The sequence below is a fragment of the Arachis hypogaea genome, chromosome 7 (assembly GCF_003086295.3).
Source record: "Arachis hypogaea cultivar Tifrunner chromosome 7, arahy.Tifrunner.gnm2.J5K5, whole genome shotgun sequence".
Lineage (NCBI taxonomy): Eukaryota > Viridiplantae > Streptophyta > Magnoliopsida > Fabales > Fabaceae > Arachis > Arachis hypogaea.
In genome coordinates, this window is record NC_092042.1 from 17414983 (window position 1) to 17487071 (window position 72089).

A 72089-nucleotide genomic window follows, 5' to 3' on the forward strand; every position below is an offset into this window, starting at 1 on the left:
TCCCTAGCAAATCATCTACATAGGATGATGATGGTATTTATGTGGTAACAGAAATCAATTAGTGAGAAGGTGGATCTGGATTGAACTTGACAGATTCTCTCCATATGAGTTCCTTGACATCCTCTTCAGTGCATGTTGGATGCTCAAAGTCAAAACTTAATGGCCTCGGATAAACCAGCTCATCATTGATGACCTCTGTCGCCTTCTTAGATAGCACAATCGGCCTCAGGCTTATGCCGGAGTTACTCGATCTTGACGCGCCTGTTCTTGTCGCTGTTGACGCCGGCTCCGAGGGGAAGTCACGTGCGCTGACGCGCGGAAATTCTGAGACTCGAACCCGAGTCCGAACATAAGGTTCACAAGCTTCCGATCTAGTAAAGACAATTCCGACTAGAAGTGGAAGCGATCGGAAGAGTGGGTTGCGGTGGGGAGGCGGAGAGGGCCTGACGGTGAGAGAGAAATTGATTTTTAGAGGTGAGTAGATTAATGTAAAAGAGAAAAAGAAGGTTTTTATAGGTTTTAATTAGGTTTAGTTAATCAATTTTTAATTTTTTAAATTTTGAATTTAAAAAATTTAAAATTAATTATTAATATAAATTAATGTGGTTTTGTTTAGTTTTTAGCTGGTAACATTTTGGTTCTATATACTTTTTCATAGGTTAATGATTAGTCTGCTGCGGATTTAAGTTCTATTTTAAAATTGCTGTTGGCTAATAAATTATTATATATACAATATGAGATTTTAATTCTAATAACATTTACTATAGCAGAGAAATGAATTAACTACTTAATCAATATATAGTTGTGCAACATTTTTTTTTTTGTATACTTATACAGTGCAACATTTATTTTGTTCCGCTGAATGTGTGCTAGTTGGGCCTGAAACGAAAAATACAGGGAAAAAAATTGGGTGACCCGGTTAAAGAATAGTCCTTCTGAATAAGTCTAATGACCCCAACCACGAAAAAGGAAAAAACAAATTAGAAAACAAAAAGCAAAAAACATAAAAGTGTAATGGCAGAAATCCACTGAGCCTGCAAGCGAATCCTATTCCACTAAAGAACCTGATGCTAGCGAACAGACCAGTTCTGAACACCACCAAAGCATTCAAGAATAAGTTTATTATCATGGGGAGTGAATTTTCTCTAGTTGGATGGTATCCATTGAAAAATTTTATCCTTTATTATATTTTTTCTCTCATTTATTTTTAGTCTTACTTGTAAAATTAAAAATAAAAAATTATACTTTATTCTCTTCAATGACAAAAAAATAGAGAGGATTCATTTCCATTATCATAACCAAAACCCAAAAAAAAATTATGTTTATTATTGGGATAATATATTATTTTTGTCCTAAACTTTGAATTAAACATTTTATTTTATTTGTGTTCTACCTATTTAAAAAGTGATTAAATATAATTGTTATTTTTAACCCCTAAAAAATACTAATAATAGAAGATAAATATTTTCTCAAATGCAAAATTAGTTTTTGTAATTTAGTAGAAAAAAATCTAGTTTTTTTTTATAGATACATGAAAACAATGATGTAACAAGAATCTTTTGTAAATTAATTTTTTATTTTTAATTGTATTTTTGAACTATTTTTAAAATTTACTTACAACAATAACAACTTAAGATTTGTCATATACAATATTCATTAAATATGTCACTGTATTTATTAGTAATTTTTTATTAAGTTAGGTGAATTAATATTTAGTTATTTTTAAATCTTTGAGATATAAATAAAATACAAAAATGACCAGAAACAACATTGATATTTATTCTAAACTGAAGCAATATGGTTTTAGAACTTCATTTTGCATAAATACTAAACTAAACAATTTTAATTAAAATAAGTAACACATATTGTGATTTGGAAACATATTTATTAAATAAAAGTGTTAATATTTTCAGAGACAGCGGCCCTTGATTTTGTATTTTTTATTTTTACTAATAGCTAGAATGCTAGAGTTACAAATGATTTTAAAAAAAAAAAATTCTCTTTCCCAAACATGCATTAATTCATCACTTTCCACAACTTTTTTTTTTTTATTTTCTCTTGGTTTAAATCCTTCCCCCCTAGATCTAGCTAACTTGCATTTATTATTTTCAACTTGAATTTGAATATTGGGTGCAGCTAAATATCATAAGTGATGTTTACTTCCTAAAGTTTAAATCATTTTCAGCTACACACACCTACACGCTTGCATATGATAATATCAAAGAGCAACCTTTTCCAAGGTCAAAACACCAATTTATAAACAGTATAAAGTGACATATCACTGGACCTTTTCAACCGAGTCACATGATTCTGCATGTGCTGCTACATGGCGATTGAAAATGATGTACATAAAAAAACATATATTTTTATTTAATACTTTTAGGTTAGGCAGGAAGAAAGAATTGAATAGTATTGCTATTGCATTCCCAACTCTCAACAAGATATGCTATTATAATTATAAAATAATGATAATAACAATAAAAATATAGATCTTAATTCTGATACATGGAATGCTCACCAATAATTTTGTTTCCATTTATATAATCACTTAAGTAATAAATATTAACGGTAACGATTTTTGTTACATTAATAATATATAAAGATGTTTTTATATAGGTAGATTATAGGTTATAGATTTAATTAATTTTTTGGTCTATATAGTTTCACTACATTTATAATTAGGTTTTCATATTTTTTTAAAATAATTTTGCTAAGTAATTAATACAAAGTTTAGCCAACAACAAATCAATAAGCGTTTTTTATTTGTACTTTATATTAATTAATTATCATTAATTATTGATTATTTAAATTTTATTTTTAAAAAGTACAAAAGTTATTATTATTAAATATAATTATTTAAGTTGTTTATCTATACTTTTTTTATAATTAAGTTCCCACAACTTTTTTTATTTTTTTAAAGAAACTAACTCAACACAACAAGTGAAGCGTACGAAGAACAACAAACAGGATCAGCAAAATAATAAAAAGAAAATAAACTAGGTAACACAAAGAACGATAAACTTCATCCTTTGTCATTTCTAACATTGTTATTAATAACAAAAAGAATCCACACCTAGTCACTCCTTTTAGTTTGTACAGTACAAATGGGTAACCTCTTCAACCCCTTTTCCTTTATACTAAAAAATTCTTGTATTCCTTTCTAACCAGATATTCTAAATAATCGCACAGAAACACATCAGCTAATTCTTACGCACCTCCTTGCTATTGGATATCTCAATCCAACTTAGAAAATGCTCCTTCAACGTCTCTGGGCACGTCCATTACCTACCAACAAATGATAGCCAAGCATACCAAACCTGCCAAGAAAATTCATAACTAAGAAACAAATGGTGACCATTTTCAACACCTTTGTTACATAACACGAAAATAACATCTTCCTGGTTGATAACCCCAAATCGACTCAACCTCTCCTTAGTGTTGACCTTCCCAGTCAATACAAACCAGACAAAAAGTTCAACTCTTGGCGGCACTAGCCCTTTCCAAATTGTCCTCGTAAATCTGTAGCTTGTTATATCCGCCGGAGTTATTTTCGCCTGCAAAAACCTGCACAAAAGAGTTAATAGAAAAGACTCCTTGTTTATCAAATTTTCACACGACTCTATTCTCTCTGTCATTAGCAACTTTGACTAGTCTTAGTGTATCATGAAGCTGGTTCACTAAATCCAACTCCCACTGGAATAACTCTCACCTCCATTGGAAGTTCCAAATCCACTCAACCCCATCCCAAAATCCACAGTCCCCTATAACGGATCTTCTTTGGTTTGAAACTGAGAAGAGTCTTGGAAACTTATCTTTCAGAGAACCACCACGCAACCAGACATCCTTCCAAAAACGAGTTCCTCTCCCATCACCAAACTCCATTGACAGCCCAGTAACCATCTTCTACCTTACTTGTTGATCCTTGAACTGTATCTGACATATATCCTTCTAAGGGCCTCTCTGAACAGGTAAAACTTGGGAGGACAACATCTTATTTGGGTCTAGGTTATTACAAGAGTAGATCACCTTCTTCTACAGCGGGCACTCCTCCTTAGAAAAGCGCCACCACCACTTAAATAAAAGGGTTGTATTACACACCATGGTATCCCCAACACTCAAACCACCAAACTTTTTCGGCGCCTGTACCATCTCTCATTTGACCAAGGCCATACTATTCTTACCATCTTTCTTGCTCCATAAAAATCGTCTCTGTGGAGAAATCAGTTTCTCTACATCAGCCTTTGGCATCTTATATAGACTCGGATAATAAATAGGGAGACTGTTTAACACAGATTTGATGAGCACTAACTTACCGGCTTTATTGAGGACCTTGGCTTTTCATATGCTCAGTTTATCCTCCACTTTGTCTATAATTGGCTTCCAAGTCTTCACCGATCTCGGGTTAGCTCCTAGCGAGATCCTCAAGTATTTAACGGGAGAAAGGCTTCTTGACAGCCCAGTACGCTACACATATGCTGTACCCATCAATCATCATAGTTGATTGGAATCAAGCTAGATTTGTTAAAGTTAATACATAACCTCGATATCAATTCAAAGCAACAGAGAAATCCTCCTATAATTTTTAACAGTCTCTTCCTCTGGAGGGTAGAACAGAATCGTATCATCCGCAAACTATAGATGCGACAGCTCAATATGATCTCTACCAACCATTAGCGAAAATATGCGCTCATTTCTAACCGTCTCCCCAAACATCCTGTGAAGGACATCCACCCCAAATCTTTTCTATACAACTTTTTATATTCTTATCAGTTAAGTTTAAGCTAGTTCTTATTATTATTATTATTATTACAATAAAAATATATGGCCAATCAATTTTACCGACTAATTCAACTAAGCTAGATATGCATATTTTTTTTAACGTATCATCGTCGTGTAAAAAAGATTAATCAAGAGAAACTAAAAGTTAAATCAAACTACCTTGTTTTTATTATATATATAAACTTTAATTATTCTCATCATTTAAGTTTAAGCTAGTTTTTATCATTATTATTATTACAATAAAAATATATGACCAAACAATTTTATCGACCAATTTAATCAAGTTAGATACACGCGTTTTTTTTTTCAACAATTACTGTGGTCGTCGTCATTTTCTTCAACTTCTTTTTCGAATTTCTTGTTATGCGCACTTCTTCTTCAACAATATTATCATCGTTGTGGTCTTCTTCTTCTCTTCTTTAATATGGTCTTCTTCTTTTTCTCTTATTTGATTTCTTCTCCTTTTTTTTTCTCCTCATCTTGTTTCATTATTATCATTATTATATATATTCAAAAGATTAGAGAAAAGAACTTGGAATTCATAGTACAAAAATTTTGATTCATAAAAACAAAAGACAAAATTTTAAAAGATCACATGCTTAGAACATTGACATCTAACTAACAAAATACGTGTATCACAGAAAATTTGATATACAATATAGAAAATTTGGTGCATAACACAAATTATGGTATGTAGCAAATTGTTTTTGAAAGACTACATGTCTAAAATATTGCATCCAACTAATAAAATATAGAAATTTTAGCTCATAATACAAAAAATTTTAAAAGATTATAGTTGACTCACCTAATCAACAAAATATATTTACATGAACAATTTCTATGCCATGGACAAAAATTTTTGTACTATATTAATAAATTTGTACTATGTATAAAACTTTATGTGCTATATATAAAAATTTCTGCGTTAAATCAATAAATTTGTGTGCTTTACAATAAACTTTTTTCTACTAACAAAGTGCAAAAAGAAAAATGGTACCATATGCGAGTAAATACCTATAGTCGTCCCTGAGATTAACGCAAATAACCAATGTAATCCTTAAGATCCCGATTTTTTCATTGTCGTCCTCCAGATAGAGCTCCGAGTACTCAAAGTGGTCCCTGGGCATATTTCTGGTGATGAGTCATCACCGGAGCGCTGACGTGAACTCGGTTTGCCACGCTGGAGGGGTCCAACGACTAGCTGAGCTGGCTAATTTCCAATTTGGACCCACGTTGGTTCCTCCTATTATATGTAACCCTAAATCCCAAATTTTCATACATTCATCTCTTTTTCTTGTTCATCTCTTCTTCTTCTTGTTCATACACTTCCGTCTGGAGCCGATACTCATATCGATGATGGGTGGTGGTAGCACTGCAGGTGGAAGCTCTGTTCGTTCCTCATCTAGCTGGAACCGGACGAGAACGCAAACGAAGAGCAGAAGATCGGTCCCACCAGAATGGTACGACTGTGGCTGCCGGCCGGTTCTCAGATGTTCTGGCACAGATATGAATCTGAACAAACCGTTTTATAGCTGTCCCAATTATAATGTGGGTTAGGATAATTACTTATGTTGTTATGATTGTCCTCCCCTCACTGTTCTTCTGTTGTTCCTCCCTGAACTTTGATTGTTTGTTGGTTACAGACAAGTAAAAAGAGATGGTGCAGGCTTCTTGTGTGGGCAGATTCTGTGAATGAGGAACAGGTTGATAAGTCAGAATCTTGTGGTGATGATTATGAAGTGAAGATGAACTTTGATTGGAGGCTTCGGAGGTTGGAGGAGGATGTCCATATACAACAAGTGATTACCCAGTTGTTAGTGTTAGCTGTGTTTGTACTGATAGTGTTGTTGGTGATCCTGTATTGCAAATGATGAATAAGTTGGTGGTTTAGGGTTCCCTGTTAGCAACAGATGTAAAAAAACTGCTTGTTGATGGAATGAAAATATTGTTAGCTATGAAACTATCATTATTTATGTTAGTGCAAGAAATGAAATGTAATCAGTAAAGGCTGAATAAGGCAAGAAAAGTGATTGGTAAACCACAAAGCATAGTGTATTAAGATAAATTTCATTGTTTTCAAAAAACAACAAAAGACAAAGATAAAAGGCAGTCAAGGAACATAAATGCTGCTGTCTGTAGTTTCATCAAAATCAAGGCATCTCAAAAAGGCCTTTGGATCACAATTTACCATATAGTCATTGTATGATGGAAAAGACTAATTATACAAAACAGAAACTCCTAAGTAGAATTATCTAAAGTCTTCAGTTCTTCTTTCTTGGTGGCTTAAATCCTAGCGTTGGGATGAACTTCATCATGTTGGCAAACTTTGTAGCTGTTATTGAATATGCACCCTGCAAGGAGTTTACTGTTGGTAAGGTTGGCGGCAGAGAGGATCTTCTTCTTGGTGACAACTTCGAAGGTCTTTTCAGTCTAGGATCCTATATGAGAAAAAGTTGGCATTAAGTATAATTGATCAACGGAAATAATAAAAGCCTGAAGATATAAAATTTTAGTTACCTTTTGAGAATCCTCTTGCTCAGAAGTAATAGGCTGAGTTATCTCGATCTCCATGTGATTGCTTTCCACATCTACTTGGCCACAATCGTCTTGGGGCTACTCAATAGGCTGCTCAGAAATAGGATGTCCTGCATCCTTTTTCTTCTTCTTAGCTGCCTCGGTAACATCGGCAACATCAGCATTCCTCTTCTTTTTGCAGCCTCTCTTCGTATGCCTCTTTTCACCACAAAAACTGCATGTAAAGGCCCCTAGCTGTCTTTTCAGGTGTACACCGTCTCTAGTGTTGCCCAACAGTTTTGGGTCAACTTTAGGCTTCTTAGCTCCAAAACCACTATTCTCATCCGCATCCATCCTCCTTTTCATCTTTAATTTTCCAGGTTTTGTCTTGATTTTAGGGGCATGTGGCCTGTTACAGTTCTCTGCTTGCTCCCATAGTGGTTGCCCAAGAATTGGATTAATGTGGTGGTTATAAGTTTTCCTGTATGATTCCATGGTTAGCCATCTGTGACAGAAGTCCTCTGGCTGCTTATTCACACGAGAGAGGGCAGCACAAGCGTGCACACACAAAATACCTACAGGTGCCAAACAGTGACATAAACTATGATATGCACAAGCAACTTAAGTAACTACTCTGCATAAAGACAATTGTTATACACAAGCAGCTTACCTGTTAGCATCCAAAATTGGCAGGTGCACAATCTTTTTCTTATGTCCACAACATGGTTAGTTGGATGTCTGTGCACCTCAAATTTTTCGTATCCGTTATTCCTAGTTCAAATAGGCTTCCAATGCTTGGATTCTTTCCTAACCTTTTCCAGCCTGCTCTTTATAACCGGTGTGAGCTTCCCAGTGTGATTCTTCAGTTTTACCTTGTTCTTCGCTATGGTGGACATAACAAACATCCTTACCTCCTCCAGCAATGTTATGATGGGTTTGGCTCGTGCATCCTTGATCTTAGAATTGAACACCTCGCATGCGTTGTTACAGATGCTATCCAACTTTGGCTTATGGCTGAATAAGCTTCTGGTCTAAGCATCCATCGGCCACTTCTTTAAATATGCCCAAGCACCCTCATTTAACTTTTTGATATTGTCCATTCCATCTCTGAATTCTTGGTAAGTTGTTACCCTTGTACATTCCCATAAAAATCTTTGTAGCTGTAAATCCTTCCAATTCTTGTTGAAAATTTTCCATAAATGCCAGATGCAGAAACGGTGATGCACGTCAGGCATCACCTCTTTCACTACTGATATTAGTCCTTGTCAGATTCATGAAACATTATACATATATAGTTACAACAAAATATACACATATAAGACCCTAACTTTATATTCGTGACCCATAAAAGTCCCTGACATTTAATGTTTATCCCTATAATGGTCCTTAAACTTTACAATTGAGCCCCATAAAAGTCTCTAACCTTTATCCAATATATGCACACTGATTCAAGAGATTAAGTATATAAAAATTTTACAGGACACCCTGATTAATCAGACAACCAATTTCTATTTGTCACATCTAGCAATAATATTTGTACGACAGATATGCATATAAGCATATGAGCATATAGATTCAAATAGATAAGCATATGAGCATATGAGAATATAACAGATAAGCATTTAACCATCAATGTCTAATAGATTCAAAGAAGGGCAATAATTACAAGTGCTCCATACCTTTTGCATATCTGATATAAAGCACCAGTCATGATCTTTATAGTAACCTAAGTCCTGATGAAGTAGCTCAAGAAACCATCTCCATGTCTCTGTATTCTGCACTCTGACAACAACCCAAGCTATTACATAGATATGGTGATTTGCATCTAACCCCATGGTTGACAAAATCTGGTTACCAGACCTTATCTTCAGGAATGCACCATCCAGCCCTATCAAAGGACGGAAGCCAGCCTTGAACTTGTTTTTACAGCCGCTTAAGCATACATACATCCTATCAAAGGTAACTTCACCGTCTGGCTGTGGGGTGGTACATATCTCTACAGTGGAACCGGGATTGGTCTTCAGCAGCGCCATACTATAATCCCAAACCATCTTATATTGCTCTTTCTCATCACCATACACCACACTTCTAGCATCCATTAATGCCCTCGAGATTGAATTCTTATTCAGTGCCAAATCAAACCGTGTCTTGAAGTAAGTTGTAGCCTCGCAGTGTCTAAAATTCGGATACTTTCTCACCTTCTTTACAAGCTTGCTGCATACCCAATTCCTGTTGGCAGCCCTATTCTTGTCCTCTCTTGGACAAGTATGGTCATCGTTGAAGGTCTTAATTTGCCAACACGTGTCCTCATGGTCTCTTGATGCATAAGCCACCCATGGACAATCACTGACCTTACAAATCGCCCTACATCTTATGCTGTCATTTTTCACTAGCTTTATACTTCTTCCCTCTTGGATTGTGTATTCCTTCACAGCTTCTCTAAATTTCTATTTCGTTCGGAACTACATACCAACCTCAAGATGCAACTCTCCGAATCTTACACTTTCCCTAAACAGCAGACATTCCTTCTCAAAATCATTTTCTTCCTCCAGCTCATCTTCTGAGTTTGGAGGCGTTTTCATCTCCTCTGAGTGCCAGGAATTGGTGCCATCTGAGTCAACACCTGGGTCTAGTCCATCCTCTGCACCTTGATCAACACAACCTACAAACCCAAGATCAATCTCAACGTCGCGCACCTCCTACACCAAACCGTCGTCTTCATGCAATATCTTTTCCTTCCCTTTCCATACTAAATTAACATTTCTTGATCCCACATCTGATTGTACCTTGTTTCTCCTAATCCTACTGCCATTTTTATTATCATTCCCTGCAGCCTCAGAATTAAAAGAACTATCCTCATCCGGTCCTGGCTTAAACAGGTTATTTTCTTCACTGTCAGAGGAGTCAGAAGACACATCAAATGGAACTTCATTGTTAAACACCTTGCTCCTGAATCCTCTAGCAGCAGATCGTGTATAAAGTCTCCTGAAAATACTTGATCTCTTGGGCTTCGTGGGCTGGCTGGATCTGGTGGACTTGGTGGGATTGGTGGGCTTGGTGGGTTTGGTGGGCTTGGTGGGCTGGTGTAATCTATTGGGCTTCGTTGCCTTGGGGGGTTGGTTATCTTGGGAGGATTAGTTTTTTTTATTGGCACCTTCGGCTGGGTAGGAGTCCTTGACACTGGTGGTGGCTGTGTGACTTCAGATGTAGTGTGAACTTTGGTTTAGAGTGTGATGGTACAACCTTCGGGGTGGGAGCAACTATGAGTGCATGAGTCTCAATTAGTTGGGAATTGACATCAGCATCTTTAGCATTACACCCCTCTCTACCATCGTCATCCAAGTACACAATTGTGTTACCTCCCTCTAACACCTCTGACACTAACACTCCATGCTCGAAATATACATCAATCATTCCCTCATTTGTCCTAGCACAATTCACCATCTCTCTTATCACTTTGTCATTGTTTACATTTCTCAACCCATTATCCAAGCCTTTTTCAGGAACATGCCACCAGCAGTGCTTTATGTCATTATACCCAAGCTCTTTATGGTAGTTCCGTATGAAGAAGACATATAGAGTGTCAGTGTCTAGATCACCTAAACATGCCTTATTGTCCGGAGAATAAATCATAATCCCTTCTGCATTCTTTTTGAAGTTACCCCCATGATGAAACATGATGTCCAACCTCTCTTCCATCTGCAAGAAATTTAAAGTTTTTACTTAATACAGGCATAATTTAAAAGCCTACTAATGCATTATAAAAAAACATCAACACCTAAAAAACACATTTTGAACCAGTCCTGCATACATCGTTTACCATATTTTTATTTCATTCGGGTTAAATAGAACAACCCCACAAATCCTAGCCAACCTTCAATCCTAGACACTACAACGACACACTTTTCCTGTTCATGACTCTGACCTTCTTTCATCAGCTGGTAGTCTTTCCTTGGCTTGTAGTTTCAGCGAGTTGGTCTAAAGTAGATCCTAATTCTAGATTTTTTAGCACCTTTCTTTTGTTAAGGAAAACTCAATAGCTCAATAACTAGCCAACAGAAAAGGAATCTATAGATCAGGAAAGATTTCACTGATGAGTTAGGAGAAGGAGTCTGGTAGCTAGGTAGCTGGGGAGTTAGGAAGCAAGTGTGAAAGCATCTCTTCTTTTTGCTATTTCCAAAGGTAGTTCAAAGAGAGGGGAGCTAGAGCTCAGAGCACTCTCAAGTGCGTTGGCAGGGACAGAGTCTTCTATCAGGACTCGCAAACAACTTCCAATGCCTTCCAGGCAGAACGAAAAAGATATTTAAGGTCCAAAAGGGAACTAGCAACTTGCATATCATCAACCAACATTGAATCGAAAATGCAAAGTAAAAAAAAAGAGGGGGATTACCTTGAATCCGATCACAAAGTCGGAACCTCTTGCTTCTAGTGACGGAGGGGAAGAACGAAAACCTCTTACTTCTTCTTCTCTCAACTTTTTCAACCCAGTGATTAAAACCCTAAGGTTACTCCATTGATGAGGAGACGAAGATGATGATTGAGGGTGGAAGAAGAAGAGACGAGTGAAGTTTGTAGTGGAGAGAAAACTGTTTTTCATGCTAAATAACGTCAAAACGACGTCGTTTTTGACTATCAAGGGCGCCAAATCAAAACGACGATGTTTGGGGCCCCTCCAACGTGGCAAACCGAGTCCACGTCAGCGCTCTGGTGATGACTCATTACCATAAATGTGTCCAAGGACTATTTTAGGTGCTCAAAGCTCTATCTGGAAGACTATAATAGAAAAATCAGAATCTTAAGGATTACATTGGGTATTTATGCGAATTTCAGAAATTACTATAAATATTTACTCTACCATATACATGCAAATTTTTTGTTAAATTTATGTCATTAAACTTATTACAAAAATATTTATATATGTAGGACAGCCGTTCTTATTATTCAAAATTAATATTGTCATTCTTTTATAACGTTACTTTACATATTTTTTTTTGGTGACTTAATGTTACTTTACATATAATTATATATAATCTTTTTCATTATATATTTATACGAATTTATAGAAAGATAAAGGCTAAAATTTTTGTATATGAATAATTTTAACGTAAAATATAAAAATATTTGATTATTTTAGCATTTTATACGGTTGTGGTGGAAGCACAAAATATCATTGACGTTTCATAATAAAAAAAATTTAATTATGAAAGAACAAAACGTTATTGACGTTTTGTCACAAAAAATATTATTTTAATTATAAAAATAGTGACGTTTTGTAAATATCCATATTAATATTTAACAAATAATTTGATTCATAACGAAGAATTTTACACTTAATAATACAATATAAAAAAATTTAAAAATGAACTTAGTAAAATAGTATTGAGAATATTATTATTATTATTATTATTATTATTATTATTATCGGATTTGTTAATTGCCGGAACTTGGGAGTAAAGGGAAGCGGAGAGAGAGGGATGAAAGACAGAGAGAATTGCACTCATTCATTCATTCACTCACTTGTTTGTGTGACTCTCAAGACTTAAGACAAAGAAGAAGCATAGGAATTGGCAACAAATAACAACACAGATGCAAGATCCACCACCAACACCACCACCTCCAAACTCCGCTTCCCACTTACCTCCACCGGCCCCCTCCACCGCCGCAACTTCCTCAGCCTCCTCACTCTTCGTTCGCTCCGCCGCCAATGGCCACCGCCGAGCTCACTCCGAAGTCAGTTTCCGCTTACCTGACGACATGATGGACCTCTCGCCGTCGGATCCGTTCACCGGCGGCTCCTCCACGGCCAGCCTCGACGAGATCGGATCGGAGGATGACCTGTTCACGACGTACATTGACGTGGACAAGCTCGGGAATGGCTCGGGCGGATCCGGAAACGGATCGGATCCGATTGGGAACGGTACAGAATCGGAGAAGGCGGTTCCGAGGCCGAGGCACAGGCACAGTAACTCTGTGGATGGTTCTACGACGTCGTTTGGGGAGATCATGGACGCTAAGAAAGCTATGCCTCCTGATAAGCTCGCTGAGCTTTGGACCATTGATCCCAAGCGTGCTAAGAGGTCTTCAATCATTTTTGCTTTTTAATTTTTCAAAATGCATACTTCAATTTGCTATGTTTTTCTTCTTTCGTGATTTGGATTTGGATTTGGATTGGTTGCTGAATGGTTTAGATTTAGGTTTTGATGTTTTGAGTAAGCTCGTTAGTAGTGTGGATTTTTGAAGTACAGATTGGATTTTGTTTTGAAGTCTAAATCATTGACTAAGTGAAGTTTGTGCTTGGTTTCTATATTGAGTATAGTTTTCGGATTTTTTCATTCACATCACTCTTAACTGGTCATTATATTTATATATCCAAGAATTTTGCTTAGAGAAGTTAAAGTTGAATTATTTTGACTAACCAGGAGAGGATTCAAGATGAATGTATGTTGTTAGTAGATTTGTGAGAGAGGAAGAGAAAAACGATAAGAATTTGGAGGGTTGTGTTATTTATGCTTGTGTGTGATGCTTTTTTACAAGAATTTAGATCCTCTAAATTTTGAATTTTCACTTTAGAGGGTAAAGTGTGATCTCTCACCCTTGAATGGTTTCCTCTCATATCTTCTCTTAGTTCTACTGATGAAATAAATGGTCAGACACTTTACACTGTAAAGTGAAATTCAAAATTTAAAGGATCCAAATCCATTTGACAATTATGGTGTTCTACATGATACTCAATTTTATCGTGATCTTAGGTTGTCGCAGAAGCAAATTCGACAATACTTCAGTGACGAAGATTTTTTATGGTGTTTGAATCTTATGGGTTAAAAGGGATGTCAACTTGTCATAGTATAGTGCTTATGTGTCCAAGTTTCAATTGATGAATTTGTAATTTATGGTTTATGAACAATTAGAGATCATTAAGAATCTTCCTGTTCAGTGCAAAAATATTAAGTAATTTTGTATGTTGAGCATTTGAAATGGAAGGAGCCTGAGGTGATTGTGTAAAAGAGGCTGCTCTCTTTCCTTTAACTTTGAGTGACTTTAATGTTAGTAATTACTAATTCCTTTAGATCTTGTTTTGTCTATTATTCTCATAGTTTAATTATGTTGTTGTGCATTTAGGATACTTGCAAATAGGCAATCTGCTGCTCGATCAAAAGAGAGAAAGGCTCGCTACATTCAAGAACTTGAGCGCAAAGTTCAGACTCTTCAAACTGAAGCCACAACCCTTTCTGCCCAGCTGACACTATACCAGGTTTGTTTTGGCAGATATCTAATACAAAAAAGCCACTTCTAAGTTTATCTATTTTGCAATAACACTTGCAGGAGTTCCATTCTATAATAGCCCCTGCTTTTTAATATTGGATTTCAATGTAGCTCAGTGCAATAAATTCAACTGCATGATCTATGAACACCTGAGGTCTCATAAAACTTAATGGAACATTTACTTCTGTTTTCTTCTTTTTTATGCTCTTTCTTTATTATAATATATTTGCTTTATTACTTTGAAGTATTTTTCCTCATAATAATTTGTAATTTCATATCAAAATACTGAAGAACAAGCAGTTGACCTCGCCTTCCATTAGTACGAAACTTGTGTATGAGTATGAATATACGACTCAATCAGCTTTTTATCTTTTGTAGAGGGACACAAATGGTCTGAGTACTGAAAACACAGAGCTTAAGCTCCGCCTGCAAGCCATGGAGCAACAAGCACAACTTCGTGATGGTAACTATTATTACCATTTTGAATCTCACACATTTCTTAAAGTATGCTATTAGTGTTAATTAATTATGTTTAAATGGTTTCGGCTTTGCTTTAGCTTTAAATGAGGCACTGAAGAAAGAAGTCGAGAGGCTTAAGGTTGCCACTGGCGAAATGATGAGCCCCACCGAGTCTTTTAACCTTGGAATGCACCAGATGCCATTCACAGGAGCAAATTTCTTTCCGATCCCACCCCAATCAGGTCCTTCTGATCACCAGAACATGCAGTTGCCACCATTTGCTCACGCCCCACCTGGCATGCCAACGCATCAACTACAACAATCGAGTTCTCATCCACTCTCGGAAATAATGCAAAATCATATGCAGGGACTCGACATCAACAGCAAAGGACCAACTACGGTGAAGTCCGAAGGCCCATCAATTTCTGCAAGTGAGAGTAGCACTACATTCTGAATTTAACACAAATTGCTTGACCTGCTGACTTTTATCCATGGCATCATTCATTGTTTATAGTGTTGACATCTAGTCAACTAATGAAGGTACTCTATTTCATTAAATCTTCCATTCAGATTCAAGGGTTAATTCTTGATTATTTATTCTTAGGGATGCTCCCCAAAAAGGGGAAGCACCTTTGGGGTTTTGTTGCCAAGTTCGTGCAATCGTGTTTCAGCTTGGTGTTCAGTGTTTCTGGTTTCTGGAACAGTGGGAGTGCTAGGTTACTCTGTGTATGTTGGGAAGTATAAATGATCCCCCTCTAGTCATTTTGTATCATTATTGTATCATCATCATCATCATCATCATCATTCAAATGATAGCATGGAAGCTCTGATTCATTGTTGTGTTTTTAGTTCATGGTACCAAGTAAGGACTTGGGTTCTTTCTATGATGTTTAGTTACCGAGTTAAGTTTTAGATTTATTATTCATAGTTTTGTTGTACAATTTCAGTGTTTTAGAGACCAATTGTACTATGCTTATCCTAAAATCAGACCTTTCATGAAGCATGTGCTTCTCTTTTCTTTTTTCTCCGGTGGTGTAAAGCAAGTGCTGCTTTTTAATGCTGAATGCTTGAACGTCCCAGTTTATTGCTTCTGATTTTAATATAGGGAATAGGGATAAGTATGCTTTTGTGCATCCTTGGTTTTGATTTTATTCCTTAATGTTTTTAATGTACAAAATAGAATATATAAAAATGCTATTTGTACATTAAAATCAGTCACCATGTATATATAAATACATGTGTTGTTTAATTTATTTTCAATGCAAAAATATTATTTGCACACTAAAATTAGCCAACAAAATTAGTTATTATGTAATTTTGTAAATACATATATAGTTTAATTTATTTTTAACATATATTTTGTATTTCAATATGTATTTTACACTAGTGATTGATTTGGTAGTAATTTTAGTGTACATCTAACATCGTTGATTTCAATATGTATTTTGTATTCCAAATTTTTAATATGTATTTTATATTAGTTGCTGATTTTTGTGACTAATTTTAGTGTATATTTAACACGGTTGCTAGATAAAATGTTAGAAGATAAAATAAAACAAAATTTTAATTTTAGAACATAAAATATATTTATCTCCTGTTTTAAATAATTAGTAATGTCAAGACCAATTTTTTGACAATTAGTGGCCGTGAAAAATGTTCCTTTCTTTTTTCTTCTTATAATGCATTTTGTAGTGGAATATTAATAACAAATAAAATATAAGGATATTAATTTTTAAATCAAATAAAATATATCAGAATGATAATTCGAGTTCAGTTTTAAAGTGATTCTTCATATGAGTTAGACGCATTAAAATAGTTTTTGAAATACCAATTGCATTAATTATATCTTTGGAATTGACAAGAATACATTCCGTTAGTCTTTAATGACATAATAAGTTACTTGATAGAAAAGAGTTGAGATAATATGTTGCAATTTTACTCGTATCAAAGACGTAACCGGCGTAATTGAGATATCGAGAATTATTTTAGTATGCGTAACGAATTTGAGAGGCCACTCTAAAACCTTTATCTTTTGGGGGGTTTTAGAGGCTACTCTGAAACGTAGCTCTCAGCCTCTCATGATAATTCAGTTAATGGATAAAGCCTTCATAGCCCTTTTTTGTGTGTGTTTTTTGGGTTAAGGGAATCAATTGGTAGACCCAAAACTACTCTCTTGGCACTGCAAAGGTCCATTTCTAGATAGTTTTATTGCTTCTTTTTATAAGACAGTAGGTGAAAATTCACTGGTAAGGTAAGAGACCAGTATTTGTTACATACAAGTAACTCTAAGATTGGAATTCGAAACATAATAATGCTTAAACAACTCAAGTAATTATCACTTGCACTATATCTTATAGTTACAGTTATCATCTTTTAAATGTTTGTTGTTTTCTTAAATTGGAATTGGATTTACAGATCACGGTCCCTATTATAAATTTTATGCGAACTGCCTCTATTTTTTTTTCTTTCAAAGATAATGATTAAACAAAAAGAATGAGAATCGAATACAAATTCTAGGTTTAAAAATTAAAACAAGACGTGCATGAAATAAGTGATACCTAGTACTAAACTAACACGTGGGGTGTTGGCTTAACTCAAACTGAACTTTTCTCAATTTGTATAATCTTAATTCGACGAATCTGCTAAATTGTCAATTTTTTTGGGATGGTAATTGATAATTATTTATTAACTGGCAATGCAATAAATAATTTAGTGAAAATTTTGTAAAAATGAATGGAATTATAATATTTCCTAATGCAACAAGGCTGAACCCATTAAATTTCTTCTTTATACTAGTATTTGAAATACCACACCAAATATTAGGGATAACAAAACCCCATTGAAACGGACAATATTCGAGATTACCCACCACGAAAACAAAAATGGATTCGTCAACCAAGTGGGTAAAATTATTGTCTGTTCTTCTGGCTTACAGTATGACCGTTAATTGGTCTTGAGACTATAGATGTATGTCACATTTTTTTAGTATAATTGTGTATTCATTCACTAAAAAATAGAATGTATGTGTTTCGAGATATCATTTGTCTATTAATCCTGTCATTAGAGATGATTTACATTTTATTTTTTCTATTTGAGATACGTAATAAAAATCTGTTTGTCATAACGCATCAATCACCAAATGACTATACTGTTCTGATAAAATCAATTTCTTCGATTTTAAAATTTTCGTCGCCTCAATATAAATAAAGATAAAACAATTAGACTAGCATCCAACAAAAATTATAGAAACTATATTCATAATTAAAATTTAAAATATATTAATAAATATTTTAAATAACATACATATTGTTTATAATATAACATATACATTATATATATTAATATATATTTATTAATAATATATATGTATGTTGCATATTTTATTTAACAATTTAGCATAATATTTTTATATTTTATTAACATGAATGTATAAAATACTTTAATGTTAATACATATAATAACTTTCATATAGTCACCAAAAAAAAAATATAATAACTTTCATATTCGGTAATAATTAACTACAACTTATGGATATTAATATATAATTTTTAGATTATTACCCATGATAATGTCATACTTTTAAAGTTAATAACAATACAGAATTTTCAGATTGTTACACATGGTACAGATAACAGTTAACAATAGAAAAAAAATTAAAAAACACTAGTTATATACTAAAAAAGGAAAAAAATAATTATATATTTTACCTTTTAATATTAATATTTTTCATCGTAATATATAATCCTGATAAGTTTTAACAAATTTTATTTAATAATTACCATCTTGCTAATATATATTTCATTATTAATATTATATTTTACATTAATTATGTCTATATAATATTACTATAATAATATTAACGTAACAATATAGTATGAAACTATTAATATGCAAAACTAATAATAATATATAAACTTACGTAACACACAAATTAATACATATACAGTAAACAAATAAATCAGTAATTAAACTATACTAACTACATAGCAACAATAAAAATTAATTATATTAATATTAATCATGTACAAAAAAATAATAATAACACTAACTACAAAAAAAATTATAAATTCTTCGATAATAATAAAAAAACATACATATTAAAAATGGTTTAAATACACAATAATATATTTTCGGATAAACATATATTTCGTATTATTTCTGCACCTTAAATAAAAAATATATACTTTTGTGCACTTACTTCACAATTAATGATTTTTTTTACTGATTAAGAATCTTTTGTATTTAGTGAAAGGTCTTTGGTTCAACATCCACTTAAAACATATTTTTATATAAGTATATAACATATACATATATAGAGTGCAGGTTGGTCGGATAGGGTTGAGACTCAACCTGCACCCTACCCGACTCTGCATGAGAATCCTACCCGCATCTTATCCTACCCACTGCGGATCGGATTGACAATCCTACCCGACCAACTGGAATGCGGTCGGGTTGAATACCCGCGGATAGAATACATATTGCTACCTTTAGATGCAAATTGAAAATTTTTAGAACAAAATTAAAATAAAATAAAATATAAAGATATTTTTAAAATTTTTATCAAACTTCAAAAACAAAAAATATATTTTATCTTTTTAAATGATTGTTAGTTTTATTAATATTAGATTAGATAATATTATCGTAATAATAAACATGTAATAGACAATACAAAAATAATCATATATATTTGAAATGGTTTGAGTTTGAAATGATATGAATAGAATTTTATATTGTATTTTTTAACGAATACATTATGATTTTTTTTTTATCTTTTAAGTTAGATTATATTGGATTATATTATGTTATGTTTATTATTTTATATGTTTTAAAAAAAACAATTTGATTAATACACACAGATATTTGTGTTGGTCCACCTCTTTAAATAGGGGGACTATTAAATGAGGTTCCGTTATGAGAATGAGGAGGAAATGAGGATCATTTATCTTGACTGGATGGAAAATGGGACATGGGAGAGGAATACTAGTACTGATATTAATTAATTGTGAATTTAGATTATTATTTAATTAACAAAACAAAAAAATACGTATTTGTTGTTAAGAAAATACTGATATTAAAAAAATCATGTATGCCGTAAAGAGTGTACTCAGAGCATAATTGTTAAGCTAATAGTCTAATATTTAGATTGGTCATTGAAATTATATTTGCGTTTAATTTAATTTTTAAAATTTTAATTTATTTAATTTGTTTTTTAAATTTATAATCTATATATAACTTATGTTAGTCTATAATCCTATTTTCATTGTAAAATTGTTAACGACATATTAAAATAGACTAATGAATATCAGACTGGATTCGCTAGCTTCTATTGACATGGATATTAAATTTTTTTACCTTAACTTATTCCTTAACAAACCTTTAAAACTTGTATGTAAAATTAGGATTAGATCAGAGTTTTAAATATTTTGTAAAAAAAATTGTGATAAAAAAGTTTTAATTACCACTTTAGAAATAACTATTAAAAAATTTAATGGAATAGCCGTTAATTTATTTAATTCATTTCACCACGTCATTAACTGCTAAATTAGAAGACCAAATCGAGTAAAGCAAAATTTTAAAAATTAGATCAAATTGAATAAATTAAAATTTATTATTCTATTATATATCTCTAATTTTATATTAAAATGTGCTATATGTCATTTTTTTATTGTAATTGGAATCAAATTTTTTTTTTAAATTTAGAAATTCTCTTTTCAATTCCTTACTAATTTTACAATCAAAATGTGTCACATATCACTCTCTCATTGTAATTGAAATTAAATCTTTCTCTCTAAAATTAAAAAATTCATCCCTCATCCTTATTAATTTTATAACCAAAATATGTCACATATCACTCCCTCATTACAATTGAATTCAAAAAAAAATTTTCAAGATTAAAAAGTTCTTTCGTCCTCCCTCTTCCTTTTTCTATTTCTCTCATTCCTTCAACCACTCTATTTATTTTATATATCATTATCAATATCAATGACTAATTACTAATTTGACAATCAAAATGTGCAATATGACATTCTTTAATTGCATTAAAATTAAAATTGAAATATTAAAATTGAAATTGAAATATACCTATATTATGTATCATATATTATACTATCTAATTTAATAATCAAATGTGTCACATGACACTCTCTTATTAAAATTGAGAAAAAATATTTTTTTAAATTAATAAATTTCCTTCTTAAATTTTCTCATTTACCTCTCTCTATTTTTCTATTTCTCTCTACTATTTTTACTCTATATATATTTTATATTTTATATTAGTAATTTGACAAATCAAAATATATCATCCGATATTTTTTTACAATTAAAATAAAATTTTTTCTTCCAAAATTAATAAACTCTCACTCTCATTCTTCATCTTTATCTTTCACTCTCTTTTCTCTCATGCTCTATTTTTTCTATATTTCTCTTTTACAGAAAATAAAATTAACAAAATAATATAATTTAAATAAAAAATATTATTATTGTTGTTATTATATACATAGTTTTTTAGTTTTTTATTTAGTTTTAAATTTTTATCGCTTATCTTTTTAATCTATATTTTTATTTTTCTTCTTTCAAATATTTATTACATACAATTTGGAGAGAATACTAGTATTATAATTAAAAGCTAGAATCAAGATTCAATTGTTTTAAAAAAATTAATTTTGAGTTTAATTTTATTACTATCAGTATAATTTTTTTATGCTAATATCTAATTATATTTTTATATACACAGAGAGAAAAAATATTATTTTTACATTGTAAGTATAAAAATTAATTATTTTTATTTGTGCAATAGACTTATTAACAGTTAACATCTAATTAAATAGAAAAGTATACACGTTAAATTGTTTTAAATTTTAGATATCAAATGTTAAAATTAATTATTAATAAAAAATTAGATTTTTTCATATAAAAATAATAACTAAAAATCTTATTATTTAATTTTTTATCTACAGATACATTGGTCTTCTTAGCGAGAGATTTTTGTCGATCAACAATTTTGTTTTATAAAAATAGTTTAATTTTATAATTTTTTTATCATACATAATCTATACTGTTAGAATAAAGTAAACTGTAATTTTAAAAAATTTATATTTCCATAATAAAAGTACTAATTTTAAAAATTAAATTGAAACACAAAAATAATTTCAGGACTAATCTAAATATTAACACATAATTATTTGTTTAAAATATAATGTTATACTCTCCAGGAATGGAAACTATTAAATTTGAGATTTCATTCAACAGCCCCCAAATCCTAATATTTCATATTGGGTCAAGGCTTCATGATGTAACCATATTAGTATAGGATGACAATTAATGCAGCAAAAAATGGCTTAGCCTGGAATGAATCTAGGTTTCACAAATGAATCTATAAAAGGATTGGTTGAAGCAGAAATAAAATTACTATAGACACCTAGGTTACTTTTCTCCCTTCATCATTCTTAATTTCCTCTCTACTTTGCTGACTACCACCATGGCTAGATCCAAAGTGAAGCTTGCATACATAACCAACGATGCTGCAAGGAGGGTTACATACAAGAAGAGGAAAAGAGGGATGATGAAGAAAATTAGTGAACTAAGCACCCTTTGTGGGGTTGATGCCTGTGCCATAGTCTACAATTCACGTCAAGATGCTCATCCTCTTGACGAGGTTTGTCCAAAATCTACATCTATAAAATAAGGCTGTTATTTTCATAAAAATATTTTTATATAAATGATATTATTTTAAATAGTTAGATAATTTCACATATTTAACTGAATATATTCGAGCGAGTTATCTAATAATCCGTAATATCATTTTCATATAAAGAAATCTTCACAGAAATAAACACTATAAAATAAAATTGAGCATACATATATGATACGAATTAAAAAATCGTGATGACGTTATCTTAAAACAATCAACATTTTTTTGAGCCATTTTTGTTAGTAATATATTTTTTTTGAATGATTCTTGTTTCTTTAGCCCGAAGTTTGGCCCTCCCGCATGGGAGTTGAAAGGGTGATTGAGAAATTCCGGCAATTGCCGGAAATTGATCAAAACAGGAAGAGGATGGATCATGCGGATTACTTGACTCTGAGGATCGCGAAAGAGAAGGAGAAACTGAAGAAGAAAAGGCATGACAACAACGAGAAGGAGTTCCAGCTTCGCATGCATGATTTCATGCTAAGAAATAGGCTTCCAGAGAATCTGAGCTTCTTTGATTTGAATAACTTGGCTTATCATACTGACATGAAGCTTAGGGAGGTCGACATGCGGTTGCAGATGCTTCTGGAAAAAGAGAACAAGGAGATGATGATGGATTTCGCACCGTCGTCACAGCCGATTCATGGTCCTTATCATCCCCTTGAGAGTGGAGAGTCTAGTGGGAAGAACATGAACCATTTTTCATTTATGGAGGAAAACAACCACAACAACTACAATAGTGGTTTTGACATGATTCTTGGAAATGCAAGAATTAACTAATTTGTGTGGATTGATCAATGGTGATGATAATAATTACTTAATTAGGGCTTTAGGGCTTTGTCTCTTCTAGCTAATTAAGGGTCTTGCATTTTATGGTTTCGTTTCCGTTGTTGTTTAATTTCCAGTTTACCCTGTGTTGTGTGGTTCAGTGTCTTGTCTTAGTATTTGTCTTTTCAGTTTCATGTGTGGCGTATTTAGTACTATTCTTACATTTCAGAAGTGATTTGATTATTGTGTTATTCTCTAATTGTTCGTTTTTTAATAATTTTTTGTGATAACTACTAAGAAGAGCTGTTTTTTGTTTTGGGTAATAATAGTTACACATCTAAATATATAGATGGATAATAAATGAAATAATTATTTTTGTTGAATTAAAAGATCTACAAGATAAATTGGATAAAAATATGTGAATCAAAATGATAATAATTGTAAACTTTTAGATTGCATACATTTTCATGCATAAAGGAAAAGTCTTTCATAATTTTTAAAATGTGATATTTAAAAATAGATTATACAAAACAAATGTGATGTTTTTAAATCGTGCTTATTCAAAATATGCTAATTGGTGTGTCGCATTTTTTATTGACTAAAACGCGCAAATCAACCTGTTACTTTTTTTTGTTGAAGATAACTAACCTGCGAAATACACGCTATATGTGTGTCTTTTTTGTCTTTGTTCACAATTGATGCATGCTTCTCCTTTCATATGTGCACGCCTGACGTCTTTGTTCTACTTGCACACAGTAGGAAGCTGGCCAAAAAAAAAATTCGAACATTAAATTAAAACTTTCTGAAAAGCATTGAAAATTTCAAAAATTAAATAATGAGCTAATCAAAAAAATAGTTAGAAAAGTGAGTATATAAAGACTGAGTAAAAGAGAAGTTGGAGCATAAAAATAACGATTTTGTTTTTAATAGAAGAAGGTTTTGAATTTTTTGATAATTAAACCGTCGGTTTTCAAAAGATTCATAAGACAATGATAATTACTGAGTTTGAAAACAGTTTTCTTATTAAATATCTTCTTATGACAATTCTTAAATTTTGTGGTGAGACTGTATGATTAGGTTCTCACTCCCTACAGCTTATCTTTTTAGAAAATGGATGAAGAAGCTTAAGAAGAGTTTAACCGTGTTTTGCTTATACGATTTTGTTGTTATATTAGTTTAGTTGTTATTTATTTATCCCTCGCTATTAATATTATATTTGTAAAGAGGGTAGGAATTTTGATGGTTATGTTTGTAAGTTATTTCATAAATAACTTGGTTATTTTATATATATATATATATATATATATATATATATATATATAAAATTATTTTCAATTTTTAAAAGAATAGTTTATACAATTTCAAATTTTACAAAGACTTCTATTTTATTATTAAGTATGGAAGTCGTCGTAATACTCCTTATTATCAAAGTGACACAATTGAAAACGTGACATTCTAATAATAAAGGTATTACAGGTGAATTGCACTATTTTATTGGAATACAAGTAGCTAAAACTTGTAATGATGGATTGCTACTGACTCAAGGGAAATATATCCGGGACTTGTTGCTTAAAGCTAGTATGATTTATTGTAAACCTCGTCATACACCTTTACCTTCTATAGCAAAGCTAAAAGCTTTAGGAGGTGCTGAATTTGAAAATCCTCATCTTTACAAGTCTATTGTAGATAGTTTACAGTACTTGATAATAATTAGGTCTGAATTAGCCTATAGTATGTACAAGGTAGCTCAGCTTATGCAAATGCCTTTAGTTGCTCATTAAAAACTGGTTAAGCGAATGTTGAGATTTATGAGTAGAATAGCAACTTTTGGTTTGAAAATAACCAAACATCCTTCTTTGAACATATAACAACATACTATGATTTTGAATGGGCAAATAATTCAGATGATAAAAATTTAACTGGAAGATTTTGTGTGTTTGTTGGACAAAATATGGTGTTTTAGTATTCTAAGAAATAAGGAAAAGTGGCAAAGTCTAGTATAGAGGTTGAGTACAGAGTTTTAGTTGACTTAGTAGTCGAGTTTATGAAGTATAGATATTTTGCTGAGTTGCCGTCGGACACAACACGACACTCGTTCGACACACGTGTCTGCTGTGCCCAACCATGTCTTAATAAAAAATAAGAAATTCTTCTCCGGACACGCCTGAACACACCTAAATACCATCATATGTCAGCGTGTCTAGTCTTATTCTTAACATATATTCTTAAAATAAATTTAGATATAGTAGATATTATTATTTATTAAAACAAAAAATATTTTAAATACTTGATATAATTAAAATAAGATATTAAAAATAATTAAAAAATTTAATTTATATTTTAATATCAATAAAATATCAAAATATCGTTACGATTTATCTAAAAAATACTTTATATTTTATATATATGTGTAACACCCCACCACACAGAGCTTTACGCTTAAGTCGTAAAATAGAGTTGGTGTGGTATTACGATCTCTAAAACAACATATATATAGAAAGAATACAATAACTAGGAGCTTTGAAAAAAAGGTAAAACAAAAAATCGCGAAAATAAAAGCGCAATGCTCAGGAAACGGAATTACTTGCGTGTGAAGAAACCTAATGATCACAGGCATAAATAAACAAAAGTAATAATAGAGAGTCAAGGATACAGAATAACTAACTTCTAACTCAGCTTGGGAAACCAAAGTTGGCCGGAAAGTATTTACATATATATATATACAAATCCCAAACCCAAACTACATTGCCAAAATCCTAACTCTCCATAAACCTCTAAGAGAATCAAAATAAATAAGTTATTCAGAGAGAAAGCTAAGTATATATACATATGAACTATACAGCAAAAAGTAACCCAAAAACCACTCCACTTCAGAAGTCTAGACACCTAGCGAGGTGTCTCTCGGCCTGCATTTGAAAAACAACATAGTATGGGGTGAGAACCAAGGGTTCTCAGCATGGTAAAAGTGCCACACATGTAAGATATAAGGTCTTGGGAATGTCAGAGGTAATCCTAGAACGTCAACACTCAGATTATAAAGCATAAATTACTAAACAGAAACCATAAAAGGGTAAGCATCTAGGGAATTCTAAACCTAGCTTAACTTAATCTCAACCCTAAGCTTTCCACCTTTCCTCCGTTCCTCTATCTCTGGTGACTTTACAAAGACAGACAAACAGACAAGTGCAAGCACAGGTAGGAAACAAGTAGTGCAAGTAGCAAATATAACAATTAACATGATATATTCAATTACGTATTTCCAAATAATGCATAGCAACCAAAACAAACAAAATGCACATGATGTATGCCTGTCCTATGGCTGATGAAACTCATCTGTCGGTTATCAAGCCAATCCGATAAGTCCGGTTTGCTAAACCTTTGGATTGTCCCTCGACGCGCATCCCCAAGAGTCTATGCATAGCTTTTTCTCAATATATAAATTTGTTCAATGGGGGTCAACCTTCCCGGAAATTTAGAGTGCGCGGACACATCTTATGTCGTAGGGTCAACAAAGTATCGAGTTTCAACCTGGAACACGTGGTGACAAGGCACGGTACTTTACCCAAAAAAACTCGTATCTCAGATAAATTGAGTGTATAATGCCAAACATGTTCATAATCATTGTAAATCTTTGCATAATCATATCATATTGGCCATAATATCATATACACTCCCAAATATACTCATTTTCATATTTACTTCACCACATTTTCTACTTTACTTCACCCCAAGTTACCTCAATTCCCTATCTCCATCTTACTACTAGAGCTCACACTATAATTTGAGGCTAAAAAGATGAAAATAGAGGTTTAGAAATTTGAAATTTGACTTAAAAATACAAAATTCATTTTTGTTGGAACAAGGGCCACGCGTACGCATGGGCGTGCGAAAAGGCTTGCTCGCGTACGCATATTCCCTACTCGCATACGTGGGGATCCCATGCCGAAAGAGTTGGTCGCGTTGTGAGCGACTGGACGCGTACGCAAATCCTAAGTCACGCGTATGCGTGAGCCACGTGTACGCGTGGGCAAGGAAAAGTCCTTACTCGTGTATGCAAGCACCTTATCCCAATTCCCAACCCGAAAGGGTTGGTCGCGTTGCGAGCAACTAGACGCGTACGCGTGAGCGTACATTTTTCCAAAAATTTTGCTAAGTTTGAAAAACCGTAGAATTTCAAATTTTAATCCCAAACTTCCGACGCGCATAACTTTTCTGTTTTAAATCATTTTCCTTTCGTTTTTTAAATGGCGTAAACTTCACGAACCCAATTTTCATATAAAACAAGTTTGAAATCATTTGGAGGTCCGGAAGCCAAGTTATGACTCGCTGAAATTGACCAAAACCCAAATTTCTCAAAAAGTTCAAACCTCACTTTCATCAAAATCAAGTTCAATATCCACTTCCTATACATATATTCAGTACAACACATATCATAACATCTCCAGACAACTCTACTATCTACTTACAAAATCATAACCCATCAAACGTCAATTCTTTACCAATCCACACCCTAAGTTTCTTACCTCTATCAACATAATCATCAACATTTTACCATACATACATATACAACTAATATAATCAATTTGCCAACAATATCCACACACCAAAGAATTATGGTTACCAACACATACATAACTTATATCATCAATCAACATCATTAATGCTAAGCTTCCAACCTACATAATCATTCTAACCTATCCTATGGTTCTCTAGCCTAAGTTTTCACATAACATTATATATTAAATACACGAAACCTAAATCATACTTTGGCCGATTTCTGCGTATACCCCGAGACACCACCAAGGCACCCAAAGCAACCCTCAAGGTTTAAAATCTTCAAGGCAAGGCCTCCCAAACTCCACAAGCTTCCAATGTACTCAATCAACTTCAATATACACATATACAAGCCTAATTCACATATTTTACACCCAAATTTAATACCCAAACCCACATAGGTTAGAATTTGCAGAATTTTAAGAGTTCTCACCTTATATATGTCTTGATTGAACAAGGAGTCACAAGCTCCTCAAGCTAGTTTGAGCCTAAACATGACACCGAATTTTTAATAACCAAAACCTCAATTTTTGAAAATCCAAAAGAATAAGAGGCTGAGACAGAAGCTGAGGTTTCTTACCAAAATTGGATACCAGACTTCGTAGAGCTCGACGTATTGGACGCGTGGCCGCAAACAGTGCGACAATCGAAGCTCGGAACGGAGAGTTATGGTGGTTTGAAATCAAGTCAAGGGTTTGAAAGCTCTCTTCCTTCCTTCCTTAATGTTTTGCAGCTAGGGGTGGCAGGAGAACCCGAACCTGCGGGTACCCGACCCGTCCCAACCCGATCGGGGCGGGTTTATGTCGGGACGGGTGGTTGAGCGGGGTGGGGCGGGTTCGTATATATATATAGGGATTAGGGTTTTTCTCTCTGTGCGTCCATCACCTTCAGACACCATAATTTTATTCTTTTTCTTCCTCAGAGAACCAAAGTCACCTAGCCATAGTCTTCTTCTCCATTGCTCAGTCCCTCACCCCCTTGCCGTCGCTGCTCAGCCTCTCATTCCCTCGTCGTCGTTGCCCACTCCTTGCCGTCGTCGCAGCTCCTCGCCGTTGTCGCTCAGCCTGCAGCTCCTCGCCGTCGCCGCTCAGCCCGCAGCTCCTCGCCGCTTAGCCCGTAGCTCCAGCCTACCGTCGCTGCTCAGTTTTTAGCTCCGTAAGACCGTAAGTTCCTCTCACTCTTGTTCTCTCGTGCGCACTTTCTCTCTCTCCCTCTCTCTCCCTCTCCATCATATTGTGAGATCTAAGTTTTTTTTTGTTCCTCCACAGATTCATCTCTTTGTTGCTGTCATTGTGAGCTTAGCCATCGCCATTGCATGTGAGCCTGTCACTGTCGGAGCCCCTTCTCTTTGTCTCTCTGAGTCTGTGACTGTAAGTTTTATAATTTTTTATTCAATTTTGTAAATGTACGTGCTGAAGTGGATTTATATGTGTTTGATTGAGAATTTTGTTGTAAATTTGTTGATTGAGAATTACTTTGTTGATTACAATTTGTTTGTGTCTCTGATGGTAGTTTTTCATTTTTCATTTTAATTGAGCATTTGAGACTGTGGTTGTAATTTTGCTTTTATGTGTCTAATTGCAGTTTTTTAATTTTTTATTTTGAATGAGAATAAGAGACATTGTAATTATAATTTTGTTTATATGTGTTTGATTGCAGTTTTTTATTTTTTCATTTTAAATTGTTATCGGTTATAGTATTTTTTATGATGTTGGCATGTTGCAACTGGTTATATATATTGATTGAGAATGAGGCTATCATATTCATGCTTTAGATCAACAGAACAATAAAAATTAAAATTTTATTTAATTTTTACAGGAGCGGGTAGGGACGGGGCGGGTACCCGCCGAGGAGCGAGTTAGGGTACTACAGTTTACTACCCACGGATAGTGACGGGGCGGGTAGTATATGATTAACAGGACGACGGGGCGGGGTCGGGTAGGGCAAAAACCCGCCCCTACCCGCTCCACTGCCACCCCTATTTGCAGCGTGAATGATGAGAAGGGAGGAAGAGAAAGCTATGTTCATAAGGGTCTGGTTTGTCCGGTTCAGTTTATATTCGGCCTAATTTTGAGCCAAATTTTTTGAAATTAGTGTCAAAATTCTTGTTTTAATGAGCTCTATCTTAATTTAATATAATGCTCATATTTTTAATTTTCTTATAAAAATTTAATTTATTGACTAATTATTTACTAATTTAACAGGATTTACAGTATGCGTATCTCCGTGTCATATAGGATTTTAAATTCGCGTGTCGACGTGTCCCTTGTGGTGTCGTGTCCCGTATTTATATCAATATCCGTACATCATAGAGCCGAGTTGATTTAAACTAAAGGTTTAATGGGTGAGCTGAAAATATAATATTGAAGCAACACCCATGATTTATTGTGACAACTTGAGTGCAATGTTACTAGCTACAAATCCAATCCTACATTCCAAAATCAAGCATTTTGAGATTAACCTTCGTTTTGTGAGAAATTATGTGACAAACAAAGTGATTCAAATAAAATATGTTCCTGGTTCAGCATAAATTGTAGACACTTCACCAAAATTCTCCCTTCAGCAGCATTTCTGCAACTCAGAGAAAAGCTCCAAATTCTAGACTCAATAGGGTCACCATTTTTAATGCTAAAGGAATAGGATAGTGTTGAAGAAGAAAAAAGTGTTAAGGAAGAAACTGCAGACTTAAAAAGTTAGGGTCATGAAAAGAAGTCACTTCTAAGGAAATATAAAGAACTAGGAATGAAGATGGGGTCATGAAGGAGTATAAGCAAAGATAGTATAAGTAAGAATAGTAAAGTTAGTTAGAGTATGCGTATGAGTTGTTACTAAAGTTGAACTATCAAGTGAGTTAGTTAGGTAGTTACATTTTCCTTCCTATTCTGTTATGTATCTATAAATAATAGTAGAGACTAAGTATAAGAATTGATTTTAGATTCACAATGCTATTATACAGATGACTTATATTGAGCATTACTATATCTCTCTTGTCTTCATTCTCTCTAGTTTTTAGATTCTAGATCACTTTTTCTTACTGATCTCTGATCTCTAATCTCTAGTTAAAAGTGGTGTGGTTTGGAGATGATTCTATTCTCATCACGAATGCTATTAGATCTTTGTTACAAACATTTTGTTTTACTCCTTTGGAGGGAGTCGTATAATGTGTTTATAGTCTATGTTTTAGGGTTTTTTTTTTTTTTCAGTCTTAATGTGTCTTGGTTTTCTTTAATTTTTTTTGGTTTAATTACTCTATTGGTCCTACAGTTTTATAAAATTTTTAGTTAGGTTCTTTAATTTGTACTTTTTTTTCTTTTTAATTGAATCCTTATACCAATTTTTTTTAATTAGATCTCTACACTTTTTTTCCTTTTATTTGGGTCCTTGCACACCAATTTTTTTTCTAGTTGGATTTCTATAAAATTAAGCCAATTACTGCTAAGAGATACCTAATTGAAAAAAAAAATTAGTGCAGGGATCCAATTAAAAAGAAAAAAAAATATAAGGACGTAATTGAAAATTTTACAAAACTATAGAAACTAAGAGAATAATTAAATTTTTTTTTATTTGTACTATACATATGTAGACTATATACAAATAAATTATAATAAGCCATTGTTTGGTTTATCCTGCTAGTCTTTGGGGTTGTTATTTTCTATTTTCATGTTTGGTATTGTTATCCTTTGTTCATTTAATAAGTGTTCGAAAATTTAATAAAAAATATTAAGAAGTCCATTTTATTATTAATATTAGTCAATATTTTTAATTAATATTTTATTTTTATATTATTAAAACTTATGATTTAGTGTGTAGAGATTAGAATTTATTAATATTTAAATATAAAGAATTGGCCAAGTATTGAAAAATAATAAATTATAATACTTGACTTAGGACAAAGTAGCAACTTGGGCATATAGTTCACTAATGTGGCCCAAGAATAATATCCCTTATTTGGATTCAATTTTATCATATTAGAGCACCTGAATACAACTTTTATTTTTTAACTAATTTTATTAACTAAAATGAATTACGTATACAATAATATATTGAACAATGCTACTGGCCAACGCAAATTATTGTTTTTGTTTAATAATTAATTAATAATATTTCAAAATATTAACTAAAAAATAATATTAAACTGTTAAACTAAATGTGTTAAGTTATTGGCTAAAAATATTAGCCAAATTGCAAATTCTTCAAAAAAAAATTTTATGAGATACATTTTCCCATTATTATGGAATAAGGCAGGATTCTCTAATAAAACACGTGTATTATATTGAACTAATTAGTTAATCTTTTAGTGATAATCATTTTAAATAAAAGTACTTTGGGAAAAGAAGTAGTATTCCTTAAAAATCAGATATACAAGGGAGGAATATATTAATAATTATTTTATCTTAATTGTTGCATGTAACAAAATGGGTTGATAATAGTTGATTTTTCTTCCACGTTATACGTTTATAGAAAAATTCTTAAGCATAGATATAGCTAGAAAATAAATAAATAAACTATAAACTATAATATATAAAGGAAAGGACTTGAATTTGTTCAATAATAATGAGATAGATGAAACCCTCTGATCTAATCCCTTAGAGCAGTAGTTAACTTCAAGTAGGTTTCATTTTATTTATTAGTGGCCTATGAACTTGTCCATCCTAGCTATAAGATGGTATGTCTTGCACATAAATTAATTAAAGTTCTCAATTTTGCTACAACAATATGGGACCAATCTTGGGACAATCCCTTGTGAAGGGAAGTTTTCAATGATCCCTAAACCAACGGCATATAGTCGTAACAAAACTAGCATATGTCTACTTGTATTTCTACTTTAATAAATATATCAAGGTAGGAAATGTTGCATGATCCCTTTGTTATGGTCCTAGCAGTTCTTTTCATCTTTAATTTTTCTTTTGTTTATTTATTGCTTTTGTTCCTTTATATATATAATTAATTAATTCAGTTTATAAGAGAAGAGACATATCTTTTCAAATGGAAAACCCTTTGTTCCTGGCCTATCGTCATAAAATTGTTCATATCTACTCTAACTAATATTTACAATAATAGTATGCATATATCTAAAAGTGTATATCCATATACTACAAGAATTCTTCCAAATAGCGACGGTTTATTTGCGACAGTTTATAAAATTATTGCTAATTTTATCTGTTTATTTATTTATTCATTTGTTTTTAGCGATATCACTCATCATATGTTAATTATATTTCATTTGGATATGGTTGGTGGCTTATAATAATGCGCAATTGTTGTGTAAAATGTATCAGAACAACGACAAAATACAATCCTTCAAAAATACATTTTTCATTCAAGAAGAGACAAAGTGTTGGATTCTTAGAAGTGGCAAACACTAGACAGAAAATTTATTTATTTATTATTAAATAGATTAATATAAGCATAAATGTGTCTATTATAATTTACTTTTTTATGTTATGGTTTAAGAATAATTAATATATAATAGTAATAATAATTAATATGAATTTAGTTAAAATGATCATTTTTAAATTTTATAATCAATAATTTCGAGTTAGATTTTTATATAAAAATTGTTTCTTTATAAAAAGAGTGAATAGAAGATAGATACTAAAGCATGAGTAAGAGGTTAAAAGAATCATATTAAATACTTCATATTTTATATAAATTAAATATATATAATAATCACAAATATGAAATTGGTTAAAATAATAATTATAAATATTTAATATTCTATATTTGAAAACTTTTGCGTTCGAATCTTTAAAATAATAAAAGAATTTTTTTAATACATTATATATAATGAAAAGAGTTTTAGAAAAAGAATTTTCTACATCAAACTTTTTGGTATTCTTTTTATGTAACGGAAGAAGATAAGATATGTATTATCAAGAAAGCATAGTTAAGAGAGGATTATTCTATGTGGTGAATGAAAGTCTCAAGTGCATGCCCAATTGCACAATCATGGTAACGGAATTGAGAAAAACAAAAAGCGTGGAACATGCATGCATGATTGGTCCTGTGATAGAAAGAAAAGTAATAATTTTATATGATTTGATGGATAAGGAGGCTGCCGCCGAAGCCATGACACATGTGGCTATAACATGGTAGGGTATGGCATCTGATCTGATTTTGCAAATTGCAAGCAGACCATGCATGTATAAGTGTCGTATGTGGGCTCAATTTCTCACACAACCAACAAAATCATATGAATGAATCAGAATTCACAAGTAATAAGTAGTAACATACAATCCCGAGCATCATTGGAGCCCAGCCCTCTCCTCAAGACAGCACAAAGACCACAATCAACATTTACGCACGTCTCTCTCAACTCTTATTAACAGTTAGATTTTAATGCAAGCTCGTAAATACTGTCGCTGCTGCCCCATTCAGTAAACCGCAACAAATTATTCAGCCACCACAAACACCCTAGCTACCACCAAAGGAAAACACAAACATAAGTTAAGTGTGACAGAAATAAAGATATTGAGATGGATGAGTGGTTATATGCGATTGGATAGAATAAGGAATCAAGATATGAGAAAGAGAATTGGCTGGAATAGCACCTATTGTGGAAAAGATGATAAAATTATATCTCAAGTGATTTGGACATGTGAGAAGAAGACCGACAGAGCACCCAATCAGGAAGATGGATGAGATGGAAGATGGATAAAGGATGAAAGGCAGAGGAAGACCTAGAAAGACCATCCATGAGGTGGTCAAACTAGATCTACATGTAAACAGTCTCTTTGTAGACATGATACATGATAGAGTTCAATGGCGTCGTTTGATTCATGTAGCTGACCCCACCTAGTGTGACAAAATTTTATTGTTGTTGTTGTTATTGTTGTTGTTGTTATTGTATACTATCAATATATATAGAGTTTATGACAGAATAAATGATGGAAGAGATTACAAAAAAAATTACAAAAAAGATGAATGAAATTGAGAGAATGCCATTGTGTTTCTCATCTAAAAAAACTCTAACAGAAATATATATGCTAACACTTGTGCCTTCCATTGTGAAGGACACTACTGCTATATATATACATTAATAAGTAACTACTTTCCAACTAATTTTCCATCTCTTGTAATAGAAATAACAAAATTTGACTCTGGGCGCTAAGCGCCGGTTGACATTGGGCACTGGACGCCAGATTTTGTTAGGCACTAGGCGTCGGTTCACAGGCAGGCGCGCCTTGTCTTCTGATCCCCCTCAAACTCAAGGGAGTTCTTAGAGTGATCTTGATCGAGTTTGTGTTTGAATCTATCAAATGTCATAAAAGACAGAAGTTCAGTATAAATATCTATCACCTGATCTTGTCCCAAAATATGCATAATATGAAATTTCTTTTAAATAACTTTGCTCCTCACAAAATGAAGATTAAGTTCAAAGTGTTTTGTGTGATGATGCACGATTGGATTGGCAGAAATTTATACTGCACTAGCATTACTATAGTAAATAACTGGAGTGATAGCAAGAGAAATTTAAGGCTCATGAAGAACATTTTCAAGCCATATAATTTCAAAAGATGCATTTGTTATTCTTCGAAATTCTGCTTTTGCACTTGAACGGTTAACGGAGTGCTATTTTCTACTAGACCAAGCAACCAAATTGTTTCCAAAATATACACAGTAACCTGATATAGAACGCATCTGCAAAAGCAAAAATTCTAAAATTAGTAGTTGAATGAAAAATAATTTCTTGATCTATAGTACCTACAAGGTATCGAAGTATTTGTTTCACATACTTCCAATGGAAGACCAAGAAATTAAGCATAAATTGATTAACTTTATTGATAGCAAAATAATTTTCTGATCAGATAAGTGTACAATATTATAAAACACCAACACTTGATCTATAGTGAGTAGGATCATGAAAAGATTCAATACCATATTGAGAGAGTTTCTCAGTGGAGACATGGGAGTGGGAACTGATTTTTGCCGCTTGCATACCAACTTGAAAAAGAATATCTTTAATGTATTTTGTTTGGCAAAGATGATAAGCTCCATAATTGAATTTAAAAGTCTCTATACCTAAGAAATAATTAAAGTACCAAGATGCTCTAAAGTAAAAATTTTGTGTAATTAAGATATTATAGTCTATATGGCAGAAGAATCACTCTCTGTAACAAGAATGTCATCAACATACACTAATATATATATATATATATATATATATATATATATATATATATATATATATATAGAACAATAATTTGTAGTTTTTAGAAATAAGGAGAAATTAGATTTGATATTTTTCAACCCAAATTGAGAGAGGATAGATGCTAAAGTGACATACATAAATTGAGGAGCCTGTTTGAGGCTATAGATTGTTTTCTGAAATTTGAAAACTTATGAAGATTCATTATAAACAAATTCTGGAGATTGAGTTATGTAAACTATTTCATTTAATTTTCTATTTAAAAATGAATTGCTAAAATTATATTATTAAATTTTTCAATTTGAAAAGACTGTAATGATCAAGATAAATCGAATTATAAAAGATTTGATCACTGGATTAAATACCTGAGTGAAATCTACCCTTTTCACATGATGATTAACTAATACTACCAACCTGATCTTATACTTTTTCACCTCACTAGATGGAGATCTCTTGATAGCATACACCCACTTTGAGTAAAAAATAATGTTGTTTGGTGGTGGATGAATGAAGATTTATGTCTGTGTTCTGTGTAATGCCTCTAATTCAGCAATAATAGCATCTTTTTAATGAGATAATTGAATAGTTTTCTTAACAGAAGAAGAAATGGTTTGAAAAAGAAATATGGATTAAGAGTAGAGGTGATGGAAGAGTGAAAAGCTCTAAATTTAGAGGAACTAGATTTTGATATGGTAATCATAGGATGAATATTATTAGTTACTGATGTAGATTGTGAAAGAGATAACTAAATTTCAATTACTAAAATAGAAATAGAGGTTGACGGAGGGTGTTAGGAGCCAATGGAAGAAGAAGGTGAAATAGCAGAGGGAGAAGATTGTGTAGTGGATGAAGTATTTGGAATTGTAGTAGATACAGGCTCAGTAATATGTAAAGAAATTGAAAGAGAGTAAGTAATAATAGTAAGGGCATGATTAGTAATGGAAGGAGGAGGAATAATAACATGAATACATAAATGTATATGAGGAAATTATGATTTAACATGTGTAGGAGATGTAGTTTTAAATAGTTCAAAATATAAAAGATTTATTTCATCAAATAAAAAAATTTTAGTGATAATAATTTTTTTAGACTTGGTTAAACACTTATATTCCTTGTGATTAAATGCATATCCAATAAAAACAGTAAGATCAAATTTAAAAGAAATGTTATTGTATGGTTTTAAATACAGAAGATCATTACAGTCAAACATCTTTAAAAAAGAATAATCAGAGTCTTTGTTATGCAAAAGTTCATAAAGAGATTTAGGTTGAGTGTTGGAAGAGGAAAGTCTATTTATAAGATACGTAGTTGAAAAAAAAAACACCATTCCAATGTACAAGAGGGATGGATGCTCTAGCTAACATAGATAAACCTATTTCAACAATATATCTATATTTTTTTCCAGCCCTTCTATTTTGTTGATGTGAATATAGACAAGAAAACCTGTGTAATACCATGTTGATGAAAAAATTTGTAAATTGATGAGAGAGATATTTTCTATCATGATCAGATTCTAAAGCTTTGGTTTTAAGACGAGTATAAAGGTCTCAATTTGCTATTTAAACTAAATAAAAGTCTACATTGCCTGTAATTTTGAATGTAGCAAAATAGATGTATATCTAGTAAAGACATCTAGAAAAAAAAAATATAGTAAGTGAATCCATGAAATGATAGAGCTGGTGAAGGACCTCATACATTAGTATAGATCATATCAAAACATTTATAAAATTGAAAATCATCTCTTACATAAGGCAGTTCATGCATTTTTTTTTCATACAGCAGAATTTGCACAAAAAAATCCCATTTATTGTAGATGAGCAAGTAATATTACAATTTTAGATGAAACATGACCTAATCTATCATGCTAAATGGTGAAAGAAGTTAGCATCATAGAGTCTTGGATCAAAGGAAACAAAATTTTACTCATGAAGATTACAATAAGAATTATATAAAACATTAAGAACAATTCTAAGAACATTGCTTTTAGAACTAGAAACATCAAAAAAATTCACAGGAACAAGATGAGATGACGGAGAAATAGCTGCAGTAACACGTTGAAATTGATAGACTCCATTCTTAGGCACTCCTTGAAGCAGAATCTGATGAGTGTCATTAGATTTCACAAAATGGTTAGCATGAAATTAAAAAAAACAATGATTATCTTCATCAAAATCATTGATTAAATATTTAGGTATTTTTGGAGCATGAATCAAGTTTCTTAAAAAAATATTTGATTATTATCAAGATAGATTAAGTATCAATGACCTACATGAGTACTTTTGGTACATGTTCCATTACCTAGCAAGATTTGATCTGATCAAAAAAATTCTGATGAAATGAGCAAATGTGACTGGTCAGGAGTGACATGATGGGATGCTCCTATATCAGGGAACCAAGAATTTTCAGAGATATTAGAAGTAGTGGCCATGAATGATCTTGGGTTGTGAAAGTTGGATGGTAATGGCCATGGAGCTAGCAATTGAGGTTTGGAACCAAAAGAATTTTCAAACCTTCAACCTCAGGCAAATCTTCTTCTAACTCCTCTACCTCTTCTACCTTGAAGACCTCTAGCAAAACCTCTTTCAATATTTGTTTATATAAAATTTGACTAGATTAAAGCATGTCTAGTTCTTTTAAATTTTTCTATCATGTCCTTATAAATAATAAGGAGATATTTAATTTTTAAGAGTGTAAGAGAATCATATTTTGACAATACAAATGACAAAAATAATGCATACTCTTATGTTAAATCTTTTGAAATTGTATTAATGTGTTCTTCCACTATCAACATATGACTTAATACGGCCAAAGAATCTACCACATCTTAAATTTGCTTAAGATATTCAGTAGCTGAGGATCCTACACTTTTTGATAGTCTTTAGTTTGAATTTGAGCTATTTGATTTGAATTTAGAGGTTTGTGAGAAAATTTTTTGAATCTTTTGCCAAACTTGAAACGTAAACTTGCATCCCAATATCTAATTTTTGGCTGAAATATCTATAGATGAGAGTATACGCACATAGACTTCTTTCTCTCTAACACCGGTACCCCAGTACACCCACACTCTCTCAAAGCAAATATCTAACTACACCTCACAACACTCTCTAATAAAAGAGTACAGAGGAAAAGAAAAATCAGATACAACCTTAAAGTGTTTCTGACTGGTAAAAAATAAATGGAGAACTTAGCCTCATATTTATAGCCTAGGCCACCCACTCCATTTGCTATCTTAAGCAATGTGGGACTAATTCAACCAAATCCTAACAATCTCCACCTTGATTGAAATAGTCACACATCTTCAGCTTCCATTGTCAACACCGACAATTCTTTGCTGCCATTGTCTATACCGACAATCATAGTTCAGAGAACTATCATACTCCACCATGAAAGTATACTCACTTGGAATTAGACCACTCCAAGCATTTCGCCTTGATACATATCGAAACCTTGCTGAAAATTCATGGTGCAACTTCCAAATTGGCTTTTCCTGGAAGTTCTTCAGCCATCGACATAACTCCGCCACACACCTTGCATCTCAACGCCAACCAATGCCCGTGTGCAATTGTGGACCCGATTGCCACAACTTATCCTTATCCATGGCAGTGCGGTAATACCATGAGGATACTTCTTGTCTTCTAGAGAACATCATCTTCTCTCATAGAGAGAGCAACCAGAGATCTTCTCCTTCAACGCCTTGTGCAAACCTGATTGTATCAACACATCCTTGACTTGTATTTGCCACAAGCCAAAATTGATTCTTCCATCAAATTTCTCTATTTCAAGCTTCACAGCACTTGAATATCCTGACATTGTTGCAACCGTATACTGGAATAGTATAACTCAACTGTAGACCGTGCACTAGGAAGGGTCCCCAGGAAAGAGAGGTGGGTCACAATGGACACACTTAAATACCAAGTCTTTCCTTAGCCAGAACCTTTTCAAACTGCACTCTCACAGTGTCACACTGCCTTTCAGCAACAACAACAGCAACCAAAGATCAACCTCAAGCTACAGGACAAAATTCTTTTCTGATGTGGAAGGTCAGACTAGACTGCAACCACAGAGCATACTAAGAATAAATCCCACCGAACCGAAGCTCTGATACCACTTGATGGGAATAAGACACCATTCCCCCTTGAGAAAACACCTTTGATAGAGAAATAAAATAGACACACTTGCAACACAAGAATTTAACGTGGAAACTCCAATTACCGGAAAAAAAACCACGGCCGTTGTCAAATGACAACCAGAGAATATCACTATGTGAAAATTGTTACAACACATAGACTTCTTTCTCTCTAACACCAGCACCCCAGTACACCCACACTCTCTCAAAGCAAATATCTAACTACACCTCACAACACTCTCTAATAAAAGAGTACAGAGGAAAAGAAAAATCAGATACAAGCTTAAAGTGTTTCTGACTGGTGCAAAAACAAATGGAGAACTTAGCCTCATATTTATAGCCTAGGCCACCCACTCCATTTGCTATCCTAAGCAATGTGGGACTAATTCAACCAAATCCTAACAGATGGTAGGTGTGGGTTCAGCATGGGGTTATGTTGGGATTAGGGGTACCGTTGCGAGGAGAGTTCTGTGTGCGACACGTGGCTGGGGAACCACAAAACGGACCATCCGTTTTCACGCCAACAACTCGGATCGTCCGATAAGCATGGTGGAATTCGCATGGTCCGATTTGTGTTCATCTGACACCAGACAGATGTCAAACACCTATGTTCTCCATAACCATATTCAACTCCATTGTTGCTTCCATATTGAAATTAAAAAGCGAAATATTACTTAAGGTGTAAGGGGTAATAAGTTGTTCTCTTTTTAAAAAAAAAATTTAAAATTAGAGAAAAAATTAAAGAGAAATAGGAAAATAGAATAATAAAAATATTATTTATATATTAAAATTTATTATTATATATTTATATAATTTATTTTATTTTATTTTTAATATATATTTTATATTTTAATATATATTTAATATTAATAATTAATTTTAATAATTAATTTTGATTTAATACACCTATCAAGACTCGAGTAAAGAATAATAGACGAGAGTGAGTTGAAAATGCCGCGTTATCGATGTTTACTAGCACAACACGGCTTTGTTTGTCGGTTTATTAGCATTTGAGGTTAGAACAAGAGTCAATACTTGTTGGCCATTGCACATGATAGATCAAGTGTCTTTGCCAAAATTATCCACAATTTCTGCCTCACCCCACATGCAACACTAAGACACATACTTTTCATTCTTACTTTTACATGCTATATATGTTTCTTCAATTAATTAATTAATACACACAAGGGATAAAACAATGAACTTGTTGAAACATGCTCAGTGGAAAAATGGAAACCCACACCTCCAAATCTTTCATTTTTTTTAAGAAAGTATAGGAGACAATATAGAAATTAAACAATGTAAACAATAATCTAATAAATCAATTAATTTTAAAATTTTTAATTAATAATTAAAATAATTAATTTTTAACTTTAAATTATTAGAATTACACAACGTAACCTCCTCTCATCTCTGTATCTCACTACATTGTCACACTATGTTGTCATTCTATTTCAACCCTCTTCTCCCTTTGCCACTTACACCACCATTCAGCCCGATGCTCCTCCCCCCTTCCGTTCAGCCCGATGATCTTCTCCCTCTGCTGATCAGCTGGACGCATCTTCCCCTCCTCTCTACTTTCCGACGCGCCTCCTTCTCCACCATTCAATCCGACGCGTTTCCCCCTCAGCCGCTCATCCCTACGCGCATCCCCCCACCCTCTGCAATGCGCCCTTGCCAATTGTAGGAGAAGAAGTGACATTATCGTGATGCAAGACCATTCTTCTGATGCACGCATCTGTGCTTCGTCACGCCTCCCCAACTGGCGCATGCAATCCAGCTTTGTCGCGCCGCTGCAAACAGTCCAACTTCATCCTTCATCGTGCTGTGGATGTTTATTTTTCATGCAAATGAGATATTTATTTTTTATGCAAATAGAATGTTTGTTCTTAATACGAATAGGATGTTTGTTCTTTATGTAAATGGGATGTTTATTGTTAATACGGAACGGCTCACCTATATTCAGAGTTGGTGACGGCGAAAGACGGCGGCGCTTGGGAGCTTTCTCCCGGGTGAGGGGGACTACGTGCTAAGGTAGGTGACGGACGGTTGGCTGCGATGAAAAAGGAGTTTGGGTTAGAAAAAGTGTAATTAGGTCAAAGTGAAATTAAGTAAAATTGGTGGGTTTAGGATGAAAGTAAAATTGGATGGTTAATGGGCCTGAAATGTAATCCGTTGTTTACGTTGTTCGCATCTTTCATTATTCACCAAACTGAATTATTTTTTAATTTCTTATTTTTTTTAATTTTCTTATCCGAACAAATTTCTTGACATTTAGCACCCAAGTGCCATGCGTTCTCATGATTAAACGATAAGAATAATAATGCTCTGTATTCTTTTTCATGACTAAAGTATCTATTGTTAAAAAAATAGAACTGATAAACGACTCATTGGATCCATTAAGACTGCTTATTTAAATTTTTATAGATTGAAACCGATGCAATGAGTCAATTATATATCAAGTATATCTAATTTTTTAAAATAAATTTGGCACATTTAAAAGAAGTTTATTTGACTAAATTGATCAGTCTATTTATTTTTATGTTTTATTTTTTTGTCTAAATAATTGTTTTCTAAATAGATAATTTTTCATTAAAAAAATTGAGCTAAAATATTAACCTGAGCCAAATTTTTGTCTTTTTAATAAATTATTAGGTTTGAAATTGAGATAACAGTTTCGTTAAAATTTAAAATATTTGGATTAGATTATTAAAAAGTAAAAAAGAAAACGGGTTAAATAATTAGCACATTTATTTTTCAGACTAACTCGTTCAATTTATAAGTTAATCGGATTAAAATTCGTTAAATATTTTATTTTTCACCTGTTATTTTAGAACTAAAAGTGCGTTAATTATTCAAGCTCGATTCATTTTGACCGTCCTAATTAAAAATGATGATTATTCTACCACTTATTTATTGTAAGCATTTTGTGGAATACGTAAAATATTTAATTTAAAGTTTTAAATTTTTTCTACCTAAAATGAGAATCGTACTCTTAATTAATACTTAAGTAAGAGTAGAGAATGAATAACCTTTTTATTTTTTTTTAAATAGAGAGATTGAATAGTTGAATTTGAATGTATGTCATTGAAAATTGAAATATAGGTTAAACTTTTCTCAAGTCTTATTTGTTTTCTTAAGAGTTTTCTCTCCTATTTTATTGTTACAAAATGACAAGCTCTCGTCTTTCAATCATCAATATATATTTATATAATCATATTAAATATACACTAAAATTAATTACTAAAATAAAATAATATTAAAATATAACATACACATTAAAAATAAATAAATTTACATATATATTTATATATAAATATATAATAACTGATTTTAATAATTAATTTTAGTATATAAATAATATTTTTAATATTTATATTATAAATAACGAACACTTATGTTGGGTCAGCAGGATGAATACAAATTAAAATGTGAGAATTTCTTAATGAAAAGTTGTCAATTATAGAATAAATTTCTGATCTATTTCTGTTTTACACATACCAGCTTGTCTGTCTGATTTCCAAGAGAATCAGTTGTATTTTATCGCTATTCTAATATTTTATTTATTTAAATCATCATATATGACTTTTCTATCTCAAATATTGAACAGTCTATATAATCTGATCATAACATATGCAACAACAAAATATCCACATAATCTAACTTAAAAAATAAAATAAAATCTCAGTAGCTAGAGGCATGTCAAGTAATTATTAGCAATGATTCTCTTTCCTCACACAAAAAAGGTTCAATTTAGGGCATGTACCCACCCCCAACCATGCACAATTTATCTAAGACCCCATAACCTTAATTGTAACAGACTGGAGGCAAGGCTGTTTTTTCGTTAAATAACTAAACAAGCACTTTTAATTATATTCAAGAACCAAATAGTTAATGAGTAAGCTGTTGCATTTATGCCTATGTGCCAAAGTGTATGTGAACCACATAAAATTTAAGATGAATAATGTTCAAAAAATAATAAAAAAATTTATTTAGTATTTATTAATTATCATTAGAATAATAATATAATTTTAAATATAATAAATATGTAATTATAAATATTATATATATATAATTATGAGTATTATATTAAATAAGATAATTTTAGTTATTCTTTCGTTACCGATTTAATTAAGATACTACATATATATACTCTCCTTTTGTGTGCTTAAAAGTGGGAGCATATGCAAAGCAAAATGCTCCCTTAATTAATTCTTAGCTGCTTCTGCTTTTGATTTCCCAGCTAGACAAATGCTACTTCATGTGCTTAGATACGATAATGTAAGAACCTACCCTTAATTAAGAACCTACCATGACAATATATATTTCAATTGAAACAGCAATCATAAGTCATAACCTTTTATCACTTTGGTCCTCCAAAAACAGCTATTAGGAACCACCTAATGACACCTATGCCATTAAATCTATTTAATAACAGCTTTGAAGTGTGAAAAGGAGAAAGACATAAATAAAAGAAATTTATTTAAAAAATAAAAATAAAAAACTCTCAAACTAGTGGCTGTTCAAAGAATATGATAGTGGGGTCTATAAAGTTGGGAAGAAGATGGTTGGGGTTGCATGTGATGGTCCTGCCCTACAAGATTAGGGGTTGGGAATCACAACTAGAACCTGCACATGTATGTGGTTTTATCCAAATACACACTTTCATTTTTTTTTTAATATATTATAAATGCAATAGTGTTAGAAATTATGAATAGAAAAAGTATAAGTAGATAATGAAAATATTAAATAATGTGAATAATTGATATATCAAATGTTTAATTTAATAGGTATGTGTGGATGATTATTCTAATATTAAAATTTAGATGAGTAATTTGGAGTGTAGTGTGTTTTGTTTGAATTGAGCCAATTTTAAAATTCATTATTCATATTGTTAAAAAAAATTATTGATTACCTAGCATAATCCTTCTGAATATTATTGCAGAATATTTTCAAATTGAGATGGAGATAGAAAATTTTATTTCAATCTCTTATCTTTATTATTTTTTTTTTTGAAAGAATAAAAAAAGTTTTTTTTTGTATTTACCTCAGTTATTAAATAGAATTTTATGTTATTATTTCTGAATTTGTATTTCAAATACAGCTTTACAATACTACCAAAGAGAGTTTTTTGAGTTATTTATTTTTTATTTACAATATTTAAAAATTATATATAAAAATATGCATGTTATATTAACAATTATGACAAAAATGTTGGCTATAAATAGAGGTCCCCCCAATTGCATTGAAGCTCACAACATAGCAAACAGAACTTGCAACTTCCTCTGCTTTTTACACTCTGTTCTCTCTTATCAGAAAGGAGTAAGAAAATTGGAATGGCACTTTCTACTACTACACTTCTAGTTGCTCTCTTTGTTTTACTTATTGGTATCAATCTTCAAGGTGCCATTGCTGACTATGGTGGTGGTTGGCAGGGTGCACATGCCACTTTCTATGGTGGTGGTGATGCTTCTGGCACAATGGGTCAGTTTATTAGAACTATTTTTTATGCATGTGTTAATTATATTAACATGATAATAACATAAAGTGTTAGTGTTGTGCATTTTGTTTAGACTTAGTCATTGGTTTTATATGCACTTTCAGAGTTAAAATATTTTTGCATAGATATGTAATGATACATTACCATAGCAGTTACTTACTTAAAATGTTAAAAGTTTTACAAATATAAATGTATAATTAAATACGATATAACAAATATTTCTATCACACGTAAATAATTTTTTTAAGAATAAAACTAGTTTTATGCTCCATGAACATACTCTAGTGTATTCCCCCTCAAATGGTGGATTATAAACTCACTCTTTTGGAATTGGTGCATGATTATGCAGGAGGAGCATGTGGTTATGGAAATTTGTATAGCCAAGGATATGGAACGAACACTGCAGCACTAAGCACAGCATTGTTCAACAATGGATTGAGCTGTGGTGCTTGCTATGAGATGAGGTGTGATGATGATCCAAGATGGTGCAAGCCTGGCTCCATTATTGTCACTGCTACAAACTTTTGTCCCCCAAATTTTGCTTTGGCTAACAACAATGGTGGATGGTGCAACCCTCCCCTTCAACACTTTGACATGGCTGAACCTGCATTCCTTCAAATTGCTGAGTATAGAGCTGGAATTGTGCCTGTTGCATTTAGAAGGTATCACACACGCCTCCATTAATTCCTTTATAGCTAGTAACAAAATCATACGTTAAACAATTAATGTATATTACTCTTTTTAAAGGCACAAATTTAGTAAATGGAACATTTGTTTTGTAATAATTGTAGTACCTAACCTAATCGAGTCGCTAAATCATTGGAGTACTTTATTGATATTCAAGTAGATGTTATAATATATACCTAAAAATGATATCTCCATGCTAAAAATGAACCACTAAATTAAGTATCATATATTTATATATAAATATATATTATTTAATTTATTTTTTATGTATATTTTATATTTTAACATATATTTTATATAAATAATTAATTTTATAATTATTTTTTGTGTTTACGTACCATAGTTATATATATATATATATATAGTTATGATTTTAGTTGTGTCTAGTAATTTTATATTCGAATATTTAAAAGAGTAATGTTAGGAAATTAATTCTTTTTTTTAAGTCAATATTAACTAATTTTTTTAAAAATATTTTATTTATATTAAATTTTAAATCTTAAATTATAAACTATTAATTCTAAATTTTAAATTATAAATAAAAAATCTAATATTAGTTATAATTAAAAATTAATTTTCTGTACTTTCTCTATTTAAAATGATAAAATTTCATCTAAGTTAGATTGAATTAATACATAATAAATTTTTTACACCTACAATGAGTAAACATTAAACTTAAAAAAAAATATATCTAGCCTGATTGCATTAGTTTATGATGAGGATTAAATGTATCAAACTTGTTCTAAATTTGTTCAAAATTGGACGTGGCAGAGTGCCTTGTATTAAAAAGGGAGGAATAAGGTTCACCATCAATGGCCATTCATACTTCAACCTAGTTTTGATCACAAACGTCGCGGGTGCAGGGGACATCCATGCAGTCTCAATCAAAGGGTCAAGAACTGCCTGGCAAACAATGTCAAGAAACTGGGGGCAAAATTGGCAAAGCAACTCATACCTTAACGGACAGAGCCTCTCTTTTCAAGTCACCGCCAGTGACGGTAGAACCGTCACAAGCTTCAACGTGGCACCAGCTAACTGGCAGTTTGGTCAAACTTTCCAAGGTGTTCAGTTTTAATTAAATAAAAAATAAACTTAGTTAAGGTAAATTGTACACTCACAATTTTTTGTTAACATGAACTAGTCATATGATTAGTTTGTGTTAACAAAATTCATTCATCTCGGAAAGTGAAAAAAAAATGAATTAAAGAAGTGTGTGTATGTTTTTGGTTTATTATTATTATTGGTGGAAGGAATTAAAGAAGTGTTATTAGGTATTGTTGATTGTTGTTGTAAGTTGTAGCTGTGTGATTTAAGAAGGGCCAGAGTGTTTTTATTGGTCTGGTAAGGATAGCTGAGGTGATTTAATATAACACCCGCTAGGGACTTCTTCACATATGTAATGTATTCTGCTATTATTGGATTCTTAATTTTATGAAATTAACTTTCAGTAATCCTTGGGGTTCATCATTATCTTTTAAGAAAATAATGCTGTCTATTTATTTTTATTTTATTAAATATAATCAAATATTTTAAGTTTGTGTACTCGCTATGATTAGTCCAAAACAAAGATGAACCACTGTATAACCCACAGAGATTCTGGACTAGCTACTCTCACCCATGCATGTGTCCTTAGTTATCCTAAAGTTCCTTTTTCTTAGGTCCAAATAAAAAACACACTCTCTTACCAAAATAAAATATTTCTTTTCTTCAGGCTGAAGCAAGCAAATATTTTTTTTCTAAAATAAAAAAAGAATTAAAAAACAATATAAAATTAAAAATATACCAAGAATCATAATATGGAATAAACGCCAAATTTATACTTAGAGAAGGGAATATTGAAATAAATAAATAATAAAATAAGATGAACAACATAACTAGGCCGAAAATGTGTAAACCAGTATATATAATTCTGATAACTGTGTTTTTTTTACAATCAATATATATTTTTGTTTTATTATTTAAAAAAATATAAATATATAATTAATTAATAATAATAATAATAATAATTGTATTTTGTGTTTTCATCATGAATAATTTAATTTTTTTTGTCATGAATAATTGTATTTTTATATACGCATCAAGCTATTGGGTTGTGTCATTAAGTAGGCCCAAATGCATATTGGGTGCTGTAAGAACCCATTTTATGTGTATGACCAAAACAAAAAAAAAATTCTCAAAGATGACGGCAAGGCAAAATGTTAAGAAGTCAATGTTGATAAATATGACCTGTCCAAAAAAATGTTGATAAATCTGAGAAATTCTTCGATTATCTTCTTCGCCTTTGAGCATAAAAACCATGCTCATTAGTCATTAGTCATTTCTCTTCCCTATCTATTTACTCATATGTTTCTTGAAACCTTATGTTTATCACTTTCTTTTAACGATTTTTCTCAATTCTATTTTTCACTCAATAGAGTTAAGGGTAATTTTTATCGTACAATTTCTAGATAAATCAAAACAAGGCAAATGAATATGAGTAAAATAAGATATTACATTTAACCGCATCAAATAAAATTGAAAATATCCAACCCCAAATTGAATTGTTCAATGTTTGAGCGTTACGTTACTTTCTGATATTTGATTGCTGCTAGTGCCAGAGCCAAAGCTTCATTCATTTTGTTTTGTCATTTTCCGTTTTGTCATCTTGGTTTTGTTTTGTATTGGACATGGCCACCGCAGTGATTAATCATAAAACATCGTATACCACGAGGCATATATTTTTTATTACTATCTTTTAGATTTATTGATTTTTTTTAATTTTAAATTAGTTTAAGTTTGATCACATTGTCAAATAATCAAAAGTCACTTATATATTATATATCTCAGTATTTCTTCAATATTTTCCATCAATTTATTGATAATAGGATTCAAAGTTTACGAGACTAATATTTTTATTAAAAGTTGATCAATACTTAATTAAAAAAATAAATAATTTTATATTATTAAATATCTCACATTATTAAAAATATTAATAATAATTAATTGATAATTATAAATCACAAAATTTATTTATCTCTAATATTTTTTTTTAATTTAATGATAAGTGTGCGTGACATGTCGACTATGCAAGAGTATCAATTCATAATATGGGGAAGAGTTAAGTGAGGCCCACCCTGGCTAAGAAGTTAAGTGGAGTATGAGCGGTTTACGGCAACCATATTTGGGCTCTTGTGTGGAAACTTGAAAACGTTGCGTGACAGATTCCATGTGCCAATTGCCCTTTAAAATTGGCTTCACATAACCTATGGCTATCCTATGTTACAAATGTGATGTCCTGCACCAAAACCAGACTGATATAAATATTCTTTTTTTAAAAAAAAAAAGAAAAAATATATTAACAACTGTTTTAATTTCTGTCGTTATATTTGCTACTTAGAGTATCTTTAATATTATCTATTTAATTACACAGATTATAAAAAAATTATTTTTAGTGCTTCTATTATTAGACAGATTCTTGTTTAAATTTGTGTCAAAACAATAACTATGTGACAACGGATAAATATATATTAAATATTAGGATAGTTAAAATAGGTTAAATTTATTGAATAATGCATTTGTCTTAAATGAACGAATTTTATCTCTAAAATTAAGTTTGTTTAAATTTTGAGTTGAGTTCAATTAATCCAAAAAAAAAATAACGGGTTAAACGGACTTAACGAGTGACCCATTTAATTTTTTTGACATGTTTTTAAAAGAAAGAAGCATTTTAGTCGATATATTTTATGATTCAACCCAAAAATTCGATTCGTCAACTAAAAAAAATACGATTTAGTTAAGATTTTTTACCTAAACGTGATAATTTTTTGTCTAAATATTTTTTAAAAAATAAATAAAAAGGTAAACGGCCCAACTCATTTAATCTATCGGACTAACTATAAACAGTCTGGATTAAAAAATTATAGTCCGCGAATGAAACGGAATTAAATGGATTAACCTATTTTACCCACGATCTTTAACGAACTGGACTGACCTATTTGATAGCCCTACTAAATATCAATATATCTCTATAAAAAATAATATTATATTTACAATATAATCAAATTCAATAAATAATATAATTAAATTAGATTTATATTTATAATTAAATTTTATAAAAATATATAAATTTAGTTATTTTGTATTTTAAAGGCACATGAACATAATAATTAAAAAATTTAAATCTTTGATATATCTAACGTATTAGAAAGAAAAAAAAGCATATTTTCAATCATTTTTAATACATTTTTATGATATTTTATATTAAATTTATATTTATAGAAAAATATAAAAAATACAAAATACAATGCTACTGAATTTTAGTATTTATAAAAAAATAATTATTAGGTAGAAATGTATTATTATTATTATTACTAAAATATATATGTATGATTAATTTTGATTATTATAAATTTTAATATATATTCTATGTATGTAATTAATATTCAAAATAAATATCCAACTCTAACTCCGGCTGCATATTGTCTTTTGCTCATTCAAGTATTTAGTCCGAAATAATTTTTAGTAAAAGGTAAAGTTAGATGAATAATGAAAATTATAATTATTATTTTTTAAAAAAAGTATACATTATCCATGTTATTTTTATTTTTTTTATTGTTAAAACAAACTTTTACCCTTTATATTTTATTGAAAAATATTCTTTGGGATAACATATATAGTCCTCAAATATTACGTTTAACTTTGCAAAGTATTGTATATGAATTTTGGATACATAATTCTCATCTTAATTTTTAGTTATGGTTCATTTGTCGTAAAAAATAATTTTATATTAATTTTTGTATTATAAATAATAAATAAAAATTTAAAATATTTTTCTTTTTTTATTAAAAAGAATTAAATTTAGTTTTTATTATAATTTTACTTAATTAATTAATTAATTAAAATAATTAAAATTAATATAATTATTAATTTTTTATAATAATATTTTTAAAATTTATAAATTAAAAAATAATTCACTATTATAAAAAAGTTAATATTCAAAAAATTAATAATTTCATAGATAACAATAATACACAATATATAATAATTCAAATTTAAACTAATTTGCAACATCACTTAATATAAAGAAAAACATAGTTAAACTTTATAGTTGACGATGTGCATTGTGAAATTGTCATACGTATCCAATCAAATTCGCTTTCAGTTGTCAATGTTGTTGCCCATGTTGAAGTTGAGTGCCTATGTTGAAGTTGAGCATTTTTTTTTTTTTGGAGAAATTGATGCTGTAGTACAAAGTCTTTCTCTCTCAACTAAAGTTGTGATAAGCTATTTTCGACATCATCATACTCTAGGTGTAACAGCCCAAACCACCCGCTAGCACGATATTGTTCGCTTTGACACACAAGGCCTCACGGTTTTGCCTTTGACGATAGGGATGATAGTCAAAATCCCCACACTCACTCGTCAAAACGCGTCATGTTAGGGAAAGGTATTCACACCCTTAAAAGGCATGCTTCGTTTCCCTCCCCAACCGATGTGGGACCTTATAATCCACCCCCTAAGGGAGCCTAGCACCCTCGCTGGCACATCGATTCGGGCTCCAGCTTTGATACCATCTGTAACAGTCCAGACCACCAGCTAGCACAATATTGTCCGCTTTGGCACACAAGACCTTACAAGTTTGCCTTTGACGATAGGGATGATAGCCGAAACCCCCCACACTCACTCGTCAAAACGCGTTATGCTAGGGAGAGGTAGCCACACCCTTATAAGGCATGTTTCATTCCCATCCCCAACCAATGTGGGACTTTACACTAGGTCTTGAGCAAAATTTTCTGCATAAGTGTCTCTTTCATCCTCAACAATCATATTGTGCAATATAATATAAGTTCTCATTATATTTGCAAACTTCTTCTTTTTCCAAAAGCGTGTTGGACCACGTAAGTGTGCTTGCAACACTTCGAATGTTTGCTCCACGTCTTTTTTTCCCTGATTGGTATTGTGCAGATAACTTGCATTTCTTCTCTTGTGGTTTTAATATTTATTTGACAAATGTTGTCCATTCAAGATAAATATCATCCACTAAATAGTATCGCATAATATAATTATTACTATTAATAGTATAATTTACCTCCGGAGAATGATCTAACTAGTTGATAACATAATTTGAACCAGAAACTCCAAAAAATTTCATATCCAAAAGTCTGAAGATGCTACAACCTCAACTATTATAGTTGTAACCCGACGATAATTAGTAATGTACATACCTTTCCACGGCTTTAGACAATTTTTTCATTGCCAATGCATGCAGTCGATACTATCCAATATGCTAGAAAAGCTATGAGCCTCCATCATTTGTAGCAGACATTGTACATCATTCAAATTTGGTTTTTGTAAGTATTAATCTTCAAAAAATTTTTCAAGCATTCAATTGTGGTGCTCTTGTCTATGTGCACATAATCATCAATAACATCAGTTGTTACACCATATACTAACATTTGTATCGCAACAATGTATTTTTAAAGTGTGACAAGTCTCTTCTCCTAATAGCATCAACCCTATGTTAAAAATACAGATAGACATTTGAGAGGGTGTCTACCATTCGAAAGAACACGTGTCTTCTCATTCGAAACCTCATTCGAAAAATATCAGCATTATACACCGTCTCATCTGTAAAGTAATCTTTCAAAAGGCGATCATGTCGGCAGCTCAATCTCTGTTGATCCATCTACGAGAAGTTGGAAAAGAGCTTTTTTCGATGTCTTCTTCCTCTGAATCATTGAACAAACACTCATCGATCCAATTATCTATTAGTGTGTTATCTTGCCTTCTTCTTTTGCCATACAAATCTTCATTAAATATATTCTCAAAATTTCTAGCCATTTATTGAAATATAATATTTAGTATTCTTTTATGGTGAGAAGCTAATTTTAAAGTGGAATTTGTGATTGTAAATATTTGATAATTGATATTTACAAGTGTCTTCACAACAAGTAACTACTTCTCAATGGGTAGTTTTACAACGTTTATTTCATAATAGTTAGTATTGAGTTAAAAAATTAACTAAATTAATTAATAATGACAAACATTATTTTTGGACAATTATCTAATTAATGTTAATTATTTATGATTAAATGTTGCGGGCCAAAATTGATATACAAAGCAACAGCCCAAAGTGAATGAAAAATATAAACAAGGCTGGTAGGCTACAAAAACAACAACAGCCTAAGAAAATCAAAGAAATGAAGTCAGATGGGCCAAAAAGGTTGCATGAATCAAAACCAATCCAAGACCGTATCCATCACTCCAAGCTAATTCCTCTCGTTTGCTTTTAATTACCAAAAGCAACGTTCACTTTCCATCTTGGTCAGAAATCACAGAAGTGGGAGAGAGCTTCTTCCCTAAGTTATTCACTAAAGAAGCAAGAAAGAGAAGGTTAAGCAAAAAGGGGTTGAGGTCTAATCAACCATATCAAACCAAATCAAGCTAAGGCAAAGGTCAAAGGTAACCCATTTTCAATTGCATACATTCTACCTTCTTCTCTTCTTTCCATCTCTCTGCCAGTCCGAAAATAGAATACATGAAAAAGTTGATCTCTGTTCTTTACTGCTGTGCATCTACGGTTAAAATTATGTCTCGAGAGCCAAGTAGTTTTTTCAATGGCCAAGATCTGTGTTCACCTTTGAAAGACATTTTGTGTTTGCTGTCTTGAGGCTTTTGGTCAACAAAGGAGGTCAGAACAAAAGTTCCTAAATTGAGGATTAATGGAAGAAAGTGAATGGCTGGGTTGGTGAAATACACAGCTCAAGGGTTGACCTAGGGGAGAGTGACTCAACAACATGCAAAGAGATACAAAAGAAGTTAGTTCACCATTCAGAGGCCAATGAGAGATAACCAGTGTTTTTGAGGTGTATGTTCTGAGAAGAGCTCTTTAAAGAAGTTCATCTACTTGGACAGTGCTTCCTAGTAAAAGGAGCATTCTACCAGAATGAAAGAACTGAATCAGAGGCTAGCAAATTTGGTTTATCACATAGCAAAGAGGCTGTTGAAGAATCAATCTCCTTCATGTTTTACAGATTGTAATTTTCTTTTTAATATTTATCTTTCTGTAATTTCTTGAGTAAAAAGGCATAATGAGAGAGCTCAAGTAAAAACCAATGAGTGGAAAGAGGCTGAGTGATACACTTGAGAAAAAAGCCTAGAGTTATTTCATATTTCTTTAGGTAAGTCTGTGTCTTGTATCTTGTACATGTTAGGTATCCCTTTCTTAGTTGGATTAGCACTAAGAGTGACGAGTTAGGTATTTGCATAGCCAAAGTCAAGTTAGGTTAGAACTTGAGTGTGAAAGGATTGTGTCAATCCTGTGAAATTGATGTAAGTAATACTTTAACTATAGTAGAAATTCCACCATTGTTGTGGTGGAGACTGGACGTAGGTTGCATTGCACAAGGCAACCAAACTAGGATACATGATAGTGTCAGCTTCTCTCCTTACTGCTCTGTTCTGTTCTTTGATATTCATGAGACAAAATGAAATTGTTTCATAAATTTTTTGCTGTTGAATTCAAACAGATTCAGATTGTAAAGTTGTTTAAAAGGGTAAATTCATTAAAGCAGAAGAAGGCCATAGATTCAACCCTCTTCTCTAAGCCTTCTACAACCTTCAATTGGTATCTAGAGCTAAGGTCTCAAGAATCAAGCTTCACCGCTTGGAGCAAAGATCCAATGGCGAACAACTTGGGCACAACCATAGTTGCCTACACCCTTATTGAAGGCCAGTCAAAGTCTCTTTTTAGAGAGATTGTTCTTTCTCAATCTAAGATGAGGGATTTTTTTTATTTCACTCCAATTTATAAATCCCTCTTTTTCTTTAACATAATAAAAATGGACACTTAAATTTTTTTCGGTTAGAGATGCTCTTAGATCTTTTTCATTGAGTCCTCTTTTAGAATATTATCATCAAATTTCTGTTTATATACCATATAAAAGGCCTTAAAACAATCTGTCTCACAAACAACATTGCGAGAACCATATTCCTAAGCAAGGATTAATCCTCTTCAAATAGCATGAAGCTTGGCATGGAGAATACTAACATTTTCTAACTTCTTAGAGCAACCTTCACCTAATACCCGTTAGAGTTACGAATAAGGTGACCAAAATCAATTAACACACTTAAAGGGCTCTGAATAGCATCACAAGTCACTTTAACCAAGTTTACAGAAGGAGAAGTCCACGAAAAATAGAGTAAAAGAGGAGATGAAGAAATGTGTATATTAAAAATGACATGCAACTTCCTGACTGAACTCTAGAGCATACTAACCATTGTGTTAGCATCCCCCACCCATCTTCAGGGTTGTGAAAATCATTATTTCTATCCATCCAAATCCATTATAGGGTTGAATAGAACAAAAAAAATATTTCTCTAATTGAGTTTTTACTTCAGCTAATTCTTCAAATTAGGACAAGCTGAATACATACTTATAAGAGTCCGAATTTCTCTGATTTTGGTACAATCTTTGAGACAATGAAAAAGAGATTCAGGAGCTTGTCGGCATATTGAACATATACAGACACTGAAAGAGCACGATGAAATTTGAACTCAACAGTAGAAATTCTGTTATGAAGATAAAGTCAACTAAAAACTTATACTTTTCCGGCACTACTTATTTTCTCTCATAATCATGTGAGACATTTTCTTTTATGAATATAAAAAATTAGTTGTTATTATATTTTAGTATTCTGTTTTGATATTTTAATTATAATTATAAAGTTAGTGTTATTAAAAATATCAATAAAGTTAATCTTGTATAGATAAATTTGTCAATAATAAATTTTTAAATAGAACTAAAATATGTAACAAATTAAATTAGACATTAATTTTTTAGTTAAAAAATACTAAAAAAAAATGCAAATCACATTTTCCTATATTATTTATGAAATTTGCTTAACTTGTATGCTAATTATATTTTGCTCTACTCAAATAAGTAAACCATCAATCAAACTTTTATCAAAATTTTAATTTAGAGAATAGATGTTACTTTTTTTTTGGTGAGTTGGACAAAAAAATTACAGTAGTATTAGTTTATAAAACTCTAGAAATAGAGATAAAGCATGTTTGAATTTGTTTTAAAGATAAAAAACTTGACAATGGCTAAATGAGTAACTATGGCTAAAAGATAATCTTGTAATAAATATAAATGACAAAATAATACAGTTGACACAAAATAACAAGCTAAAAAAACAAAGACAAGAATGATAGAATGCATCAATGAAAGAAAGTAATCAAATATGAGCCCTGCAATATTCACATGCATTTACAACTCATAAATGTCACTTTAATATGGAGAAAAAATAATATTTAATATAAAGGTGAATGTAGAGGTAAGAAAATTTTAATATGAAAAGATTTTTGGAATTATACTCCAATATGAGGTTGGAGGATATTATTTTAAATTGTAGTGAAATCAAAATTTTCTTATCAATTTCAAGAAGAATAAATATAATTGTTTTATTTACAGTATTTCGCTGTATGTGAGATGATTTTAATTTTTTTTAATAATCAGACAATATTTTTCACTAAGAACGAGATGGAGTTTTTTTTTAAATTAAATATAATTGTGTTTAAGCTTCAGTTTGATTCAAGTCTCATTTTAGATTTTAGTAAACTCCACCACCACACCAAGACTAGCATGAGACTCATCTTTGTTTCTTCTCATCCAGTCTCTACCTAAAATATAATTCCATGCGATCACAAAGACATAGCCATAGAAGTTTCAATCCAAACACATAAAACACACTAGCACTACTTACAAACAATAAGAAATAACCAACACTAAACTATTTTGCTCACAAGAATACCAAAAAAATAAAGCCAACAACGCACAAACTTTAAAACACCGCATCAAATATATAAAAAATTACAAAATAATAAGAATCATAAGAAGAAAAAAAATCATTTTTTTTGTTTTCAGGCCATCTTATTTTCTTTTATGTTCTCTCACTTGATTTTTTCTTAAAATTTTTTTAGTGATCGAAAACTCTCTACGGTGGTCCAACACACGTCACAACTACAACTTTTTCCTGTCTGTGTAGTGTTAGCATTAGGTTCTCGTTTTTTGCAAGAAGTTTTTCTCACCATACACAAGTTTAAACCCTACGCAGTTTTTATAATACCAAAATCAAACCAATATAAAAAATAATTTTTGAAATGTAGATGGTGTAAGATATAATTGTGGTGCATATAATTTTTTTTGCCGAGTAAAAGTTAATTTTTTGCAGAAATGAAAAGAATTTGATGATAACACTTATTTTATATGTATTTTAAAAAAGAAATTGTTGAATAGAGTTAATAAATAAGTTGAGAAATAAGTAAATAGATAAAAACTAAAAGAGAAGAAAATTAGAAAGAATGCTAATAGATTAGAAAAAAAAAATCAAAGTTTCCAAGAAAGAAAATTAGAAAAGAAGATTCATAACCTCAAAAAAAAAGATGTTTGAGAAAAAAGAAAAAAAAGTTAATTATGATTAAGATACACTAGAAATAATGATTGATAATTCTATTTTCAGAGTCTAAATTTAAAATAAATCAGCATAAATCAAACAGTATAATACATTTATTAGAAAAACAATATTTTCATAATGCTTCTTTCTTTCTTTCTCGTTTTTTTTTTTTTTTTGTATCTAAAGAGGAATGATTTGTTCTTCTTTATTAAAATAGACTATAATAAAATAGATTTTTCCTCCAATGAAATGCTTTGCTACTATTCGTAATTTTACAAAATAGACCATTTTTAAGCATATACACCATTTATATCTTCGTATGTAAATTTTGTGGCCTATAAATATTATAAAGAATAATAATAAATGTAGATATTCGTTAATATATAAAATTATATTTAGTCTTTTTAATTTAAAAATTACAAAATAATTTTAAAAATGTATTTATAAATGTCTGTAAAACACTTCAACCTTTTCAAATCTAAAGACATAAATAATTAACTTTTTTATCAAAAAATTTTACGAGAGTTAATCTAAATTTTATTTTTTGTAACATGAATGAAGAAGAGACCAACTGCTTGACTTGGTTCAAGTTCCTCTAATCCTCTCCTCGCTTCAACTAAAGAGCCCTACTTTCTATTTCCCCTCTTCCCTCTACCCTCTACCCTCTACCCTCTTCCCCTTTACATTTTATTTTATTTTATTTTATTTTCTTTTCTCCCTTTTTCGGTTTTTGGCCTTAATGCTTTCTCCCCTTCAATATTCTTCCCCAGATAGAATCGAATTTCCACCCCCATTTTCCCTCAAAATCCCTCTCTCCCATTTCCTCTTCCCAATTTCATGATTTCCCCTTAATGCCCCCACTGTCGCTAGATTCACCTCAAACACACTCTTCCCCCTTTTAATTCCGTCCCAGAGGGTTCGCAAAACCCGTTTCGGGTTATCGGGTACCCGAATTCGCCTCCCCATTTCGGGTTCGGAGCTCTCGGAAGCTTATTTCGCCGTTTCAATTTTTTTTTGGTCTTCTGGATTTTTCCTTTTTTTTTTAAACCGTTAGGGGTTAACGGCGCTGTCGTTTTGTCATGGGCGATCTTCATGTGAACGGCGTCGTTTTCGGGGAGGATCGCCCCTGCGCCTCGTCGCCGCCGTCGCCGCCGCTGCCGTTGTCAAACCCCGATCCGAGCTCCGTCGCTGCAGACGCATGGTCAGCCGCCGAGGCCACCACCTCCGCGATTCTCCGCCGGATTAGGCCGACGCTCGGTGCTGACCGGAAGCGCCGCGAGGTTGTTGATTACGTGCAGAGGCTGATTCGATATGGCGCTCGGTGTGAGGTGTTATTTTATTTTATTTTTGTGTTTGCTCATTGAATTTTCGATTCATAATTGTGCTTTACTTCATGTAGCTTTTGTTTGAATTCGATGCTTTTCTTTTTGTGATCTTGGATGTTTTTGGAGGTTTTGGCGTTATATTGTTGTGTTTTGTGTTGTGACGATTCTGTTATAGTTTGCTGAGCAATTTCAAGTGTGTGTGTATATGGTGTTTGGCACATCAATTGGGAGTTTGGATTGTTGTGTTATGTAGTGTTGTTGTTGGGTTTTTGTTTGTGTTCACTGAACGGTGCTTTTTTGCCTGTGGATTATGCATGGCACGTTGGTGATTGCTGTTTTTACTTTTTAGCTTTAGGAATGTGTTGAGGGGGTTCCTGTCTAATGGCACTTGATTGGGAGGTAGGAAAACCCGCTAGTTACCAGTCAAGCTGAGTGTCCTGTAGCTTGAGTCGTGTTTATGGGAGCTAAGTGCAGAAGGAATGAAGGATATGGAGTATGGTTGTTTGGTTGGTTGAGTTTTTATGGCTAATAGAATCGCAGGGCAGAACCTTAGGATAGTGGTGGAAATGAATAAATCCGGGATCAGGTCAGGGTATCTATTCCTGATTTTGGTCTAAGTGTATAATCATTCTATAAGAATTACCCTTTTCTGGATATATATGTTTAGCTTAATAGTATGTATATGTGCTGTTAACGAAGTGCAATTTTGAATTTTCTGATTCGTTTTAATGGATTATCACTTAGGGGTTGTAATCTCATATTTGAATAATTTGCAATAGTGAGGTTGTATTATATTTAAACAAACAGGATGCATAGTGCACTGTAATTTTAATCTACTAAATGATGACATGGATGGATTCAGTCAATATATATATATGCATCTTTGCCTGCTCACCTTAAAATTTAAAATACTCTTTCTTTTGTTGCAGGTCTTTCCATATGGGTCAGTTCCTTTAAAAACATATCTTCCAGATGGAGATATTGATTTGACTGCACTCAGTTGTCAAAATATTGAGGATGGCTTAGTGTCGGATGTTCACACTGTTCTACGAGGAGAGGAAATCAATGAAGCTGCTGAATATGAAGTGAAGGATGTTCGTTTCATTGATGCAGAGGTTTTTTCTTCCTTCTTGGCACCTTATTGGAAATTGAATACAGTTCTGTTTGCAAGCATTGTGTGTCAAATGACCACCGTAAAATTATAATTCCAGAGTTATTATAAGCCTGAATGCTGAATCTGCATTTTCTTTAATTTTCCATTTGGAAAGGAATTACTTCTTTTCTCTCTAGGATGGAATTGACCCTCTCTTTTTAGTCTTGATCTCTATTGAAACTTTTCACATGTTTAGATGATTCATGATTGCCTCTCTTCCCTTACCTTATGATTCCTCCTTTTCAAAACAGGCTGTTTATAGTGTTATGTTTGTGTTTTGGTCAGTTTTTCAAAGCAAGCTCTGTTAAGACTGTTCTATTTGCGTTTTATGCTCAGTAAGCCACATAAACTTTTTCACCCATCACCATTGTGTTTCTTCCATCTTTGTAAAGGTAGTGAATTTTGTGTTGGTAGCCTTGCATAGAATCTGGGGCGAATGATGGTCACTCTGGTTAATTTAAATCTGATATGTTTTCACTGTACGGTGTGGACAGAAAAAGTGTTGGTCCTTATATTGAAGTGCCTTTTCTCCCCTTTTCTTAATGCAGGTTAAGCTTATCAAATGCATTGTACAGAATATTGTTGTAGACATCTCTTTCAATCAATTAGGAGGACTCAGTACGTTATGTTTTCTTGAAAAGGTACCCTTAATGTGGCAATTCTCCACTTGAATCATGAAAAGTTCTGTGACGAAACATGTTCATATGTACTTTGGCCAACATTTTGAAAGCAGGATGATTCAACTCAATCTTTTAGTTTCTTTATTTTATTCAATTATCAAGGCTACAGAAGCAAGTATTATGTATTATATTCTTTGGAGAACTTGTATGCATGCAGACATTGTAGTCTGTCATTATTGTTTTTGTACTGTACTGTGTCCACACGTGCAATGTTTACTGTATTATGCTTATACAATTCCATTACGTAATTAGGTTGATCGACTTGTTGGCAAGGATCATCTCTTCAAACGTAGCATTATACTGATAAAAGCTTGGTGCTACTATGAGAGTCGTATTCTGGGTGCTCATCATGGCTTGATATCAACATATGCTCTGGAAACACTTGTTCTGTATATTTTCCATCAGTTTCATGTATCCTTAGATGGTCCACTAGCGGTAAGTTCTCCATCAAATCTATTTGGGTCATTTTAATGAGGAAAAGAAAGGAGAGAAAATCTGCATCCCTTGATGCTGACTATGCATTCTTTAAGTGAGCTGCACTTTGCCCTTCGATCCAGGTTCTCTATAGATTTTTGGACTACTTCAGCAAATTCGACTGGGATAATTATTGTGTTAGTTTGAAGGGACCAGTTGGAAAATCTTCTCTGCCTAATATAGTTGGTATGAAATTCCCCCTCTTTTTGTTTTTGAATGATATAGTATTTTTAGGTTGTTTTCTGACTCTGTTGTGTGAAGCTGAGGTGGCAGAAAATGGAGGAGACACTCTGCTGACTGAGGAGTTCATCAAAACCTGTGTGGAATCATTCTCAGTACCTTCAAGGGGACCTGATTTAAATTTTCGTGCATTTCCTCAGAAACATCTTAACATCATTGATCCACTAAAGGAAAACAACAACCTTGGTCGCAGTGTCAATAAAGGTTGAAGTGAATATCCCATTAGTTTTATATGCCATTATGCTCTGTTCTGATATAAATTCTTTTCCAGTTTTAATATGTTGTTGTGCCTTTTAAAAGACACCTTTGATTGAAATGTTCTGTACTGAATGGTCGTTCATCTTCTTTTGTTGAAGTTTAAATATTAGATAGTAGATCAGTTGCATATAAAGCAGGCGCAGCAGTTACTTGATGATATAAAGTCCTTCTATAAATGGGGATATGATTTTTGTAACCCATGGTTGTGCGAGGATATGTGGATGACCAGAGAAAGATTGGAGAATGATCTGCATCAAATCTAGGTATGAAAAACTTGCATATGGTGGTGGGAGTCAATGGAGAGAGTATGTTGTTGAGGAGAGAAATGACGAGCTTGAGGGAGGGCAGTGTGTATTTGGACCAAATATGGGGATCAATAATCTACATGAGTTTGTGGGAGAAATTGGAAAGATGATTGGAATGACTATTTCTTTGATAGGAAGGAGCAACTGGTGGGCTTTGAATGGAGAATATTATTATTGCATATCTTCTCATGAGAAATGGAAGGAAAAGGGGGAAAAAAGGGGAGAGGGCAGGTGGGGAAGGATGAACAAATTGTGGTGAGATGACTGAGGTCTGAGTCCATAGGTTCCCTTTTCTGGTTGTTACTTTGAGTGGTGATATACTTCATAATCTGACATTCCAAATACTGTTGAGGTCTCTATTTCTAAATCAATATTAGTTTATTCCAGTACCTATTCCATATTTGTCAAAGTTTATTCAAGTACCTATTCCTTAGTGGTCAAAAACTGTATTCAGGGAGCCTTGATTTTGGTAAATGGAGACTGGAAGGAGTACTTGAATGACTGTCTGGTGATTGAGAATATGAATGATGAGTTTTGTTTTTTTTTGTTTTTTTTTTGTTTTTTTTTTACCTGGGAGCAGGAGGAGAAGGGGGGGGGGTGGGTGGGTTCTGGACCAGATGTGGGCATTGGTAATGTTCGTGTGGTGGGAGAGATTAGTGGCCTGACTCTTGCATTGATCAATCTTTATTTCACTATGTCAAAGCCCTTATTTGGGCCCTCTAATTGATGAAGTGGGGACACTATTTCATGGGGAGGCATTTTGTCATCCAGATAGAAAAAAAGAACTTGTGGACCAGTGAGTGATTTGTGAAAGACAATAGAGATGAGTGCAAAAATTATTAGGATTTGATTGACATATAGTAATTAGTAAAAGCCCCAAGTAGCAGATGTATTGTCAAGGTTCATTGCTTTCAAGGTTCCAATGCTCAACAGTCCTGGTTTTCTAGTGTGTCAGAAGAAATATATGAGCAAACAGACACAACTTGATATTAACCTGCTACTGTACCACATCACTACCACATCACTGTTGCCGCTATGTGTTCTTAGATTCTGTTTATGTACAATCCATTATGGATCTCGAGTGTGGCATAATAAATAGTTGTAGGTGTCTTGCGTTTGTGTATTAGTCCATTATTTTTTTAATAGTCTAGTACTCTCTCATTAGAACAATGTTTATTTTCTTCTTTTTCAGGTAATTTCTATCGAATACGCAGTGCTTTTAAGTATGGTGCCCGAAAGCTTGGCTGGATTCTTATGCTACCAGAAGATAGAATAGCAGATGAGCTTAATAGGTTCTTTGCAAACACATTGGATAGGCATGGATGCAATCATGGGAATGACATGCGAACTCCGAGTCTTGGTTGTAGTCCTAGAGATTTTGACTTCTCAGGAACATCAGAGGCTGCAGTGTGCTCTGAAGACAAGACATCTTTCTTTGTTTCTACCGGATCCAAAGTGGAAAGTTTACCTGGAAATCAACATAATTGTGAAACTAAAAATGAAAGAGAAAGGAATGGAGTAAAAGTTTTCTCCTCTTTGGCAGGGCCATCAGTTGACTCATCTGGGGATGAAAATGCAGATCCAATTTATAAACTAGTTGAAGATTCTAAGGATGTTGCAACAATAGGAGGCTTGGATCTTGCAAGCAGTAATGATGCATCATATTTTTCAAATGGGATTGCTTCTAATGAAACAACAGTTAATTCTCTGATTGATGAAGAGAAAGAGAAGCATGTTATGGAGAACAACTCTAGGTCAAATCTTGATGAAAATAGTGTGGCGTCTTATGGGCTAGTTGATTCGAGAAATGCAGTTGATGTCTTTGAAAATAATTTTCCTCATAGTGATAGTTACACTACTACTGTATCTTGGGGTACTGAAGCTACAAAATCCCTATTGGACCTGGCTGGGGATTATGAAAGTAACATTAGGAATCTACAATATGGTCAGATGTGCAATGGTTATACTGTCTCTCCTCTTGTGGTGCCTAGTCCTCCTAGGTCTCCAAAGTTACAGAATAGGAATCCTTGGGAAACTGTTAGGCAGTGTCTTCAGATTAATCAAAGCATTCATTCACAGGCAAATTCAAATGGTGTTCTTGGACCAGTTTACCTTGTTAATCATGCTACTCTACCGATCCCCCCTTTTGGTTCAGAAGAGAAGAGAAAACTCCGAGGAACAGGCGCATACTTCCCTAATATGGTAATGCACACCTGAACTATTTAGGTATATAGATGATATTTTCAGTAATGTTCTAACTATAAAGCTCATAATTTTGCAGTCATCTCGTCCATATAGGGATAACAGGCCAATGTCAGGAAGGGGACGGAGCCAAGCATCTGGTGCTCATGGGCAACAACATAGACATGCACATAGTCGTAACAATGGCTTCATTCCTACTCTACAAGAGTTGAATTTGTCTGTGGAGGGAAGTTTTGAACATCCTCTTGAAGTATATCCTCCTCTTGGCAGTGCTAAGTCCAGATCATCAGAAACGTATTTCAGCCAACCTGCCATATGGGGACCACGTCATTCTAACGGTTTCCCTCACACGTCTGAAAAGCATGAGTCTGGTACTGTAAGCCCTCAGCATCGTGGACCACCAAGAATTGAAGTTAGCAATCTCCATGAATCAAGCATTTCTACTACTAAGGGCTCTGCTCCCAGCACAGGGGTCGTGTCAGAGGAGAGTTCTGACTCATTATCTGCAGTTGATAACAAAAGGTAATATAACATCTCTGTTGATACTTATTCATTGGTACAGAGATCACAAATGATGTTAAACCACTGGCATATTTTAATGCTTAGACCATTACATGTTCATAGTTTGTGCTCCTAGTTTTCCTCTCCTTTAAGGGGGTGTCTATGGTTTGGGATTCAGGATTGACGTGGGAGCTTATCATTTGAAGAATGAAGATGACTTTCCTCCACTTTCCCACTGAGTGCCAGTGAAGGATGGTGAATATGTAATATCATTAACCGTAATGGTCAATACATGGAAACAATTATGATTTGCCTACCTTACAACAGGTGCAACCAAGGGAAGCCGATTTTGTAAGAACTAAGAAGTATGAACAATGTGCATGCATCTCAAAAATGAAGATAGCTTCCCTTAACTCTGGGTCTCTTCCAGAGATTGTCCAATACATAGAAGTGAGAGTACTGAATAAGTGAGAAATGCTGAGACTAGCCTTAGATGCTAACAAACTAGGTTAAAGTTAAACTAGATTGGGTGTTGTGACACCCTCATTCCCCTTTTTCTTGCTGTAGTTGGTCTTTTTGTATAAAACTGCGTGTACATTCTGCTTACTTTTTTTTTTGATCTCCACTCCTGTTTTTATTCTGGATTATTTAGGGATGTAGATATCGGGTGATGTTCCTGAAGCTGAGTTTATAGTTTTGTTGTTTGTAGTTTTAAAGTATAAACCCACAAAATTTTAGATATCGGAATGGAATTCCACACATGGTTTTCTGTCAGTTGCAATTAGTGTAATAAATTTACTTTTGTTTGGGGGTATTTGTGTGTTTGCCCATGATTTTATGCATGACCTTGCTTGTTCTACAATGAAGTAGAGTCTTCAAGATTTCATATGCTTTACCCAAAGTGAGAAGAGGTAAGTCATAGCATACCAGTAGTGCACAAAACTCCTAAATCTGCCATGTTGAGTTAGGGAAACAATGCAAGCCATTCATGTCTTCTGATTTAATAGCTTAAGCTTTTGAGAGAGATGGTTCATGACATATTCTCAACTTTTATGACCAAGTGGTCTTGTATTCAGTTATTGTCACTCTTAATTTAGCAGGTGGTGTTGGTTTGTGCATTATCCACATTGGCCTCCTGCGGGAGGGGGCCTGTTAGAGATGCAATTACAGACATTAATGTGGTTTCTTGGGAGAGATCATTTATGACAATAAAAATATTCTACTGAGCTGAGATATAATTTTCATTATTTATGAATGAGAGATTGGAATGTAATGAATTCTGTCTAGTCAGCATAATTGCGGTGTGTGGTTTTTGTTACTTAATTCCTCCTAGATCTAATTTCTTGGATTTGGTGGTTTTGCATGATACTGGTGTAAGATCAGGAATTAACGTATCAAAAAGAAAAAGGTTGCAGAACAATTAGAGCGACGAAGGATTTGTTATGTAAAAAGAAGGGTTAATAGAGGAGTTTGATCAATTGTAGACTAGTTTGATAGAGGGCTAGAGGAAGAAAATTGCAAGTAAATGCATTGATCTTGGTGCTGCTTTTGGAAGAAAAAGTAATGTTATTTCTTATTTGATTTATAATAGTCTGTTCTCACTAAGAAAAGGTACTGCGGTAGTTGTCCTGTCTAAACCCCTATCCATGATTCAAGTGTAAAATTAGAAACAGATTAAATGACCTTTGTGCATATGAAAATGATTTCTGTTCTTTAAAGTAGCAATGTGTATTGGTTCCTTTATTTTATTTTATTTTTTCCTCTCATGTTTCTTCAAATTGAGAATATAGTTCCGAGTTTGACCATTAGATGTGATGTTTTTCTTTATGACAACATTATCCTTGGTGGAGTCCATGGCCATTCAAATAGCCTTGATGATGACCCCAGAAACAATAGTTGGTAGTTTCTATCATATGTAGCTCATTGATAATATTCCTGGTTTTCATCCTGTTGTGTAGCGATGTAGCTTTTGTTATGTTGTGTAGCTCATAATGATAATTTTTTTTGTAGATGTTGGCTTCCATTTTTTGTTCAGGCAAATTCAGCAGGAAAATTAGAAAAATAAGTACCATTTTTTGGATTATTTGGTTGGATATAAGTTGTATATTATTTCTAAGGAACTTTTTATTGTAACACATTAATTGGGAAAAAAAAGAAAGAAAAAAAAAAAAAGAGAAGGGACTTCTCCGGAGAGTACCCTTATAGATTATCGCCCTTGGTTGAGTTGAGTCTACCATTTCTCCAGACTAAAGAAGACTCGTAATTAATAATAAGGATGATCCATGATTAATCGAAATACATCTAATTATATGAGTTGAAGCTGCTAAAATTGCAGGCCTGGAAAACTATAAAGGACAATCAATTAAGGCTGCATTTTGAAATGCATAGTGTTTTAGTTTCAATAGATACCATTTTTTTTTTGCCTTATTAACATGTATGATTTGTAATAATTATAATTCTAAGTTTCATATACTTGATATTACAAAGGCATTTTAAGAGTTTTTAACCTGAAGATTTAAATATTTATAAGAGTGGGCTCACTTTGAAAAATGTGTTTCTAAATGTGATTTAAAAGAAAAAATGCATATATTTTATCATTTTCATTTTTGTAATTTAAATACTCCAAAATGTGTTACCCCCAAATTCTTCTTTTATTTTATACAAAATTTGTTTATTAAACTATGAAGTTGTTACGATGTCGTAACAAATTTTAATGAAAGATTCTTTTTTGACTTCATGTTAAATGTTCGACTCCGGTTTAACGAAAACAATAGTAATAAAACAAATAAATAACAATAAAAACAAATGCTCCCATAGTATTATTACAAGGAAAAATATTAGTAGGTAATAAATCATAGAAAGTCATACGTGCCATTATCTAAATGAGAATTACATGTATATATCAACATATTTTACTTTACAATATGTCAACCAAATTAGTAAAAGTATATTTAAAATAAATCAGATAACTGCAGCATCAAAGCACCAGTGGTCTAGTGGTAGAATAGTACCCTGCCACGGTACAGACCCAGGTTCGATTCCCGGCTGGTGCACTTCTAAGAGAGCTGTGACGAGTCTTGTGTCAACTGTGATGGCTGGGTCTGTCACCATCGTCTGAATCTTCCGACGAAAAGTGGCACTTCTGAGCTCTTTCCTTTTCTTTACTAATATTTTTCCTCTCTTTGTCATAGCTTCAACCATCGCTTTGTTCTTTCTTACCTGTAAATTATAGTCATTGGCAACATCAATAATATTAATAATGGATTCAATCATTCTCCGAAAACAATACAACTTTAGAGTGACTGGGGACGAAATTGTCCACAATAATTCAAATAATCCCACCATGAATTTCACTTTATAAGGTCCCCCACTAAGGCAACATATATATTCTTAGTGGTAGTGGCCAAATGTGCAAGGCATTAAAAACATTACCTGTAGTCTGCAAAAAATTAAATAAATATATAAAATTATAATATAATATAATATTTATTAAAAAATAAAAATTAGTATTTAATATTTTATATTATTTAAATTTAAATAATTATATATAATTTTTTTCTTTAATGTGATATATATAATTTATATAAATTATTAGCCTTTAATTTAATGGGTCTAATCTTAAAAAAATTACATATAGATAAAATTAAAAGTAAAAATAATTTATTGATAAAAAATAAGAACCAATCAAAATTTTAAAAGAGACATAAACATATATAAGTTAAATTACAAAAGTAAATATGTGAGGTTAAAGTTATTCTAATAAAATCTCAGTTACATGAATTAGTGTAAAGTTGTATGTTTGGAGCATTATTTATGTAAACTTGGTTATTATATATTTTAGAGTAAATTTCCTTTTCAATTTTTAACTATTTGTTCGATGGATTTTTCACCCCCTAAAAAGTTTAAAAATCTAAATCGGTCCCTTAACTGGAACGTACATATATCAAAGTAGATAGGGACCGATTTGGGTTTTCAGATTTTTTAGGAGGTGGGAAGTCCATCAGGCAAATAGTTAGGGATCGGAAATGGCATTTACTCTATATTCTATTATTAGCCTACAATAAAATGAGTATGTCAGACTTAGTGGCAAGAGAGTTACAATTTAACATAAAGTTCACGGTTCGTGTTACATATAATGCTCAGTGAGTATGTGAAGATTTGTGGGTCATGCTCCCGTATTGCATCGGTTCAAGTTGATCTGTCTGGTTTTTAATGGGTTTAACCATCGTTGACTGGATTAATCGCAGAAACTGTTTGATTTTTAAATTGAACATTGATTTTTTGGTCGGACCAACTGGTTCGATCCAGTTCTAATAATTATAGAAAATAGAACTATTATTTTTTTATAAATATATTCTTGTCTTATTCATTAATGTAAAAGGTGACATTTTTCAGGATATTTGACACATTTGTTAATTTAATTTAATTGATAGTATTGATATAATTTTAATTTGAATTTTTTTCTAAGAAAAATAAATATACTTTTCAAATTGGTTTATATTAAGAGTAAAATCTTTTTTCGACTCCTGTGTATTTTTATTTTAGATAACTCGCACTCTATTAATTGAAAAATAATAATCTGATCTCTACCCTTTATTTTCGTTAGACACATGAGCCTCTCTGCTAAATTCTCTAGCAAGTATTGATAGAATTGGATAACATGCCACGTTGGGCTCTATAACGTGGCATCACTTCTCTTACGTGGATTATAGTCATTCAATTAGGATAATTAAACCCCTGTCGAATCATCAAAACAATATCGCGTGGGGAAAGGTTCTATTACTAGACCTAATAGAAGAAGTTAACCTTAGGAAAAGAAGGAAATCATGAGTGATGCAGCGCTGTCTTCAACATCTCAGTGACGTCTTGGAGGTAGGAAGAGTGCGAATCTCATGGGTTCGATCACCATGGCAAGTGCAAGTAGTAAGAGGAGAAAATTTGAGCACCCTAGACATGAATGTGAAGCGTATGCTGTGCTGCAAGAATCAGGGACAACGAAGAACTCAAAGAGAATTTTTCTTGATTGCTGCTACTATCATATAAGTGGATTTCCATTTTATTAATTTTAGTATGCTTTAAGTACTACTATTTCAGAGTCCAATTTATTCCATTGCTGCTTGATGTTTACAACTATGCAACTGACTAATTTACAAAATTTAGATTGCACTGATATAATAAATTTTAATTTTAGAGTGATCAACGCTGCAAGTTTTTCGTATGGCTTGATGATTTAATTTCAATCAAGTATGAAAATATGCAAAAGGATGATGTTGGAGATAAAGTGATGATGCAAATGGGTGATTTTGATGAAAAGGTGATAATGCTGGAAGACAAAATGGAAAAAGTAGAGCAAAAGTTGGAGTAATGTAGCCAAAAAACAACAAAGAAGCTAGAAAATGAGCTTTTGAAGATGTGTTATTTTGATATTTCTGTTATCTGCATTTGTATTAGTTATGTTTGGTGTATTCTAGTAAGTTGATGTGCTATGTGAAAAAAACTATGACTAAATGCCTAGTTATGTATTTTGAACCTCTTTTCATATGCATGGATTTAACTTTTGATTTGATTTTGCTCATATGCTTTGTGAAGAGATTAATATAACAATAAATAACTATAATAAGAATTTATTAATTTGTCAATTTCATACAACAAATACCAAGCCAACTAAGTAACAACTTCATTCATTAGTAAACTATTATCCATCCAAAATACCATAACCAACTATGTCAGTACCTAATGCATCCATATGCATATCAAAAGACAAACACAAAATACACAAAAGTAGAATCATATGATAAGTTCATACACCAACTAGATATATTATATACTACACCAAACATCTTGCTAATAGTAAAAGCTTCTTTAACATGCTTTTGAGGTCTGCCTTGGTGGCCTAAAGTCATATGTAGTCATGAACCCAAGAGGGACATTCTGGCCTAATGTTGCATAAACTTGAAGCGATCTGGTCTAGTGCCATTCATAAATTTTTCTATTATTGATGGAGAAGCAGTGTTTAGAGTTGGTGGACAGATAGGCGAGGGATTGGCTTGTTGAGCTGGAGCTGGAGGTGCTAGAGGATTGATGATGGGAGCTTTCATCCTATTTTAGGTAGACTAAGTCAAGGGAGTTGGATTGGGGGCTATTGAAACTAGAGGATTAATATTAAGTCCCTACAATATTACCCAATAACAAATTTAAAAAATTTGAGTATTTATATATTACATTACAAATAAACATAAAAAATGTGCAAACCTCTATAGCAGAAGCATACTGTGAGATTGGAATCTTTTCAATTTGTTGCTGGATTTGAGATTGGTATGGATCCCTTCTATCTATAACTAGGATACCCTAGTCCCTTAAACATTAGCTCCAAATCTATGAAATTGTCAAGATCAATATCTAATGAAAAAAGTCTGTGCACATTGCCATACATGTAGCACATCACGCCATTAGAGTTATTTTCAAACTAACCTTTGTGGTGAAATACAGGAACAACCTCTTAAGACACCTACATACAAAAAATTAAATAAAAAGATTAACTAATTACTGACCTAATCATAGATTAAAATAGTATTTTTCATTAAAGTAATTAAACAAATATACAAGAGACAACAAAAATGGGACCACTGGACACAATTTAGAAAATAATTAAAAAAGGTTACCTCGACGAAAGCGACAACCACACCACTGGTACTCCGTGAAAGCCTCCATTAGTAGCTCTGTTTCTTACGTATAGTGTCATCACGATCACCTCACTGAAAATCTTCGTCACCAATATTTTGGAGGAAAAAGTGTCTATTCATTAGGGTTTTCTGTAATTCTGAGAATGGAGTAAGAGTTCTTTGGGGTTTGTTGAGAGAAACTTTTCATTACACCCCCCACACAACGTCATTTTGATGATTCAGCAGGGTTTAATTGTTCTAATCGAATGGTTATAGTCCACATAGGAGAAGTGAAGCCACGTCATAGCGTCCAACGTGACATGTCATCAAATTCTGTCAAGACTTGCCAGAGAATTTGATAGTGG

The 72089-nt window shown here is 32.3% G+C and overlaps 4 protein-coding genes, 1 long non-coding RNA gene and 2 other non-coding genes across 10 annotated transcripts; 6 read left to right on the forward strand and 1 right to left on the reverse strand.

The window, feature by feature from the left end:
- The first annotated feature begins 12710 nt into the window (after positions 1-12710).
- On the forward strand, positions 12711-16040 carry LOC112702678 (transcription factor RF2b). The gene is made up of 4 exons (XM_025753810.3): positions 12711-13370; positions 14413-14545; positions 14935-15019; positions 15114-16040. The coding sequence occupies exons 1-4, from the start codon at positions 12880-12882 to the stop codon at positions 15467-15469; spliced, it is 1065 nt and encodes a 354-aa protein (XP_025609595.1). The 5' UTR covers positions 12711-12879; the 3' UTR covers positions 15470-16040.
- A 6386-nt stretch (positions 16041-22426) lies between these two features.
- LOC112703999 (agamous-like MADS-box protein AGL80) lies at positions 22427-23732 on the forward strand. The gene is made up of 2 exons (XM_025755596.3): positions 22427-22669; positions 22985-23732. The coding sequence occupies exons 1-2, from the start codon at positions 22493-22495 to the stop codon at positions 23483-23485; spliced, it is 678 nt and encodes a 225-aa protein (XP_025611381.1). The 5' UTR covers positions 22427-22492; the 3' UTR covers positions 23486-23732.
- An 11225-nt stretch (positions 23733-34957) lies between these two features.
- Positions 34958-36130, reverse strand: LOC112704000 (uncharacterized). The gene is made up of 2 exons (XR_003154728.2): positions 35906-36130; positions 34958-35668 (listed from the first exon to the last, which is right to left on the reverse strand). It is a non-coding gene; the product is annotated as an uncharacterized lncRNA (long non-coding RNA).
- A 9374-nt stretch (positions 36131-45504) lies between these two features.
- LOC112702679 (expansin-A10) lies at positions 45505-47940 on the forward strand. Its single transcript, XM_025753811.3, has 3 exons — positions 45505-45786; positions 46152-46464; positions 47261-47940. Exons 1-3 carry the CDS (start codon positions 45639-45641, stop codon positions 47562-47564), a joined length of 765 nt encoding a protein of 254 aa, XP_025609596.1. The 5' UTR covers positions 45505-45638; the 3' UTR covers positions 47565-47940.
- A 10543-nt stretch (positions 47941-58483) lies between these two features.
- On the forward strand, positions 58484-65836 carry LOC112702680 (uncharacterized). 4 transcript variants are annotated; one of them, XM_025753813.3, is made up of 9 exons: positions 58484-59252; positions 60179-60364; positions 60951-61043; positions 61335-61517; positions 61640-61742; positions 61818-62000; positions 63552-64561; positions 64641-65083; positions 65241-65836. In XM_025753813.3, the coding sequence occupies exons 1-9, from the start codon at positions 59004-59006 to the stop codon at positions 65299-65301; spliced, it is 2511 nt and encodes an 836-aa protein (XP_025609598.1). In that variant the 5' UTR covers positions 58484-59003; the 3' UTR covers positions 65302-65836. The 4 variants fall into 4 exon arrangements, with proteins under 4 accessions (XP_025609598.1, XP_025609602.1, XP_072055340.1 ...); XM_025753817.3 differs by having other exon boundaries at positions 58498-59252; positions 65186-65836; XM_072199239.1 differs by having other exon boundaries at positions 58498-59252; positions 61830-62000; positions 65186-65836.
- Positions 65837-68044: 2208 nt separating this feature from the next.
- On the forward strand, positions 68045-68115 carry TRNAG-GCC (transfer RNA glycine (anticodon GCC)). The gene has a single exon. It is a non-coding gene; the product is annotated as a tRNA-Gly (tRNA).
- A 9-nt stretch (positions 68116-68124) lies between these two features.
- LOC112704342 (small nucleolar RNA snoR114) lies at positions 68125-68212 on the forward strand. Its single transcript, XR_003154973.1, has one exon. It is a non-coding gene; the product is annotated as a small nucleolar RNA snoR114 (small nucleolar RNA).
- Positions 68213-72089: the final 3877 nt, after the last annotated feature.

Bases quoted from the DNA above. Each gene is read 5' to 3' on its own strand.
- LOC112702679 (XM_025753811.3), top strand. From the start codon at position 45,639: ATGGCACTTTCTACTACTACACTTCTAGTTGCTCTCTTTGTTTTACTT. The intron at 45,787-46,151 runs GTCAGTTTATTA...ATGATTATGCAG, and splicing joins TGATGCTTCTGGCACAATGG to GAGGAGCATGTGGTTATGGA. The intron at 46,465-47,260 runs GTATCACACACG...TGGACGTGGCAG, and splicing joins GTGCCTGTTGCATTTAGAAG to AGTGCCTTGTATTAAAAAGG.
- LOC112703999 (XM_025755596.3), top strand. From the start codon at position 22,493: ATGGCTAGATCCAAAGTGAAGCTTGCATACATAACCAACGATGCTGCA. The intron at 22,670-22,984 runs GTTTGTCCAAAA...TTGTTTCTTTAG, and splicing joins ATGCTCATCCTCTTGACGAG to CCCGAAGTTTGGCCCTCCCG.
- LOC112702680 (XM_025753813.3), top strand. From the start codon at position 59,004: ATGGGCGATCTTCATGTGAACGGCGTCGTTTTCGGGGAGGATCGCCCC. The intron at 62,001-63,551 runs GTTGAAGTGAAT...CTTCTTTTTCAG, and splicing joins TGGTCGCAGTGTCAATAAAG to GTAATTTCTATCGAATACGC. The intron at 65,084-65,240 runs GTAATATAACAT...TTTGGGATTCAG, and splicing joins TCTGCAGTTGATAACAAAAG to GATTGACGTGGGAGCTTATC.
- LOC112702678 (XM_025753810.3), top strand. From the start codon at position 12,880: ATGCAAGATCCACCACCAACACCACCACCTCCAAACTCCGCTTCCCAC. The intron at 14,546-14,934 runs GTTTGTTTTGGC...TATCTTTTGTAG, and splicing joins CCCAGCTGACACTATACCAG to AGGGACACAAATGGTCTGAG. The intron at 15,020-15,113 runs GTAACTATTATT...GCTTTGCTTTAG, and splicing joins ACAAGCACAACTTCGTGATG to CTTTAAATGAGGCACTGAAG.